Genomic DNA, 55233 nt, shown 5'->3' on the forward strand with positions numbered 1-55233 from the left:
CGGGGAGCGGTTCGTCTGGTGGCCGGGAGCCGGGAGCGCCGCCGGCCCGGGGCGCGGATCTGCTTTGTGCTTCTCTGCCGTTTCCGTGCGCTGGTGCTCCGCGCCCACGTCCCGCGCTTCAGCCTCGAGCTGCCGCTTGACGCCGAGTGAAGGTGCCATCGACTTCACAGGCACCCGCGCGTGTGCGTGCAGTCGAGTGATCCCGAGGAGTGATCCCGAGGGGTGACCCCCGCCCCGGAGCCAGTGAACTGTGTCCCCGCAGAACGGGTTTCTCAAACTCCTCCTTTGGGGCTAATGCTTTACCAAGGCGCCGATGTCTGTGTGCCCCTGCAAAGCTGACAGACGTTGCAGGGAGTGCTGTATCTCAGGTGCTTTGGAAAGGGGGCCTCCACTCTGCTTAGCAGGGAACTCAAGTGGCAGTGGTGACAGTCCTGGAGCAGCGTCGGTGTCCTTCATGGCTCTGCAGTTACCTGTGCCGGGGGTGCTGGGAACACTGTGTCGTTGGGTAGATCTTTCCCGTAAGGTCTTTTGCTAGCAAACCACCAGCCAGTTTCTTCCTCCCACCCCTTTGGCTTTATAGTACCTCACTGTCTAGTAATATGTAGTCTCTGCTGTAGTAGTAAAGGCAATGTGCAGGTTCCAAATAATTCAAAATAATAAATAGTAGCAAATGTGTTTGTTAGGTTCCAAACAGGCTTCCAAGGATACTTCAAAGATGTACCTAAATTTCAGAGAGTAGGTGCAAACTGACAGGACTGAGGTACCAGCGCTATATCTGGCAGCGCAGCATGCAGAACCAAGTGTCCTGCTCTTCTCGCATTTTAGCGAGACCTTGCATTGATCTTTGCAGGAGAAGTTGTCTCTCTTGCATTTCCTACAAGATAATGGTGGGCTGTGTGCTTTAGAAGTTCTCATCAGATTTCTTTGCTACTCAGCTCTTTTGAATTATTGTCTTGTTTGTCATCATTCTTAAGTTCAAAAAAACCTGTTCCTTACAATTCTTCCCTTTAATTCCTCACCTTTCCTTGTACCTGTACGCTTGCTGTGTTTTACTGATTATACTCCTATTTTACATGTTGCCCCATTAAAGACTAAAGCTGAAGTTGCACAAAAATCCCCTATACTGCCTTGCAAGCCACAGATGTGTCCTCTCTAGGTATTCAGTCAGGATCTGCTAATGCCAAGACAGGTGTCTTCTGTCTTTATTGGTCTTGCTAGCCAGCTTTAAAAACAGTTTAAGGACTTTTTATCAGGTAAAATGAGATATAATAGGACTCCTTATGGGAATTTTATTGTGGTTGCCATTTGGCCATTCTGTGTTTGGATGCAAGTTCTGCTTTCAGCCTGACACTTGCCAACATTTGAGGCTGATAATGTTTTTCTGTTTCTCTCTGAAGGTTTTACGGTTTAAATAAAACTATTTCAGCTTGGCACATAGTAGACTAAAATAGGAAAATCTTTATCCAGTAAGGGGTAAAGAAGTAGTTGCATGGAAATTGAAAGACTGAATTTGATCCTTGGGGATGATCATTTCTGTCTTCTCAAGGTTGCTGAATTTTCTGCCGTGGGGGGGGTACAAAGCACTCAAGCTGCTGAAGTAATTTTCATAGTAGTACCTAAACAAAAACATGTCAAACTTACTGTTCACAAAATGTGGACACAGCAGGGGGTAGCAAGAGTTGAATCAGCTAACAATAACTTTCTTCCTTTCTAAAACAGTGGACAGACTTAACTTATGTTCGTGCTTTCAGGATGATTATGTTGCATTGAATCTTAATGGCCATAAGGTTTTCAGTAAAGGAGGTAACATCACTTAAAACCTATAGGAACAATGTAGTTGTTCTATGATGTTGCTTTGCAACAACAATGATTTGTATCATCTTTGTCCATTTTATTATGTAAGGTGAAACTGAAAAATACTGTCTGTGCAGTGTACTGTTGCTGTGAAAAATCAACTTCTGCATCCCCTGACGTTGCTGTTAACTGTACAGTGTATTGTATTAGAACTAAACTGTTTGCATAAAATGCACTTGGTTCTGCCACTTAAATGGGATATGGGCTGTGGTTGCTTTTTTAAATCATTCATAACTGCTGTAATTGCCAAAATTCATTTGTAGGCTCTGAGAGCCTGTGCATTTGTCCTTTGAAGTTGTACAGACGGGACTGCTTACTGTGTAACGTGTGAAAAAAGCTCACACCTCAAAGCTTAAAGAAATTCAGCACAATACAAAGTTATGGCAGAGCTGGAAGTAGATCTTGGATTTCCTGGCTCTTCTCTGCAGCTTCTAACAGTCTTAACCCCTTTTTTTTTTTAAACTTTTGGAACGTATCCATTGTTGATTTTTACTTGAATTTCTTGCATTGCATCCATGCAACCTTACTGTTACAGAGCATTTCTAAAAAGAAAACTTGAATTAACCGTTTTAACACTTCCTTCTTGAATGTCTTTGTTACAGTTTATATCTGTTATCTGCAGATGAAGCCTAATTATTCATTTTGTTGAATTTGCTCTTTTCCTCTTTCAGCCGAGTGGTTTTACCTTGCTCAGTGCAAGAGGTATGTCCTCATCCAACCTGCTTTTGTTTTGGGGTGAAGGGTGGGAAGATGTGTCTTAATTTAAATCTGACTAGTCTGTATCCAAATGTGTCCTGTGCTGTGTGCCCAGCAGTCTGCCACAGGTAAGTTACTGCATGAGTAAGCCACCAGTTGAGCAGAGTTAACCTCTTGCAGATTAGTGGATTTCAAAGGAGGCAAATGCCTGTCAGGCAGAGAACCTTTAGTTGTTTCTGAGCCACTCCACAGCTTACAAGCAAGAAAAGAAAGTTGTGAAATTCTGCACTGCAGCAGAATTTTCCTGCTGATCAAGGCATTGAGTGACTCCAAGTCTTTTCCTAAAGGCAAAGGTAGGAATCATCTTCCAAGATCTGAAGCCAGCTATTTAAATGGTACTGAGATATATTTAAATGAAAGTCATGGTAGGATGTCTGAATGTACTTCTGAGGGAAAATGTTATGCTTGCTTTCTTCTGCAGTTTGCATTTTGAGTCCTGGGAGGGCAGTATCTAGTTGGTTAAAAGTATGAATTTGGGACGCTCATAGCTGGAAAGCAGTCACTTCAAAATCTGTAAACTAAAAATTATATTTCTTTTATACAATTAAGAACAACATATATACTTTGCTTTTAGGATGAGAAAAATGAAGAATAATGCATTTGGTATACTATACAAAAGTGTTGCATTAATATGAAACAAGCTGATTATAGACCTGGTGCTTGTGATCTACAGATAGATTTTGCCAGCAGATTGTCATACTTCACTAAATGTTTTTTATATGGTGTATTTTACTTCCCTGATAATCTTGCTTGTACTACCACATTTTCACTGGAAACAGCTAAATTTTTGTATGCATTAAAAGTTTTGGCTAACTTTAAAATTGAAATTTTACTTCTCTTAAATTTTCAGTATCAAGTTGGGCAACTTTATTCTGTGGCAGAAGCTAGCAAAAATGAAACAGGAGGCGGTGAAGGAATTCAAGTCTTAAAAAATGAGCCTTATGAAAAGGATGGCGAGAAGGGACAATATACTCACAAAATCTATCATTTAAAGAGGTGAGAAAAACATTGATACGTGTTATGGTCAGTTGATATTGAGTGAGAAATGTTTAAAAGTGAGGGCAGCCTTCCATTGCTTACTCTTCTGGGGTACTTACTTGCATTTTTCTGCCAGTCTGTAATTTGCTGAATTGTGCATGAATGCTCTGGTGAGTGAGAAAACATGTGAAATACAGTGGATTTTAAATATGTGGGACAGAGTAATGGAGAACTGTGCAGAATGTCCAATATGTGAATAGGCAAATGCATCTCTAAGTAAGAATAATTTGAATGCTTAGTAGATAGCTGAAATGATGGGTTGGTATCACAGATGCTTTGTAGGATAGCCCAAAAGACAGGAGTGTTGATATAGGAGGATAGAGAAAAGGAGAATGTTTATTGCATTATAAAGGAAGAATGTTTTCATATGCTTTGGTATTTAAGAAAGAGTTCTTATTGGCTGAATGCTCTTTAAAAACACTCTATAAGGCATCACACAAGTTCTTGTGGTGTGGTAGGGTAGTTTTTCTGAGAGAGAATGAGTAAGGTAAAGAATATTTTCAGAAGTTACATACATTTCACAGTGGGTAAAACCTGGCTTATTTGGAAAACTGACCCAAAAGGGGTCTGAACATTTAGAGATTAACAGTTGATGTTACTCTAGAGGGCTGCAGTACCATAAAGGCAGCCACATTGTTAGGATTTGTAATATGTTGTCAAGTTGTGAGGATTAGTATTCCAAATGTTTATAATTGGGGAAAAAAGGTCTAGAAAGTTGAAGAATTGAGTATGTTTACACTTGGCTACCTGTTGGAGAAGCACAAAGACAACATGGGAAATAAATGCTGTACAGCAGTACTGTTCAAAAGCATCTGAATGTTTAGTGTCTCAGCTATGCGAAAGTAAACATGAAGGCAAACTTTCTTCAGGGCTCTGTTATGCAGGATTGTTGCGTGCACAGTATGGATTGTAATTAATTTTAGTTGGCTTTGGGCATTGGACTTTCAGATGTGCACAAACTAGAGAGAGACTAGAGGGTAGAAAGTAAGCATGGGCAGCATGACTCGTATGGAAGAGCCGAAAGAATTGTGTTTGCTTGCTCTAGAAAAAGAGAAGTCCCAGATAAATGGGACATAAGGTTCCTGTGATGTAAAAAAGGAATCATCAGTTGTCTTTTTCCCTTGAATCTAAAAGAAAAAAGGACAGGAACTTATTCACCATCCTTGGAGAAAAATTGAGGATGGGACGCTTACATAGATTGAACTCTGTCTGTCCCTTATGCACATGTGTACACATAGTTTGTTCAAACTCACCTACTTAAGGGCACCAGCCTCAAGTATTCTCCTAGGTAATACCAAATTTCTCTTGTACCAGATTTTGTTACTTTTGTCCCAAGCATCCAATTTTTGGCAACCGTCATGGGCACTCTGTTGGACTAAAGAGGACAATTATTATCAGAGGTGGTAATTCTGCTTATGGTGAGCTGCATTTTTCCTCTTCAAGCGTGGTTGAAATAGCTGAAGGGCCTTCCATCTAGAATGCCGGCCAGCCAAGTTACAAGCTTGCTCACTGATGAACCCGCAGTTTTGCTAGAGAGTTTGGAGGTGGCATGTCTTGGGCAGCGCTCTCCCTCAACACTTGTCTTTGCTGTCCTTGAAAAGAAAGCACAGCTTTCATTGTGATCATAGTGCTTCCAAAATTATTTCTAGCTCACTCTCAATTATCTGATTATTACCTTCCCTGGTTTTTTTCTTCATTATGTTGTGATCAGTAAAATTGCTAGAGTTCCAACATATTTAACTGTGGGTAACTTGTGCATCATAACCTTTAAGGTGCTTAGGTAGAATGTGCCTTTCTTATTAGCGTGGAAGATATCAGTGAGGAATTTCAGCTGGCAGAAATTTAAAAAATATTGTCAATGTTTGTTTTTCACAGTAAAGTTCCTGGTTTTGTAAGGATGATTGCTCCAGAAGGCTCCCTGGTGTTCCATGAGAAGGCTTGGAATGCATATCCCTACTGTAGAACAAGTAGGTCTACTGTTGTGTGTTTTGCTGTCAGTGTTCAGTTGAGGGATAGTCTTAAACAGTTTAGGAGAAAAGCGGATGCCATCATGTGGAAAATATATTTCAAATTTTAATGTTGCGTTTGTGAGATCTCCTCTTCTGAAAATGAGAGGTGCTTCTGAAGAGCAACCTCGAGGGACTAGTTACTGGTTCCTCCAGAGTCTTAGTATCCAGTGTCCCTAGGGTAAGACTGAAGAGGTGATTCTCTTAAGGTCTAGAACAGAGAGTTTGAAAGGAATTTAATTCTTCATAGTCTGTTAGAATAAGGAGATTGCTTTATTTGAATACTTTTAATTGCGTAGGTTCTAAGAGTAGGCTCTATTTCTTTTGTGTTTCTGTTGAATACTTTGAAATATCTTATAACAAACTTCTAAGGTTAAGGCCAGCAAGTCAAAGTCTGCTGAACTCTGCTGACTTGATGCACACAAATGCTGTTAGACTAATTTTGAATGTTTCTTACGCTGTGAAGCAATCATTTTATGCAAGACTTTTCAGAAACAATTGTATCTAATAACACTTTGTGTTTCCTTTTCATTTTCATTGCATGTGTTTCCAATGACCAGTTGTGACAGTGAGTATTTGAATTACTATCAGTCCTGTGTTGGGTTTTTTTAAATATATTTTATCTGTTATTACTGCTAAAATTGACTGTGACTCTAGCAAGCTAGCTTCAACCTTTTATATATGCCTTGTGAGGGTTCCTGGCATAGAGCTCCTTGTTACTTTATTTTTCTGCACATGGCTATAATTAGAACTATTATTTGTCAGAGAAATGTTTTCATGTTTTGTATCTTCTTTTATGCCTTTACTTACCATTACAGCAGCATAATATCTGTCCTGGTAAGACATAAGGCTAAAAAAGGGGGAGGAAAAAAAAAAAAATCCAAATCCAGCGTTTCTACACTCTTGAATGCAGGAAGAGCAGTGAAATAAAATCAATCCCTAAATGTCCGAAATCCCATTTCTGTAAAGTGAAATCCTGCCTCAGTTAAAATGGGTTAACTGAGAAACTAAATGGATCATCATAGCTGGGCACTTGGGGTTTTCTGGTTTTTATTTAAGATGCGTGGGAAAGAGATCATTAAGACTTTATTTCCCTGTGTATATATTTTGGTGACCTGTTTAAGGAAGCTTAGAAGTTTAATGTTAAATTGCTTTATCTGCTCACTTGCAAACTTGATTTAGATTGTCACTAGGTGGATGCAACATAAGGAGTAACAAATCAGTTTGTGAATTGTTTAGCTTGACTCATCATGATACATGCGCACACTGGTATATGCTTTCTTCTGAAATTGGAAGCGTTCTGTGCTAGTCTTTAGACATACAGTTCAGTGGTAGCTGGACCTTTATTATCATAATTGTGCTATACAGTAACATCTAGTGTTTATTATCTATTACCCCTGCCTCAGAATAGTCTCACTTATTAAAAGTTTCAAGCAAATGTATTTTAGGGTTTTTTTGTCTTAACTGCAGTATTCATAATTTGAAAATTACTTGAACATGGAGGTAAAGAATTTCAGGGTTGAGGAAGGATGGTAAATGACAGTATTATTTCTATTTGTATGCAAGAGTTAGAGATGGATTTCTCAAACATAGCTGGTTTTAATTTACTACTTACTGCCGTAGCTGATACTTAAGATTTAGATACTAGTTATCTCATTGTACCTATTTCTGCATGTGGGTAAGGGAGCTGTTTCTTTTATATTTAATTTTATAATTTATAATTAATATAATTTTATAATTTGGAATATGTTGCTAGTCAAGGCTTTGTAGTGACTTATATGTAAATATCATTTATCTAAACTTTAAGCACAGAGGTGTATTCAGACTCATGCTTTTTGATTTAATTCTTACAGAATGAATATATGAAAGATGACTTCTTCATAAAAATTGAGACCTGGCATAAACCAGATTTGGGGACATCAGAGAACGTGAGTTGGGATTTGGATACCAAGTATTAGTAATATTTTCAACATATAGTCATCCAGATAAAGTATTCTATACTGCATAAAGTCAAAGCCCTACAAGTGATAATGTAAAACAAAGAAAGCATTATTCAAATCCTTCTAACGTGGTCAGCTGTCTCACCTAATGAGATGCAAGAAAAAGAAAAGGTTTTTATTTTTTGTGTTGAGGCCAATGCAGACGCTTGATTCTCACTCAAATATTTAAATAGATTTTCAGTAAGTTCTTTTTAATTTCATGTTTTTACCTTAGACATGCTTGTGCTACTTAGGCTGACAAGTTTGTTTGAAAACAGGTTTCACAAGGCTATTGGAGTTTATCTGCATACACTTCTGTAGAGTTATATATTGAAGCAGCTTCTGCAAATTTTCCAAGCTGGCAATACTCTTGTTTTCCTCTCTAAATAGTTGGTTTGGTTCACAGGTCTCTTCAGCTGTTTTTTTACTATAGTGACAAACTTATCCATAAACCATTCACAAAGGAATAGTTGTCAGTATATTTTCAGTGTTTGGATGAACTGTAGCAATGGATATGCTACAGAGAAGGAGAATATTTCTTGGACAGCTCTGCTTGCTGTAATTGTAAGTTTAGGTATGCCTGACAGACTACAGGTGTGAAGCTGATTACATCTTCAGACCTTCATATACCTTCATATGACACACACTTCATCTGGTCTGTATTAAAGGCAGCCCTATGATTTAGGGAACCTACTAGATTTAGTCAGGTTATTGAAACCTGCCATATTCGCACTTTAGAATTTGTGCAGCTCCTTTCTAGATCAAAAAGCTCATGCAGACTACCAAATGGGTAATGTTTCTAATTAGAGGTTGATTTCATTAGCACTAACAAATGTGACAGAAGAATACAGCTTAATCTTAAATCCAGGTTTCCTGAATGCACAAGAAGTGAAGGCTTTGTGCTGGTTTAAAATTGGTTAGTGAGTGAATTTGAACTGTAACTGTGGAGATTATTCCTTTTTAGAAAGGCAGAGGAAGAAAGGATAGGTTTTGAGAACACTGCCTTTATGAAGGCCAGAAAAAATCCATGGCACGCATACGTACTGCATAAGGTGCCTCGCTGTGTGAGGTGACAGCATGGAAATCATTCCTTTTCCTCTTTTTGCAGGTGCACAATTTAGATCCAAACACATGGAAGACTGTTGAAATTGTCCATATTGACATTGCAGATAGAACTCAAGTAGAACCAGGAGTAAGTAAATGCTCTGCTATTGGGATATGGATGTAACATGCAGCTAATTCTGTTGATGCTTTGTGTTGATTGTGAATAAACTAAAATGGTATGGAATTTACCCAACAGATAAATGAAAATTGTCTTGAATAGAATCATTCATTCCAAAGTTCCACACTTAGTAAATGCATTTACAACTTCTGTCTACTGAATTTGACTTCTAGTTGCACAACTAAGACATGAAGGGCAACAGGCTTTTGGCACAAGTGTAGTGTTTACTTTCAATTGTAGATAAAGTAATTGATTTGGTCAAGCAAGCATTTATGTTCTCACTGTGGTGCGTGAGACCAAGTGCAAGAATCTATCCCAGCTGTCCTGCATGACAGAGCACAGTGTCTCCACCAAGCTACTCCTGTGCTTCTGCTGCTACTTCTTGGTTACAAATTCTTTAAATTAAATTCTGTCCCTCCACACATCCTTCACTCTGGGGTTATGGCAGTCTCAAGAGGATCAATCAGGTTTTGCCATTGAAATCTAGACCTGTTTTTTTGTTTTTAAACTTTTTTCATCAGAGCATCTCAAGACATGAACTGCTCATCTCTTCCGAAAGCTGTGGGATTACTTTTTCAGTTTCATCTTTAGTGATTGTTTTGACAAACATAAGTGTCCTGGATATGCCCAGAAGTCTATGCATAGGAGTCTGTGGTTTTTTCCCTGAGAACTTTAAGCTTAGTATCTTGATATAAGAAGCAAAAATTTAGAAGGACAGATTTTATTAGTAAGACTGTGTGGTTACTCAGTGAATTTGTACACAGAGCATGGGTGTAAATTTGGAAGGAGTGTCTTCACCAGGATTGCGTGGAGTCTTACCTTGCTTACATGTGTGACGGAAGTAGGTGGCGAGATGAAGAAGTAAGTTTAGCAAAGTTTAGTGCTGGGCATGCACACTTTCAACTTGCCTTTTCAATAGGTCTTTGCACAGAAAAGACAGTACTACCCTGAATGTGATTGTATCAAATTCTACTGAAATAAATACGTGAAAGGATTTCTAGTTAAGCTTTATCTGCCATGTTGAGATTTTGCTGACAGTTGTAATAGTTCCCATTCTTGTCCCCTCTGTTGTCAGTTTTTTGTTAACCAGCTTGTAGTCATATGTTTGGGTTGGAAGGGACCTTCAGAGATCATCTAGTCCAATCCCTTTGCCATGGGTAGGGATATCTTTCACTACATGAGGTTGCTCAAAGCCCCATCCAACCTGGTCTTGAACACTTCCAGGGATAGGGCATCCACAACTCCTCTAGGCAACCTGTTCCTGTACCTCACTACCATCACCATAAAAAAAAAAAAATCTTGCTTATATACAATCTAAATCTACCCTCTCAGTTTAAAACTGTTGCCTCTTGTACTGTCACTACAGGCCTTGGTAAAGTCTTTCTCTATCTTTCTTATAAGCCCCCTTTATATATTGAAAGGCTGCAGTGAGATCTTCCTGGAACCTTCATGTCTCCAGGCTGAACAACCCCAACTCTCTCAGCCTTTCTGCACTGCAGTGGTGTTCCAGCCCTCAGATTTTCATGGCCCTCCTCTGGACCCACTCTAACAGGTCCGTCTGTGTCTGTCTTGTGCTGGGGACCCCAGAGCTGGATGCAGTACCACAGGTAGGGTCTCACCAGAGCGGAGCAGAGGGGCAGAATGCCCTCCCTCGACCTGCTGGCCACGCTGCTTTTGGTGCAGCCCAGGATATGGTTGGCTTTCTGGGCTGCAAAGCACACGTTGCCGGCTCATGTCCAATTTTTCATGGTGTGTATGATTAATCTGCGTAAGAAGGTAGGACATGTTGATTTTAGATGCTGCTTTATGCAACTTTAGAGGACAGCTTCACTGTACTTATTTATGTGCCTGCCTTACTTCCTTGTTTTTACTGCTGTTGCTTTCTACACATCTGGGCTTGTTGTCTGGTTTGTTTAATTCTAGCAGCTGGACTGTTCTATGTCTAAACATTAATTTTTGGTAGTAGGAAAATGGTATGCACTAATATTGACAGTAATTTGTGTTCACACAATAAATTTTATTCTCTCGATTTTGTGCAAGGAGACTTTCTTTATACTATTTAATTATTACTTTCTAAAAATAAATACTTGGATATCTGGCATTGTGGGGAGAGGATCCCTTTGCAGGAAAGTAGAGGAAGGAGGGGAAAGGCTGTGGTGTGTGAAGGGGGAAAGGTTTCTGCTTCATAAATTTCCATTTGCGTTACCAACATAGGTGTATAACCTGCACTGTTGCTTAACTAATGTTTAACGGATTATCTGTGGATTTACATGTGTGAAAATACATTGTTTGGAGAACCTCCCTGTAAACCAAATTAAATATGTCTTGCCTATTTTAATGCAGCGAGGAAGCGTTTTGCTGCCCCTTGTTCTTTCAGACATTCCATATGACCTTAGAGCTGACCTGGCAGGTAAATGTATGTTGTGCATTCCCTATTCCATGCCTGGAATTGTGGCAGACAACTACAATGCTGTCATCTGTCAGAGTGCTTGCTTGACCACAGTATGTGTAAACAAAGAGTTGTGCTTATTACTGTGTGTTGAACTTAAGTATTTATTCTGTTTGAAGTACTCTTAGTGAGCAGCACTGCTCATGCTGTATGCCCTCTTGCACTATTGGATTACATGGCCTGCCTTTGATATTGCCAGTTTCCTTTGTACTGAAGACTGACAGATGGTGGTATGCTAAAACAAGTTATATTTTTGGCTCGGGACAAAGATCCATCTAACCCAGTATCCTGTTAGTGGCCAGTAGCAGATACTTGTGGAAGGATAAGAAACTTGGGAAGTATATACTAGAAGCTGGGAGATGCATATCTCTGAAAGATCAGTCTATATTTAAAGGACTTCCAGAGCTACTGGTTGTATCTGGCCTGTTGTGTTTATTAGCCACTTATATGCCCATAAGTACATCTAATCCATTTTTTAACCCATTTATACTTTTGATCTTTATGACATCATAAATTCTGTAGAGTGCTAGATGGTATGGAGATATTTTCTTTTTGCCTGACTGATAATTTAATTAATTTGTTGGGGGTGGGGATGTTTCCTATTTATATTTTCTGCATAATTTATCTTACAGATTTTGATCATATTTTCTTTTTCTTCCCCTACCTCTTTTTTAGCATATCTTTCCAAGCTGAGGGTCCTTATCTTTAAGTCCATCTCCATGTAGAAGCCATTTCATGTGGGGAAGTTGTTGGAACTATTTTCAGTGCATTATCCTCTTTTTTCTTTTTTTTTTCCTTTTGTATATTTGACCTACAGAGTATCAAAACTATGAGTGCAGAGTGGTTTAATCCAGAGTCTTAAGTCTCTTCTGATGTTTCTACATTCTCTTTCTTTTTTGGTAACTTCTAACACCATTTGCGCTTTTAGCAAATATTTCAAGAAAATATTTTCAAATTCAAACTCACAGTGTAGCCCGTTGTTGTGTAGGAATACCTGGGACTAATTTTCACCATGTGATTCAAATTTTCATTTCCATTTCATCTCCCAGAAATTCAGTTTTGCAAAGTCCTGACTTCATTAAATAAAGGCTGACATTGTACTCAAACTCTTATGCAAACTTTGATAACTCTGGTTATCTGTAGGCTGACACCCTTTCCGCTCTACTTGTTTGCCCCCTTTCCTAGACAGTTAAGGATTAGTTAGCAGAAATTCTTTGGGACCCACACTTGTAGTCTCTTCTGTTATGAAAATTTGCAGTTTCTGGCCTTTGATTTCTCTCTCTTTACTGCTTATGACTCCATGAGAGAGACTTTCCATTTATGCTAATATGTTTATGAAGGTTAGGTAATGGAACTTGAGGAATTTTTTTTTGAAGTTTAGCTACATCGTAGTAACAAAATTGCCATGATCTACATGCTTACTTTATGCCTTTGGAGAAGGCTGCTGGTTTTGGAAAGTATATGTCCCCTATGAAAGCATTAGCTGTTCTCCATGTATTCTATTTGTCCAGAGGTTCTTTTCCTACAGTTTCTTTGTCTTTGTTCAGTGATATTAGAGCAGTCACTAGTTCACTCTGTTGGGTAGTTTCTGAAATCATGTGCATTGTATGGCTTCTTTTTTTGTTGTTATGATGCTTCTTTGGGAATTACATTTCTAGGTGGCTGGGTGGGTTTTTTTTTTGGTATGCTTTTTTTTTTTGGTATGCTTTTTTTTTTTGGTATGCTTTTTTTTTTTGGTATGCTTTTTTTTTTTGGTATGTTTTTTTTGGGGGGAAAAGGAATAGTCAGGTATTGCCAAAGGAAAGTTTTATTTGCACATTTATTTTCTCAGTCATAGTTTTGCCTGGAAAAGCAACTCAAATGTACTGTCTTGGATAACAGTATGACTGAAAGATGGAACTATGTTTATAAGATCCAGCTATTTTGATAAAAGTTTTCATATATTCAAGATTTATCCTTTTGTTCAGTGAATGAACCTTGTCTAACCCATTGTAGTGTAGCAGTTATTTTAGTTTCAGAGCTACAATCAGCATAAATATAAAAATAGTAAATGTCTTTTAAGATACTAATGGCATGCATATGCTAACTCATGCTTGTTTAAGTATGTATAGAAATAATTTGGCCGACATCTGTGGCTTGCTTTAGATATAAATTTAACCCTGCCCTCTCTTAATCATCTCCAGCATATAATCTGTGTAGCTTTACGTGATTTGTATATAAAAATCACTTCCCAGGAGAGTAAGACTTTTTGAAGAGTAAGCAGAAGTGAACACTCAATTAACATCAGAAGAGGCTACATTTTTTGAAACGATTTGTAAGAAAGTAGAGTGTAGTGAAAACAAAGAAATTGAAATCAGGTTTATAGCTATTTTTGTACAATGAAGAAATTAAATGTCTTGTTCTAGGTTGTAGTGGATCTTCATTATATTACTTGAAACAAAGTTCTAAAAATACAATTTTATACAAATCAGTCAAATTACTGTGTGCCTTGAGATATCCCTTGTTCTGCAGTTTGAAGAAATATAATGGAATGTAGGAAATGCTCTTCTTTTGTAGTCTGTAAAAGAGTGTTAAAATATTCTTGAGTGCAAGAGCTGTTTTTCTGATAGATGGATCTCTCCCATTTCGGACTTAAAGTCCATATTATTAGCCCAGAAGCTTAGTATCGTCATGCGTTTCATTGGTAACAGTCTTGGAACATCTTATCTAAGTCATAAAGTTCACTCCGTGTATTAGCGAAAGGATCAGAACATACCTCTTAGTTTCTTTTAAAAAATCAAGAACATTTATTTTTGAAGAAGCATGGGAAAGCCCTATCAACTTAAATGGGATTTTGTTGGACTTCAGTTCTGCGGGGCTGTTTCATTTTGGTGTCCAGCTGAGGCAAGTATGTGAATATGGACTGCTACTGGTGCTCAGCTGGTGGATGATAACTAGATGACTTTGGATCATGCGGTCATGTCTTTATTCAGCAGTTGTTTCTCAAGTCTTGTGAAGCTCCACTTTCCAAGTGCCTTAGGTGTTTACAGTCGAGCCTACAAAATTACTGTGTTTTGAAGAATGCTGCAATGGCTATGGGAATGGAGTGGTCAGTCTTTTTGTTTAGCTGCTGCTAAAGAAAGCCCAGTGACTTGCAATACTTGGGATTGTGGATCCTGTAATGTCCTTGACTTGTTTAAAAATATGTTAGTGATCAGGATTCAAGCATCAAAAATGACAGTCTGGTGCTAGGTGCACTCCCTGAAAGTGACCCTATAGATGTGTCCCTGGTCACTTGGGCTCTTTGAGGTGCCAGTATCCAGAGATATATGGAAAACAGACTGACTGCTACAGACCTGACTTTTCACCCCGAAGTGTGTTTTCCTTGGGCATTTGTATTTTCAAAAAAAGCTTGTCTGAATTACTGAGTTTGAATAGATGAACTGTTCAACCTCCATCAGTACTTCTTTAGAATAAAGATGCAAATGATTAAGTGTTTGCCCAGGGGATTGTTAGATGGCCCTGTTACTTTCTCCCAATCTTCAGCCTGCTTACAGAAACAGCCTTTCTTCATATTGTGATGTTATTTACCGGTTTAGAAAATAGAATAATTTGTACACGCTTTGAATTTTGCTTAATTCCTTCAGTAGTGCCTGTGGCTTGCTCTTTTAAGTATGTATCTTAAACTGCGCATCCCATGGAACAACCTATGTATGTACAAATAGGACTTATTTCTAGCTTACTAGTGTTTTTTCTCCCCTCTTTCTCTTTTCTGTCCCCTCAGGCTTTTTTTCATACTGTCCTGGGTGCTTATAAATCTTTGTATCTTCCAGACTGTCTTACAAAACAGTCTCTTTCATGGAGACCTTTAACTTTTAGTACATAGGATGACACTGCAGTGTACGTCTGTGCTAATTTAACAAGGCTGATTTTATTTTTCATTTGAACCTTGGCATGCTTTCAAAGGTGATTTCAGGGAACTGTTCACATAGTAGCTGTCCTGTAGCTACAGGACTCTTCAGGAGATGGGAATGACTGTAAGACATTTGTTATTAAAAGCCATTTAGCTAAACCTACCCAAAATAGGTGAACACTTTTCTTGCATATCAGTTAAGTGTACAGTAGTGCTGGTCATTGTTTCAGTTATGAGACATGGAAATCATGCACTGAGTTGGGAATATGACATACTTTGATCAACCTGATTTTGATCTTTTATTTTGCTGTCAAAGAGTCTTCAGAGCTATGGATCATACTGGAGAAAAGAGCTAGTATGTGTTTCCTTCCACAGTCATCTTTATGTGCATTTTCTGCTAAATAACACTGATAGTATGTATGTTCTTCTGTTTAAAAAACTAATGCAATATGGAGTTGAAAAGCCAGAAATTGTGTCCACCTGCCTAGTTAGTCTTATGCCATTCGCTGTTCAGGAAGCTTTTTTCATGAATTTGTGCATAAGACATCAGACTTGTATCATTTTTATGTTAGGTTCTAAAAGTTTTCTTAAAATCATTCTGTCCTGTAGGTATGCTTCGAGTTTTATACTGCTTGATAGAGTGAACTACGAGCTATCACGAGTTCCATGACTGCTTCTAGCAGGTCTTATAAATGAGAATGAGAATTGTAAAGAAACACCCGTATTCTGAGTTTGTTGCAATTACTTTATTGTATGTGGTTCACAGTCTCTCGAAATAATTTGTAACAGTTTGTTGCATTCATGCATATTATATTGAGATTTTGAGCAGAAACTGCCTATGAAACGATATTTGTGTATTTCTTTGAAATGGTTTTTAACTCCTTTATATTGTTATGCTGCTGCATAATGATGTTTTGTCTGTCTATCTTTCAAGAGGGCTTCAGGGTTTTTTAGCTGTAATACTTGTTCCAACAGCCACCTGTTTTTCTTCCTAAGAAGGACTTGTTGCTGTCAGGAGTTGAGCTGTTGCTGCACAGATATTTTCCTTAAATTCTGCAAAGAACTGTTGTTTATTTGTACTTTGGCTCTAGTCCAGTCTTCTTCCTTGCATGCTGGTAGGGTTTGTGTGTTGGGAAGAGTTCCTACAATGCTCTCTTGTCCATCTAGACTTCAACCTAGACAGGGGGGTTTTTCTGTCCTTAGCAGGATTTGGGTTAACTGAGTCCTGAAAGGTCCTGGTTCAAAGCTTCTGTATGTGGTCTCTGGCATAGAAAACTTTACCAGTCTTCGAAACTGATTTTGTCCTGGGTCTTACAAGCTAGTACAAAGGTACAGTCTAGTTACAAGTAATGTCACCTAGTCAAAATATGTGCACTTCATAATCTTACACAGAGTGATTCATCTAGTGTCCTGTGGATTTTTCTTTCTGGCATTGACATTTTCAGACTGGACCACAACAGTGTGCTTTTTCCAGTAGTGATCAGCACTGGATGTTAAGGAAGGTAAAAACCTCCACTCTGCTGCTTACTCCCCCTGCTTCACACATGGAACTGGTGTAGGAAGGGCTAGTTAGGTAGCAATTACATTCATTGCTGTCTAACTGGAACCAAAGGCAAATACTATAAACATAACAATTACCATATATAAATAATATTACTATAATATCATGTAAAATAATAAGTATATGACTAATAAAATGTAAATAATATAAACATAAATAATATTATAAACAAATTCACCATCCCTGCAATACTATATTATTATTACTATTATTATCTTTCCACTTAGGGAAAAGATGTTCTGCTTTCTACCTTTTTATGCATTTTGGTGCCTCCACATGTTAGTGCAGCCCAGATTGTTTCATGGGTCAGAAAATTGTTCAAAATAGTCTAATTCCCTGTACTGCCTTTCTTAAAAATATTACATTGACTAATAAATTGTGGTTTATTTTTCTGTTTTAATCATAAGGGTTGCACTTAATTTGAGATGGTTGTTGTTAAAATGAAGTGGTTTGCTACATTCTCTATATTGGCACTTTCCATGGTAAATCCAGTGCTGATGAGCTGTGTTGTCTGGTGTAACCTTTCTCTTTGACAGTTATGTAGAGAAATCTCTGCAGAGTGTGCCATTGTAAAGAAACAGTCCAAATTACTTCCTACTCTTCATGAGAATGCACTACTGTAGCTTTAGTAAGGAGGGAGAACTGCAGTTTATCTGTCCTTCTAGTGAACAGTTTGGAAAAAAAAGTTTTATGGCTTAGAAACATGTCACTGTTGCAGCACAAACACATGGGCTCAGCCAAGCACTGCCTGTCAGAAGGGAGTTCGTTTTCCTTCAGCAAAAAATTTTCAAAAAATCCCTCCCTTCTAAGAGATGCTTGTGCTTTCTTTCTTTCTTGGTCGTTATTGACCACTGATGGCAGTATTCTGCCTGTATTTGTGTTGAAAGTAGTTTAAAATTTTTGGTTTGGATTGCTGACAATTTTATATGGTTATGGTTTTCAGCTTCTCCTAGTTCCAGTCCCTACCTACATATATTCCCTTTCTGGTTTTACAGATTTCCATATTTTATCCCTCTCAGTCATGTCTTTTCCAGGCTGAAGATTCATGGTCTACTTTCTTTGTTATTTGAATGGAATTGGTTCCATAATTAATCATTCTTGCTGTCTTCTGTATCTCTTCCATTTCTAATGTATTCTTCTAGAGAAAAGGGTAGCAAAAATTAATGTAATATTCAAAATACAGATGTACCACAGAATTTTAGTGTCATAAGATATTTTGTGTTATGTTCTCTCCAGGTTTTCTAATATTCCTGTATATTACATACGTTGGGCTCATTTTGGTATTGTCCTTCTATTGCTTTTAAGTTTGGTCTGTTGTGCTCTGTAGTGATCCATGGAAGCATGACAGCAATCTCTTTATAATTATTGCACTTTCATCTTTTTTCCCTCTAAAGAAAGCACAGAGATACTCTTAACTATGAGAACATCCTAAATGTGATGTTGTCATACAATGCTGCGAGACTGTGCTTACAACTGGGACAGCAGGCCAGGCAGCTTCCTCTGGGTATTGCTAGTGCAAATGAAGTATATGGTATGGATATCCATATGCCCTACACCACTATGGTATGAGCTCTACCTTGGCAGGGTATTCAGACAATCAAACTAAGAAATTCAGGGTTATCTCAATGCAGTACCTGATTTTATTTACAAAACTGGCACTAAAATATGGAAACTCTTGTATTTTGTGGTTCTGTTTAGCACATCGCTACCCCAAAACAGTAGCAATACTCGTGCCAGGAATTAGTTATCTAGAACAAAATCTTTATTGGAAAATTGTTTATCCATTGCTATAGCTTTATCCTTTTCTCAGTGTCTTCCATCCAGTGTTTGAGTGAAATTGTTAAAAGGCAGTCATAATCAGTAATTTAAAACATAAATATATTTCTATGAAAATATTCTGCTGTAGTATTTACATATATTTCTTAAAGGTGATTTGGTTGTAAAGAAAATGTCTTCTTTTTTCCACCCAAGGATTGAAGGGGAAAAAAAAAAAGGCGTATCACATTCAGCCTCCAGAATATGCAGGACCTGAGGATTCGAGTAGGTTGCAGCTGTCTTCACCCACAGTAGTTGGAAATAAGTAATGAGATGAGAAGTCTACAGCTGGTGGCAAGCCCTGTAAATTGTGTGCCCTCTGCTTGCCTCCTCCATTGGTTTCCTGGAGGAGACAGACTGCGAGCAAAGCCAGCAGGCTCTCTTGCTCAGTGCTATTGCTCACATGCGGCAGTAATTGAGAATTAGGGCTGTATACTGCATGCTGAAGCTATCATACATGAAGGAATATGCTTGCTCTTTTTGATGTCTGTAAAAAGGACATGTGCTTTATTCCAGTAAAATCGTAAATAAGTGGGTTTTTACTAAAATTCAGATGACAAATATTGCTGTTAGTCTTTCTGCAATTATAATAACTTGAGTGGACTTACATTTAAGTGTTGTTGAATTTAAATGTTAATGTACAGTGCTTATGCTGATTCCTCAAATTGTCCCTGTGAGGTAAATAAAGTATTATCTTAGCACCTGTGGGAGCACCCTGCTAAAGTTGGCTGGCTATTATACGGGTTCTTTAAATAAACATATTGTTTCAGTTTAGCGGGAGGAATAGAGGAAAATACTATTTTGTGGAAGTTCATAAAACATACTGATTAGCAATATGATTGAATGTCTAGACTCGTTTAGATGTTTCTAGGAAATATTTGCTCAATTCTTAAAGTATATATTTGAATGCCTAATATGGAAGTTTATCTGAATACTAGTTAATGGTTTCTAGATATGTTAATTACAGAATGGCTGAAGGTTTCTTCAGCCTATTTTAATACATAGTGTAGGTAGGTACAATAAAAGAACTGGGAACAATGAGAAAAAATTGGGGAGAAGAAAGTATCAGAGAATAACAGCTGATTTTTCTGTAAGTGAAATCACATTCCTCTGAGAGGACCTCCTGGATTTTCCAGTTCCATCTAGCTTGCCAAAAGTGCATTGTAAATGTCAAAATGGTTATGAAAGCATTAATAACTAATTTGTGTAGCCTTGCCTGTGGATTTGGAATTTCAGTCTAGAAGTAGCCTTTGTTCCTCTGTGCCAATGGAATAATCTAGATTTGAAAACTGGCATGTTACATGTGATCTTCAATACTTCTGACAGCTGAAACAATTAATTCATGTAATAGTTCCTCCACTGTATACGTGGTAGGACCATCTGTTGAATTCAGGTTACATGAGTTAAACATGAAAAACAGAAATGGAGCTGTTTTGGGAGGGCTGAGGAAGGTTGGTTGGAATTCTTTTGTGTGGATTGTTTTTCCCAGGTTCATTTGGGATTTTCCTAGTGAATAAATATGGAGAATAAATATGAAATCCCTTCAGAAGAATGGGAGTGGGAAATACTTTTGCACAGTTCGTAATTCATTAGTCAGTAATTCACAGGGTGCATCTGAGGCCAAGAATAAAAGTGGAGAGGAATACCCAATTATATGATCCTCTATAAAGGAAGAGTTTATATCCTTTCCAGAAAAAAACCCCACAGAATAGGGAAGACCAAACTGCTCACTGCTTGGAGTGATAGCTCTGTCCTGGGTTATTTGCATCCTTCCATGAAGCGTCTGTTACTGGCCACTAAGACAGAATATTAGATTAGAGTGGTCTTCTGTATAACTCCATCTGACAATTCCTGCTCTATAATGTTACAGTGTTTGGGTTTATTTTACACATGCTTATGTTCATGCTTTTGTCTACAAGAACTTTGTAATTCTATTGTCTAGGGAAACCAGTTCTCCAAAATACACTACTTCTGCAGGAGAGATGTAATTAGGTGATTTAGTATGTCTCAGAAGAAACATTGATATTTCAGTTTTAATATTCAAAGAGCCATTTTTTAAATGTATGTCTATCTTGCTGCTGATAGTATTTAATTTTGAATGTAGGGGAATGCATTAGAAAGGTAAAGGTTTAGTTTTAATTCGCTTTAGAAGCAGTTTACAAATGTGATTCCTTGTGACGTCTCTCTGATGCAGGACTGGGAGGAAATGCCAGAAGCTACTTTTATGGTGGTATTTCTTTTACTCCATGTTCCGCAAATTTTGTCCTCATTGAAATCTGTTTTTAAAAGGAGACCTTAAACTCTGCTAAACTTTCTTTGGCTTTTCTGTAGCACCCACCAAGCATTTATTCTACTTTAAAGCAACTTAAACTTTTACAGTTCTCCTTGGTTGGTCGAGTGTAATGTTATTCTTAGGTTGATGTTTTTCATACATTGTTGAAGCCTTATGTGTTCTCAGTTACTGAGGTCAGTGTTTTTAATCCTTTCCTAATTTCCAAAGTAGCATCTTTATCAAATAATATTTTCATATCCCTCATCAGTAAAATTAAGTAAATCTGTATGTTGGAAGCATTTGTCATTTTCAACTCTATTATAGATACTAGCTTTTTTCCCCACTGTATATGACTTGGTAAGCAGTGATGTCCATTGTAAAGCAGTGCCACTCAGACTGCTGCCTTGTGCCCTCTCTGTACTTATCCTCGTGATATCTCACAGACTTGAGATTACGCAGTTTCTAATTTTGCAAGTTAGCTCACTTATGCCGCCTTCCCTTTTTGTTCTGTGTGGACATATGTTGCAGCTTGGAAAATGTTAGCACACTAGTTTCTGTGTTATTGCTTTCTCTTCCTCTCAAAAGTTTACAGAACAGGTAGGATAGTGTTTGTCACACAGTGCACAGCACAAGAAAATTCTGACCTAGAAGGCAGTCCTGGCATGCTGTTGTAGTATAAACATAATGAGCACCACTGGTGATACGCAGTGAATGAGCGGGTGTGATGGAGTATTCAATACAAACTTAAGTCAGCCTAACAAATGTGTTTCACCTGTCCTGCTCCAGACCACTCAGGAGAATCAATTTGGTAGTCTTGAACAGAAGCTTAATACAGTGGGATATTGAATCTGGTTTGGTTTTGGGTTTTTTTCTGACTCTCGGGGTTTTTTTTATATTATAGGACTACAAAGCTGATGAAGACCCTGCGTTATTCCAGTCAGTTAAGACGAAGAGAGGACCTTTGGGGCCAAATTGGAAGGTACTAAGAACTGATGTTACAACCTTATGAAGTCTTTATCGGCAGAAAAAAAAAGCAGCTCATTGTTCCTTAGAGACTAGCCCTAGCAATGTTAGTCTTAAAACGGAGGGCAGAAATTGAATACTTTTGTATTTGGTTTAAATTCCAGATGTGTTAGTAAGTAAAGGTACTGTCTGCTACTTTTTTAACATCACTAAAACCAAAGCTATGCAAATTAAATTGGATGAACTTTATCCTTACTCAGGATTGACATCTGAATATACACTATGATGAATTCCACGGAAGTCATCAGCCTGCTGTGGTAGCCACTGGAGGTGACTTAAAATGCAAAAAAATTAGTTGGAAACTTGCTTATATTTAAATGGTTTTAACTGTGTATTTCTTAGAGCAGGGTAAAAGATAGTACATGTGTATGTTTTATTTAGAATTACCATAAAACTAGCAGAAGATAGTGGCAACTAAATCTAAGCCTGTCTTCACCTTGCCATATTGAATATCTAGGTATTTTTCACTTGTATGGAGTGTATACAAAATACACGACAACCTGCAGTATTTCATCATAAATATTTTCTCTCAGTGAGATAACACACCCTGTTTGCATTTGTGCATGTGTGTGTGCATGCATGCACAGATGCATCTACCATGTTCTTCAAGTTTTCCATCTGGCGTATGTAATCTGAGTTGGTTTGGGAAATCAGTTTTCCACATTCTTTGGTCATTTACCAATTCTTATGTGGCTGTCAGTATGACTGCAGTGTGAAAGCTTAGCACTTAGTCCCATCCAGGATGAATTTGCTTTGCTTAGATACTCAACTACAGGAAAGTCGTGCGTGAGAACTGACTCCTTAGTAGGCAGCATGAGTACTGGTGCTGCAGTGTCAGAACACGTATATGTCACCCATATATACCTTTGCCTGTATACTTTTCTTTACAATTTAGCCTGAACAGTTGCTGTATACATAAAGATGGTCCTATCTTGAAATAACTTTTCTTAGAATCTGTTGCCTGAGGTCCTCTTCCATTTCCTTCAGAACCTTGCTTGATTCAAATTCAGAAACAAGTTTCATGTGGACCCACATGTACCACATGGAACCCAACAACACCTGAGCAGCAACGCAAAACTTGCCAGCACATCCCTGCCCCAGTCACAAAGCACATCCTTCCACAGACAGCCATCAAAATTCATGTATATATGCCCATCCCAGAAAGAAATACACTTTGTCTGCTATACCAGATATCCTCATAGAAACTAACTGCTGTATACCGGAATGAATATACAGTCAATCTGTCAGGAATAGGCCCCTAGTTACCAATTAATAGAGTTTTTCGCTTTTGTCATTACCATAAATTAAATGTTTCATTGACAGTAGTGTAATTTTACCTATTGTGTTTAGTGTGTACTGTGATGAATTACGCTTAAGTAAAATGCTGAGGGTTTTTTGAATGTATTGCAAATGGTGCCCCAGTTTCTTAAATTTTCTTGTGAAAGCATTCAGTCTTTCATTACCCAAAAAAGTTCTAAATACAGCATGAATGTTTCTGTCAAATACAGTGTGAAGAACTTCCTGTGAGAGGTGTGAATTTTCTTCTAGTTTGTTACTTTAGATGTCACCATTAGTTATTTTACCACTAGTTTTTGCAAAGCAGCAAGATAAGCATCAGATATTCAAGTAGGATGCATTGGACCAGCAAGCTCTCAGTCTCTAATTTCCTATAACTGACCACCATGTCTGACAGAGCAGAGTCCCCATTTCGCACTACGTAGTTACCACACTTGTTCTCAGCTGGCCTGAGACCATAAATCAAAGCAGCCTGAATTTGAGGACCTAAGGTGTCTCTTGTCCCGCTGTGGATTGAGCTGTAGTTCCAGGGGCACATTTGTGCAACACTGACCATTCACTCCTCTACTTTAGTACGTGCTGGTACAGTGGTTTTAAAGCTGCATGGCAATTAACCTAGGGAAAAAAATAAGGAACCAGGTTTTTGTGAGAGGACAGGCAACAATACAGCAACACAGGGAACCATAACAGGACCATTGAGAGTTTCAGCAGAGTGGAAAGGGTGTGTGCTACTGAAGCTGACACTTCACTGCCATTATGCTGCATTACCAGAAGAAAAGCTTGCAAAGCTACCTCGTGGGTGCTCCACATATTTCAGTTCATCTTAATGAGAGCCGAGGATGCAGTCGATGTATACCACTGACCTAAGTGGTGTTTTCAAAGCTGTTCCCGTCATCTTTTCAACATGATGAAAGTTCATCCTGTGACACTCCGATTGTACAGACACAAAAATAACGTGAAATTCCATCTGAATACCGGAAAACACTCTTTTGTAGTGAGGGTGGTCAAATACTTGAACAGGTTGCCCAGAGAGGTGGTGGAGTCTCCATGAAGATACTCAAAACCTGACTGGACACAGTCCTGGCAACCTGCTGTAGGTGACCCTTCCTGAGCAGGGCTCCTGCACTCAGTGATCAGAGAAGGTCCCCTCCAACCTCAGTGATGCCATGATTTTGCAATCTACATATATCTACACAGCCTTAATTCTTCCCTTTGTGTGTCCAAAGACTGAAGATAGTTCTGCTTCAGGAAGTTTCTGAGCTTCTAAGTAACTGGAGATTGGTAGAGTTTCTAAGTGAATTACCAATATTTTCTTCCTTGGATTTTATATATTTACGTAGATTTCTGCCTGAGCAGAAATACTGAGCCAGGTAGACCTTTGGTCTGACTTGTGGGTTTGTCCTGGGCCCGAGCATTAGCTGGAATCTCCTGGAAAAATGAACATATTGTGTGTTTCGAGGTGACGATGAGGGAATGCATGTATTCAAACTCCCATTATTGTAATACTCTTCCTATCTGGGCTAAGTACTCTTGCTAGCAGGGTAAAATTGTTGCAGGGATTATTTTTGTAAACTGTGCTGAAAACGTGCATCCTGCCTTAGGTGTTTGTTGTTCCTTCCTCATCAGGAAGGAAGCAGGAGGCTGATGCAGGAATGGCCTGTTTGGGCCTGTGTGACCCAAAGAAAGTGAGGAGTTGCTGGTTTGTTTTTTAAAAACGGCTGTAAAATGAGGAGGAGAACTTTGAATGCCTGGAACTGGTGGCACTGAGTTTGTATGTTCCATTTAGTTCTGTCCTTTTACTAATGCCTGGACATAGACTTGTGCTGTTGGGAACATCAAACAACAGCAGCACTTTGTTTTTTGCTTGTGAATAGAACATCAGTCTTCTGAGGATAGTTGGTGTTCACTTCAGTGCTCTCTGGTGATGAGTATTTGTGATAAAAATTCTTTGTTAAATAAATATGAATTATTCACCAAGATTTTTATATGTTAGATATATACTACAGTAAATATTTTTTACTGTGTGCATGACCAACAGGAGTTGTCCATTTCATGGTTAAAAGAAATCCAGCTTAAATATGCCATAAAGTATTTCTACTTAGAAGTTTGTTGCAGATATAAAGACTAAAAATCTGTGAACTTCTTACAGTAATTGCTTGTTGTTCAAGCCTAACACACAGGGGTTTGGATATTTTTTTTTAAGCTACTATCAGCTTCCTTTTGGGGGTTGGGGGTTTTTTTCCTTTCTTATTTTTCCTTCCTCTTTTACAAGGCTTAGAGTAACCTAACGTGCTTTGTTAAACTAAAAACATGATACAGTCTCTTAGATTACATAAATTTGACTGCATGAATTGTAGGAAAATCACTGTGTATGATGTTACAGGTACTTCAGAATTGTTTGGATGTAGGAACTATAACAGAAACAGAGGAATTGTAGGAAACAGTGGTGGGCGTCTCCTGAGTTTCCCTCAGTTCATTCTTCTGGGGATCCTTCTTTTGCACGAAGTCCTTGAGCTGGAGCTGCTTCCAGGCAGTCTTTGAAGTGGAGTTTTAGTTGGTCTTATGGCTGCCTGTTGCCATTGATGATAAAGGAGCTCTCTCCCTGTTTTTCTCATAGTAGCAGTCAGAAGGTCTGCAATTCATTATGCAAAAATGAATATGTAAGTTATGGCCCACAACTAGAAATTACCTCTACACCTGGGTAAAGACATACCCTCTGGCATTGTCTGCAGGAGAGGGATGTGAGGAAGAGGGGTGAGCATGCCAGTGTCTGTATGGGCAGAGCAGAACTGCAATAAGCTCAAATTTTATGCTTTTGTGAGAAGCAAACTTGAGGGGTGATTATGTGCTTTTTATTATCTGAATCTTTTCTAGCATGTGTTTTCCACCATTGTACTGAGCAACTTGGTACAACACAGATTATAATTGCCTTTGTGCAATAGACCAAAAAGTAAAAAATAATTTGGTGCTAGCTATTGTAATCAAGCTTCATTGTCCTTTCAGAATGTCAGAAAGTATATTACAGTGGAAATCATGAAAATGAAATCCATGTTAAGACTAAGATTTATAGTAGAAGTTTGCAACATGGATGGAATTGTCTTACAGATTTAACCTGATTGTTTGTTAATCCCTATTACCCCATGTTCATAGTACAGTGCTAAGTATTTACTAATACTTAGAATTTACTAATAATACTTAGACTTAGACAATAAAATAATAATACTAATACTTAGTATTTACTAATACTTAGAATTCTAATAATACTTAGAATTATAATTTATAAATATAATTTACTTAATTTACTATAAATTAACAATATAATTTCTAATTCTAATAGAATACTTAGAATTATAATTTCTAATAAATGTATTAAATTGACTGAAGTAAATTTTTAAAAAATTAAAAATTCCTTCCCATTATCCTTAAACAGAAAGAGCTAGCAACTGACGAAGAGTGTCCTAAAATGTGTGCTTACAAGTTGGTGACTATCAAATTTAAATGGTGGGGACTGCAGAACAAAGTTGAAAACTTTATACAAAAGGTAAGTGCTTCTCCCTTGCAGGGATGTTGCTGGGGAGGTGGGGTTGGAGGTGGGCAGGTAAGTAGGCAGGGTGGTTCTGTGTTGATGTGGGGGTTTTTGAGGAGAAACAGTGGTGAAGTTTCCTGTTGCTCACAGTCAAGCAATTTCTGTTCTTTTCTTCAGCAAGTACAACCATTCGTGTCTTGATCTACTAGCAATGGTGTTTCACTGGTGTTACTAGAATAACTTTCTAAGTTAAAAAAGCAAAGGTATAAGCAAAGAGTCTGTGGTCACATAGGTTTAACACTTGATTCTGTAACCAGCAACACTTGGCAGAAAGAGTTCTTTGATTCTTTTTTTTCCTCTTAAGTTGAAAGTTGCAAAAAATGTGTGCTAATGTTGCTCTAGTATTTTATGTTCTAGTTTTCTTGTGAAACTCTTCCTGTGTTTCTGCTAATTCTAAATATTTGATTTTTTTTTTAATTATTGCTTGCAAAACCAGGTGTGACGCAGGTAGAATCCAATGCACTAGGATTTAGTTGGCAATTGTGGTGTTTTGTCAGTTTGTGTTTGCGTTTTATTTTGTTACTGCTGTATTATCAGAATTTGAATTATAAAATATTTTTGAATGTATGACTAAACATTTAGAACATAAACTTAGTATAGGCAAAGTCTTTAATCTAGACCATCATGCCAGTTCCTTCCAATCCAGAGAAAATCTGCTGTAACAGTGAGTTAACCAAAACATGATATTTTATTACCAATTAGCCATGGTGTTTCCTCACAGACAACCAATGCCAGACCTTTTTCATTGTGGTAGCCAGGGCTCTTAGCTCTGAGTGGACCACACAGCTAACTGCATTAAATGCTTATGAATTTCAATAAATGTGACAGCAAAAGAGAAAAGCTTCAAACAATAGTAATTGAAAATGAGATGGAGACATAGTTTGTGATGGCCACAGTACAAAGTAAGGGTAAGGAGACATTGAACACTGTCTTTAGACTGGTGGTGGTTTTGGGAAGGAGTTGCCCATCACACATTTCAAACTGAACACTGTTAGGGAATAAGCTGAGCAGAAGAGTCAAGACATGATTCTGTGGTCTGATGAGGAGTATTTGAAGATAGGAAATTTTTTTTTAACCTTGGTTTACCTAAAGCTGATTCTTTAGAGGAAGTTACCTCTGCCTGCTAGTTGTCAAGAACCGTATGTTAGATTTGATCAGCATTGTTTCTGAGGCCGTTCGGCAGCTTGAGCAATGCAAAATCTGGGAGCAGATGAACAAGACGTGAACTTCAGGTGGCAGCTTGGGTAACTGAATACATTGAAAAGTCAGTTTTAGTAGTAAAATAGATTTTTGTATTGTATATACATGACTACTTTTATCAGAGCAGTCGGAAGCAATACTGGTAATTCTGCAAATTGAATGATTTATATGATGCATCTTTCATTCAAGTCCCCATTATAAAAGTTGGGATTGCAGGGCACTAGAGGTGGACTGAGCTGGCAAGTTGCAGTTCAACATAACACAGTGGGGTTTGGGGGATGGCAGGTGTTTTGAAATGTGAAACCTACCGATTTAAGTAGAAGAGGTACAGTGAAAATATTCTTACTGTGATTGATTATATGCGTACTTTAATGAAAGGGCTGTGGAATCCTTAGCTGGAATATTTATACTCTCAATGTTTTTGTACCTTTGAAATTGCATGTCAGATATTACTGGGATGCCAATTTGGTACAAATTGCAAGCATGCCATCTTTGGAGTCAGAAGTACTCCCTTTTTGCTGTATTCTGGCTTTAGGGATTGGCCGTTCTTGGTTTTTATTAACAGTAAGCACAGAACCTGCAGCAGTTCTGTCGCAGATTTGTGTACACTTCATGTTAAATGTTCTAGCTGTTGTGATGCTACATTTTTTCTGTCTAGTGCTATCTTGGAGCTAGAACAGATTTTAGAAAGATTCTTCAGCATTTTCAAGTAACATGAATTGCTGAACTTTCTGGAAACTTTTTTTTGATAGTGAAATTTGTTAATTTTTTTCCATGTTAAAGCATGTGAGAAATGAGATGGCTTTAAATTGGATTCAGGAACGTGAGGGGGCTGAACCTGTAGCAGTGTGAAACAGCATGCACCTAGAGATTATAACTTTTCAGATTGAACAACTGCAATCACTTCACCAGTCTTTGGCAATATGTAGGCTATTATCTGATTTTTCTTTATCTCCTTAAAGCAAGAAAAAAGGATATTTACCAACTTTCATCGCCAGCTGTTCTGTTGGATTGACAAGTGGATTGATCTGACTATGGAAGACATTAGGAGAATGGAGGATGAAACTCAAAAGGAGCTGGAAGCGGTGAGAACAGTTTTTTTAAGGTTGATGTTTGTGTGCTATCTACCTGTAGCTTTATCTATTTGGGAATCGATGCAAGTTATGTTGTGTCCATCCCCTTATGTGTGTTTGGGCAATTGCTGATGAACATTACAGCCCCTTTAGTGATTCTCCTGTGCAGACCCATGCACTTCAAGCTTCTGCATACTGTGTTGTGTCAAGCTGGAAGTGGCTGTAAGGTAAATATATCTGATGTCACTAAATCCAGAATGTCTGCCCTGACCACCTTTTTATTTATGGTAACATACCCATTGCACAAAGTCCCATTCAGTGCCTGTTTACCACTTGTCAGTTAGAATTCAGAGCCGTCATCTTGCTTTTCCATCGTGTGTCTTGCTTTTTTTTGTTTCTAATCATCATTAGCTCTGATTACTTTTTCTCTTCAAACATGTCTTCAGGCAAGTTTCTATAAATCACATGACAGCTGTTCAACTCATGCTGATCAGCACGCCAAAACTGAGAATTCTACTTGCAAAAAGGAAATAAGTAAAATTAACGGGCTTGAGATAGTTTCAATTTTTCATGCTTTAGTGGCTGCAAGGACCAAATACATATAGCCTGATCTGTCTTTGGACTGATGCCTAGAAGGAAACTCATCCATAGGGCACACTCTGTACTCTTTCCTTTGAGAGGTAGAGGAACAGCACAGGCTAGGCAGGAAGCCTTCTTCTGTAGTGTCTTTCCAGAGCATGACCTTTGGCATGAACCTTTCTCATTTTAAATCATGCTGGTTTTTTAAGTTCTTTGCAGTCTTTGGATTTGCAATTCTATCCCCTTCCTGTTTTGCTGGTTGCTTTATGCCCCAAACCCATTCAGCTTGTCACTTTCCTTCCATTGTCTTGGTTCTTTCAAGACACAATGTGTCTTCAGCTATAACTCACTTTTTTGCATGGTTTAACTCATTTCGGGTGCCAGACATATTTAAACAGATTGCCTTGTGCTTTAGACCTACTGTTGACAGTGGCTAGTGTTGTTTGTGGATAGCACATCTTTTCTTTTAGTATCAAAACTAGCTGTAGCTCCTCCATCCCCACTTGTTATGCTCTCCATGTTCGGACTTTATGAATGGTGTGGAACCATCGTGCATTGTGTAGAGATGTTTTCTGGATTTGGAATAAGTGTTTCTTCAGTGTTCTGTGTGTTAATAGGTAGATGTTCTGAGCTGGTAAAACCAAACTTTCTCTTCAAATAAGCCAAAGGGTTTGTCTGTTTTGGCAGTTCCCAGAATATGCTTTGGAAAAGAATGATGTTCACTCAGTCTTGCAAACATTGTGCGCTCTCATTGGCATTTGGATATTTTTGATTATGGCAGGTGTTCTCTCAAATCATGTGGATTTCTTCTTTAATTCTGTTTTATGCCAGAACCTATTCTTAGAGCCACCTATTCCTAGGTGTCTGTGAAGGAGGAAGAGTAACTACTTTCCTCTCTATAACTGATTTTTGTCAGAAGGGTTCTCTTTTGCACACCCATAGTTCTTTATTTGGAATGAAACGGACTTCATCCAATTTCTCTGAGAAGGGATAGTGACAGTGTGAGGAGTGCATACAAGGTATGTATTGGAGAGAGTAAGCAGCACTTGACACATCTGTGTGCATGAGAAAATTTCCCTTTTGTGTCACTGTGGATGTTTGTCTTCTTGTAGACAAAGTTCTGTTTCACATTTCTCGTTGGTAAGTAATTTATTTTAAATCTTTTTTGCAAAATATTTGCTGCTTTCTAGTTCTTACCTTAAGCAAAACCTGGATCATGTGTTTCTGGGTGTAACATTTACCCTCATTCTTAAATATAAAATGTATTTACTTAATATTTTCTTGTTTTGCAAAGCAATGCAAATAGTTTATTTCAAATAGCTTGTTGTGTAAGACATTAGCATCAGGAATTTAAGTGTATTGCTTGTTGAAAAAAGTCAGTTTTTCATGAGAGAAATGTCTTGATTAGTTACACTAACACAGCTTTTCTATGCATATTGTGAAATGTGAGAGGAGTGGGGACCTACTGTTAAAATATTTTGGTTTTTCTCAACTGTTATAATAGGGGTATCTACAAACACCTATAAATGATGCAATTTCAAGGTTTTTGTGGTGAAGTATATTATTGGAGAATAACTTAAAGGCAAAAATGTCACTGCCAAATAAAATATGAATGGTAATTTTACCCCAAATGATTTGGTTTTATGTTTCATATTCAACTATTTCATCCATTGTGCTAAATAGTAACTTTCATTAAATCCCAAGTATGCCACAAAACACTTGTTTTATGGCCAGGACCTCTGGGAAGCAAGCGCTTAGTGATAAGGTGCTTAATATGACAAGAATATCTCATGCTTCTGTCCCTGCAGAGTAGTCGTCAGCTTTTTTGACAGTGTTGCACTATGTAGTTCTTTGATGCTTAAAGAACTGCAGAAAGCAAGCGTAGTAATATTGGCAGCATTACATTTTCTTACATACATTGCTTTCTTTTGCTATTCCCTTTCTCATTAACACCCTTTCTTCTTCCTGGTGTGAGCTAATATTTCTCTTTGGATTCTGTGCACATTTCAGTTGTTTGGTTGGTCCTGTTCTTCATCGTAAGTTGATTTTTATAGTGGGGATCTCTGCTTTTGTTACTTTTTTGTTACTTTCTGAATCTTCATCAGTGTTCTTCCAGAGTTTCTCTATCCCAGCTCATCCTTTTTTCACTGTTTATCTTTCACTTAGTGGTTTATGTATCTGACTCCTGGAGATGAGGAGCACCTGTGCTTCGTTAAATACACATCAGCTAATCAGTGCATAGTAGAAAAGCATCCGACCCTGCCAAAGCACTGTGACCGACCTACCTCATGTCTTTGTGAGGGTAGAAATGCCACATCGGGTATTTTGAGCAGTGTTGCTCTGTGCTGAAGCATCATGGGCTGTTAAAATTTAAGAAGCATCATTTACAGCTGCTGTACAGTTCCCAGGCTTCCTCACCAAAAAGAAATACTGTACACCCCATCTCCAAAAACGCTCAGCTCTAGCTGAGGCTGGTTCTGCTCCGGGCAAGGGAAAAGCAGTCCTGGTCATGTAGGTTGTTACTTCTCTCTTACTAACCAACAGCGCAATAGGTTCTTTATGTGGTAGCTCACAGTTTTATTTTACGTTTAGATGCGTAAGAAGGGTTCCGTTCGAGGCACTTTGGCTGCTGACGTCTAGAGGAGTTCTCTGTAGGTTCTGAGGCAAATCAAGCTGTGTAAGTCAACTGCTGGAGGGAAAAGGAGAAAAGTGATTAATGTTCTGATGGATGGGAATTGCTGGCAGAAATCATCTAAATGGACATATATCCAGATAACACTTCTGGGCCTTGCCTCCCTCCTGTTTGACAGCCTTGTGGTGATCAGCATTTGGGAGATGACCCTTAGTGTCCAGGGTATATAAGAGACCTTCTCCACAGATGGGCACTGTCATAGGCTGGGCAGGTGCTCGGTCTGGTGGCAGAATGCCTGAGGTATTGGCCACGTAACCTGGTTCTTTGTGCTTATCTAGTACAGAAGCCCAAAGTGCGTGACCTGTTGTCATCACTGTGCTGGCACTGAGCTCCTAAGCCTGCAAGTAGTCTTTTTGGCACAAATCAGAAAAGTCGTTGAGCATCATTTTGCTACACACTTAGTCCACATAATTTAGGGAAACTGTGGACTGTCATCTTGAAAGCGTAAGTTCTTGAAATCCAGTTCCACACAGATTCTTATAAATACTAAATAGTGTTAAAACTGTTACTGCGGGAAACAGGTTGTCCAAGAGTTGCAAGCTTTTGAGTATTTGTGTCCAGTACTTTAATGTTGGTGTTTCCCCCGTGACTGTTTTAATACTGCAGATGGGATCCCCAGCCAAAGCAGTTTTAAAAGCCTTCTGATTAGTGTGAGGCTCCTCGGAGACCGGAGCTGCTGTCCACCGGTGAGGACAGCACCCAAATTAAGATTCCCTAACAAGTCTTGCATTGCTTTGGTATGATTTGCTCAGTCCTGGTGATGTTTTGACTGCCCTGCCCTATTTTTCTTAGAGATTAATAAAACTGCCTATTTGGAACTTACTGTTTAAGGAAACTGTTAATGCTTAATTGTGTATTTTCTTTCTCTGCAGTTACGTAATCAAGGCCAAGTCAGAGGAACAAGTGCTGCCAATGATGAATGATGATGGATTTAACCGTCACATGCAGTGTTGATATACAAATGTGTGTGTGGATGCATGATTATTTGTATATAATTATATATACGCACATGCATACTGAAGGGGGTTGTTACAGTGTCTCCAGGGTACTATACCTGTCCTCAGCAAAGATTCAAAGGAAACTGCTTTCATTATGTATACCTGAAGCAAATAAAAATCAACTGAGTAGTGTCATTTAAAGGATGAATTAACTGCAGAATTATGCTAACTGGTATGTTTCATGAATGTCAATACTGGACCAATTTATTCCCTACTTGTTTTTTTCCTGTCTTGAGTCGCTCTGCTATAACTTGCCCATATCTCATTGTAAAGAAAGACATTCAGATAAGTTCATTTCAGTTTTGTCTTCTCTATGTGATTATTTTTGGAATAGGAACAATGAATGTATTTATAGCTATTTATTTCTGGATTGTCATTATCCTATAGTCAAATCAAAAAAAAATTCTATTAGTAGAAATTGGAAGACTTTTACTGTTAAATAAGTTTAACCCAAACTTTACCCATTCACTGATTTAAAAGAAAAAAAAATCATGTTTTATTGGACTTTTGTACATTGAAATGCTAATGTTTTTTCTTCATTAAAATTGGCAAGATTAAGGAAAAATGGCTTGTGATTTATAAAATAATTGCAACTTGAAATTTTCCAGAAGCTGGCTTTTTAGACAAAGATACTGACAATACTTGTAGAATATTTCAAGTATATCTTAGGCCGTGCAGTGAAAGTGAAGGGGGATGGTAGCCCTTCCCTAAAGTAATACTTCTTGTTAATGAAATCGCTATTTTCCAGAGTTTCACTTTGGAAGCTATGCAAATGGTCTTGATTTCACACACATAACGCAATGGAATATAATTGTGACTTTAGCTCTTTTCATGTTGAAAATACACTTTAAAAGAGATGTATACTTTCAGATATGATGAAAGTTTAAATTGTAGCATCTGACGTATTTCTCTGATATTTGTTAGTAGACACGTAAAAGAAAAGATGGTATAATAAAGACCTTCTGTAGATAACTCTCAAATAGGGAAAATGTCTTCAGCATTTTTTTAAGGAAATATTCAGAGCATATCATAGATATATATTATCAAAATGCTTGCTAGATCAGAAACAAATTATTTTAAAAACAGAAGTTAGATAAAGTTTTATTAATGCCTGGTTTCCTCCCAGTATCCCCAGAAACCTCAGTGGGGCAAGCCTTGCTTAAGCTTCCATCTTTAGAATCTCACATACATCCAAGTAATTTGGAATCATTTTGGACCTACTTTGCTTACAAAAGGAGCAATCTGATTTCCATTCCAAGCAGTGGCAAAATTTTCCTAAGCTTCCAGGGTAGGCCAGCTCTGCCGTACAACTTGCCCTGCCGGTGCCAGGCACTGACGCGTCTGCCAGTGTGTGGGCGTTTGTACCTCTCTCCTGTGTAATTGCACCCTCCTACCCTCTGTGCTGCAAAATTCTTTTTTTTTTTTTTTTTTTCCTTCCTGGGTTAGCAGTTAAATGGTTATTTGTCCTCTGTACCATCAGGAGGTTGGTTTTGTAAATATGCAGAGACACATGCGCGCACATAGACACACGCATATGATTTTAGAAGTGTTTGCAGCCAGCAGTGCTGCTGTGCACCTGGGAACCCAAGGGCTCCGTTCTCTTCAGTGCTGGAATATGAGTCCTGCTGTCATTAATGTGAGTTGTAATGCAAACTGATGGAAAGGGACCCTACAACTTTCATGTTTTTGGACTAGTTGTGAAAATTTGAGAGAATCTTGTAGTGAATGTAAAATGTTTAGTTTACTTTGGCAGTCTCTGGTGTGACCTATGGTAAAACAGTCAATGAAATTTAATTAAATAAATTTGAACATAAAATGCTCTGTCTCTTGTCTTAGGTATTAGTATTTGTAGTTTGGTAATGAGCTGGCATTTAGTTTATTGAGCTGTACAAGAAGGTTGGAAGTCCTCTAAGGATGCGCTGCAGTGGTTATGAGCTCAAACCTATGTTTGAATTTTAGTAGCAATTGGGGAGGGAAGGGCTTGTTTGGATTTTTGTTTTCTTTTAGGATTTCAAGCCGAGCAATACATACTTAGCTGGAACCTTGCCACTCTCTAGAGTAGGAAGATGATGTTTTGCTTTTGTTGCGTATTATGACTGCCTACCTTGATGTGCCAGGCTGACCATTTTGCAGACACTTGCATTTGATGCTCTTGGTCTACAGTGGCTGTCTGGTGTGTGGCTGTCTTCGTGTGTCACAGCTGGTGCTGATTCTGCATCTTGCCTATGGAAGGAAGGGATCCACCCTACTGGTCAGAGAGGACGAGGTGGTGTAAGGAGGAGGCTGCAGCATTGTTGAGTTGTCATTAGGGAATGGAGGCATGGAGGTCGCCCTGCTTGGTGCAGAGGCTGACTTCCAAAAGCGTGGCTCCTTCAGACTGGAGTAGTGAACAACTGCTCTTGCAGAACACCTGAGGAAGCGGCATGTAAACTTGCGGGTCTCCTGGCAAGGATGTCTGAGAAACCTTTTAAGCTGGGGTGAGATGAGTATAGAATACGTATGGGATGTGGGGGAGCAGTTGGGCAATTTAGTCTGGTGTCAGTGATATGCACAGCTTCAGAACAGACTTCTGGAGAAATAATTAGAAATGGAGTAAGAAAGAAAATTAACAGATGCGGCTGCAAGTAGGTTGCACCAGATGATTGCATTACGTACCAGAGCAGTTGCGGTGCTCCTCAGAAGAATGAAGAGATGTGTTAGACTGGGAGAGGTGAAGCCGCTCAGAGCACCAGAGGTGAAGTCCAGACGGGAGAAGGGGGTTATGGGTGGGGGGTGCCCCCTGAGCAGTGCATGGTGCCGGGGGTGCTGATGAGGGCAGTAGTGTCCCTCCCCAGCTGGTCCCATTCTCTCTGTCCTCATTGCTCTCACCTGCGAAGGGGCTTCGCAGCTGCCTCTGCTTCCCAGACTGCTGGCTTCCAGGCCTGTGTGGGGAGAGCAGCAGAGGCAGCTGCCCAAGGCGAGAGGGGCTTGTGGAGGAGTTTGTGTTTCTGCCCGGCAGTGCTGGCCTTCCCTGGCTGCGTCACTGATTGGATGCGTCTCCTGGTAAGTTAGCTGGCCTCAAGATGAGGAGCAGAAGCTTGCTAACGCTGATTAAAACCATTGCCCCATGGGATGAGAAATCTAGAAATGGACCATGGGCTGCCAGTCTGCTGAAGCTGCTGGATTTCAGAAAGCATTTGTGATTTTGAATTATTTTTTTTTAAAAATGCATGGTCACTGTTAGGTAGCGTGGGGTCCTTTTGCTCCCTGATCAGGCCCCAGTAAGTGCTGCAAGAGCTGTGGAGTGGAAGAAGAGACTTTGTGCTCGGTACATACTGGACACAAGCTTGCCTCTCTGTGCCCTGTGGGAAGCTGGGTCTGGCCTCCCCTCCCTGGCTTCAGTTTTCTTCTCATGGAGCACCCTAGTAACGATCTGGTCTTTATTTCAAGAATTTAAAAATAACATAACTGCTGGAGTGAGGAAGAGGTGATCAGAACTGTGGCAGGAAAAATACTCTGTTCAGTCATACAACTGATAAATTACAGAAAGGCCCGAGAGTAAAGGCTGCTTATAGCAAGGCGTCTTTGCAGTTTCTACAACAATAGTGTAACTTTCCTCTTGGGTCCCAGTTTTCAGCATTTCCTGATGAAAGTTTGAGTTAAACTGGCATCTGTGTTGCTGCTTGGAATTGTCTGTAACGAGGCTTTACTCTTCTCAGTGCTTGTCACGAGTGAGCTATTGCTGACAAGGTAGCTGGTACTGGGTTTACTGCCTGTCCCTGCTGGCTGGGTACACTCAGGGTTCGCTCCTGACCGCAGAGCCTGCTGCATGCCTGGAGCGCAGCCGAGGGATGCGGAGCACAGTGGGGGCAGCTGGAGCAGGAGCTGCGGTCGCCCCTGAGCGCGGGGACTTACGGAGGATGTGTTATGGGATGCTGGAAGTGATTTCCAGCAATGCTTTAGTCTAGAGAGATACCGCAAAGATGCAGCATTTCTCTACAGCAGTGGGTGTGAGGGGCAGAGGGTCTTGCCCTAAGGCTGGGTCCATGCGGGAAGTGGGCTGGCACCTCAGTGGCCGGAGGCTGGCTCTGGGGAAGAGCAGCACCTGCAGCAAGAAAACAGTTTAGACTGGCGAGTTGGTTTTCTACTTCCAGCAGCGAGTGTGTCGGCAGGAAGGATGCTCGTTTTATCTGAACAAAAGTCAAAGGGCTGCATAGCAAATGGAAGGAAGACGCGTGCGCCTCCATCCCCCCTCTGGGGTTGGAAACTGCAGCCGGCACTAGCTAAAGCTCCCGGAGGCTGGCACGAAGGCAGGAGAGGGCGGGTGGAGAACCCCTCCATCGGGGCACCCGGGCAATTCGCAGCTGCCGCTCGGCATCTGGGGAGCAGGAATATGTGAGGGGGGTGTTGGTCCATGTCTCGGTGGTACCGAGGGCGGCGGGGGGAACGGGAGGGAGGCTTGGGCCGTGACCCCCGCCAGCAGCGGGGCTGCCTTCTGCTGAGGGGGCAGGAGGAGGGTGGCTGCATGCCAGGCTGCCCCGCTCAAGGAGAGTGGGTTTGAGGAGAGTCCCAGTCCCAGTCTGGCCTGGTCTGGGCTTGGTGACCCCACGACTGTTGCCTCCAGGGCGATTTTTGGGGGGGGCAGATGCGTGGAGATGGGCAGAATTGTTCGCGTGGGTTTTTTCTTGGCTCACAGCAAGGAAATGCCACTTTCTCGGGGTGTTTCTGAATATGCAATACAAAGCCTGACACACAACATAAACTGAGAAGTGCCACCCTGCTCTGTATTCGGCTCTGTGTGCAGTCCTCTCGGGGTATGTGGGAAGAGTTTCCCACCAGCGTGTTTTCAGACTGGTCTCTGGACTGATGCTACTGTGCGAGATCAGTTCTCTAAGGGGCTGTTCGGCACAGCTTGAACCCTCGTAGCTGCATTAACTGCCCTCCTGTGTGGGCACGGCTCTGACTCTCCATGGGCAGATTTCTGCCTGCTAAGGTTGTGTAATCGCCTGCTATAAATTGAAACTTGTATGGCTCCTTTTGGTAAATGCAAAATTGAATTCTTTTTTTACTATGCAGCTTGTTTAGCTTCCAGATGGCAAACCAACATGAAGTAATGGAAGTGCAACATAGTTTTGTTATAATGGATATGTAAACATGATATTTATTCACTGCAATAGACTGCTGTGAACCATATTCCAGCAGTAACCTTTTAAATCCATCACTTGGCTGCACATAAGTGTGGTCTAAAAGGGACTTGTGAAGAATATTTTTTTTTTCTGGAGGATTTTTTTAATCATTGAAAAGAAAGGGGAATGTTTTCCATCTTTTGCCTTCATGTGTGGACTGGGAAATGACAGAAAAAAATCTGCCGAGATCTGTGTTTTGGGATTTCAGGTGTTTTGGGTTTTTCTACCCTAACTCTTTTCTAAGTGCTCTCTGAGCAGTCTGAAAATGTCTCTGATAACGCAACTTACTATTAATTTCCTAAAACTCGGTTATTTAGCTGTATTTAGGAGCGACATTGTGTACTTGAAAGTGCTCTTGCTCCTCTGTGTCACACGCTGCTGGCAGGAGTGAGCATGGTCAGGTCCTCAGCCGTTCCCACCATTCTGGGACTCCTGACCTCAGCATCGCCCATTTCGTCATGTCTGTCACCGCCAAATCTGCGTTTCCAGAGGCGAGTGCTCATGTGTAATGCGTAGCTGTTCTTCTTCTTCACTCTGTGGAACAACTTTTGTACCGTTTCTGTGAATAAATGGGTCAGGCTTTGCAGCCTGCTTCTCTTTTCACATAGGTGCTGAGGGCACCGAGGTGATCTCCCTACACAACCCAAGTCTGCTCTGGTCTCTGTGAAGACCGGAGGGGCTTACTGCCAGGTTACTTGGGAGCCATGTCGTTTCTCCCTGGTTTTAGCATCTTTTTTTTAAAAAAAAAAAAAAAAAAAAAAAGCCAGGTGACACCCTTGTTCTTGTTGGCAGCTGCTGTGTCTCCTGCAGTGAAATGATGTGACACCATCTCTTCCTTTGGCCACTACATTTATTCGGTCCGATCCCAGGTCAGGCACAGTTTGCACAGAGGGAACCACTGGCATCCAGCTTTCATGCAGATGATGGTAGATGCTTTTGGTCTGATGCTGATGCTTCATGTCTGCAGTAATTACTAAAGCAACTGTAAAGCAACAGAACTGAGTTAATGTTCTCATCAAATTCTTAATCAAAGTGAACACTGAGCCCCTCTGAACATTACTTCAGCAAGGCCAGTCCTCAGTGTCAACAAGTGCTTTGGCAGAAACGGCTGACGTTATTTTTGACGTGCCCTTGCAAAACTGCTAGCTACACGCTATCTTTGCTTACAGCTCTGGGCCTTAACCCTGACCTGGCATGGCGGTGAAAAACAGACACAGGAGGGACAGGGGTGCAGGTATGAAACACTAAGCTGACAAATTCTAAGCAAGAAAGAGACCCCCCCAGCATTTAATTCAGCTTCAGGAGAAAACAGCTCCAAGTGAGCCACTGCCTTCTGGCTGCCCCTACCCAGACCTGGCTGCCCCCTCCCCGTGTCCCCATCTCGTGTGCAGTAGGTCTAACAGCACGTTGGCACTTCGTGCAGCCCCGCTTGTTCCCCACCCTCTCGGGGTCTGTCTGCGTGGGACAGCTCAGCCCACAGTCACAGGGCAACACAGGCGTTCGAGCTGAGCTGCCTGCCTTTGCCAGAGGAATCGAGGGATAGCGCAGAAAGCGTATTTACACAGAGTCCATGGCGAAGGAGGTTTCTGCTGTTTAGAGGCTCCAGAGAGGAGAGGGACTGTGAGCCCTCAGGAGGTGGGCCGGGAGCAGGGGACAACTGCTGGGCTGCTGTGTCAGCAAGTATTCCTTTAAAATTTATTTTATAAAGCTTTTTCCCAGGTACTGTGAATTTGTGTTTCAGAGGAAAACTCGATTTTCCTGTATGAGGTAAGGGTCCTGGCTGGTCACCTCTGGAAGATGCAGGAAAGCCCCTGAGAGGTGAGGGCAGGTATTAGAGCCCTTTTGTTTCTTTGTCTGTTCACCTGTTTGTGTTAGAGGACTTTTTCTCAGTCTCCTGAACCAGCAACAGAGTCTTTGAGCAACTGTAAATGCTTTTAAAACTGTCCCTTAACTTGGTGTTAATTTTGGCTACAAGGAAAAAACGGGAACATGCTAAAAGGACTAAATATAACTAAATGAGGTGTCTATTTATAGCAGTTCAACATGTTTGTTTCTCTTAGGATGCTAGACCACACAAAAGTGTACAAACAAACACATCTGAGAGATAACGCAATAGACAAGGCAGACCGGAGGAGATTTCTGCATGTGGACATGTGCCAGCATGGGAGCACGAGTGCAGGGAATGCTGGCATTGCAGAGGGACCTGGCCTGGCTGTTGCCCTTTCCTGCAATGGTAGAAATCTCTCCAATCATTTAATGAGGATTATTTAACCACCTGCTAAAATGCAGTCGTTCTGGCTGGACTCTCACAGGCCATGTGCAACGCTCAGTGTAAGGAGAAAAAAAAAGCTGTAAAGGATTTTGTGTTGCAAATAGCACTTCTAAAAACTGAAATGAATTCAGTTCCTGTTGTGCTTACACTACTGCTCCACAGGGCAAAATCCTGCTCCAGAACAGTTTTGCGGGACTGAAAGACCAAATCCTGCCCCTGTCCCTGCTAAATGGAACTGGAACAGCTTCTCCAGAGAGGTTTGTGTGGTTCCCTTAAATATTGGTGAACTGTGCTAAAACCATTTGTGCCCCATGTTGGCAGCTTCAGCAAACGAGCTTGCTGGCAGGAAATAACGAGCTGTTAGCTTTGATGCTGTGGCTGTGCGGGTCTGGATAGGGCAGGCTGCACCAGCCAAGTGGGCACTTGGTCCAGCCCGGCCAGCACTGCAGGGTCAGCACTTGCGATCAACGGCTTGGGATGGAGATATTTAAAAACTTGTCTGTATTCAGTGAACAGGGATGAACGTCAGAGAAGGTGACGGCCTGTTTGTAGGCAGAGGTGAAAGTTCCTGCCAGCAGCGTGGCCAGCCCTGGTCCTGACGCGGGGCTGCTCCTGCAGCTATGGATGATACTGGTCTAAAATGTTACCTTGCCACATGCAGCTTCTGTTTTCTATGTTGTTGGTGGATTTGTCGTTGCAACGCGTCAGCGCACTGCTATTATCTGCCAACATCCACCAGCAAAAGCGGAGTATTAATATTGCTCCTGTCACTCAAAACCTTCATGTTTGCAGCACCTGAACTTGTGACCGGCAGCAGGCTGGCACCGACACGCACCTCGGGATGGTCACAGTGTGTCCAACGGGCAGATAAACCTGTGTTGGGTCTGGTGGTGATGTACAAAAGCTTCCATATCTTTGCTTTGCATCCTTTGAACCCCAGAGCTGCTGAGCAGCATTGCCTTAAGGCTGTATTCCTACTTTGTTTTTAACTGTGCCTGACAGATGGATTTTAACATCGTGACCTCTCCTCAAAGAGCTGGACTAAGCAAGTGCTTCACTTTAAATATTGAAATAGTACGATTATGCTTGTCAGGAAGAATAAAATAGCTTTGTACCTTTGCAAGACACTTGCAAACTGTCTGCCACAGTGCTTGGCTCTGCAGACATTGGCTATGACACAGCACACCAGTTCCCCACGCTCTCCTGGGGCGAGAAGGCATTAAAGGAGGAGCGGGTTGTGCTGAGGATTAATCAAGGCAGTGATATGGGATGCTGACTAAAGCCTGAGGTCTGCAGGTGCACCCAGATGGGGAGCAGGCACACGGGGCTGAGCTGGCACTGCAGAGCAGAGCGGGGAGGTCCCGGGGGGTTTGTGCCCTTGGGGGGCTGCAGCCCCAGAGGCAGTGGGCTGTGCTGGCCCTGTTGGCAGGAGGATGGGTTTCTGCAGAACGAGCTGCTGCAGAGGATCCATGGGAATAAAGCCCTGTTTGTGTTGGGAAGCATACAGAGAGCTCTATCGCCTGCCACGTGAACCAGCATCGCAGGCTGAAGGCACACACGGGAGTGTTGCGGTCACCGGTGCCCAAAGGATGCAGGTGCAATCCAAACCAGTCTTAAGTGACACTGACCACCACGTGTTAAATTTTGGTGCTGTCATCCGCACTTGACAGTCGTGATTTTAGAAGATAGGCTGGTGTTCGCGTAGGTGTGCTTGGGGAAAGGTTTCAGCACCAGGTGGGTGTGTGATGCCAGTGGCTGCCAGCCAGACTCCGTCCCGCCATGAACAGCAGGAACAGCTTGTTAGCTGATGCCAGATTCCTCCGGTCTCAGCTCCTTTTGATTGCCATCACTGTTTAACATTAACTGATTTCAGCATCTTCCTTCTGTTCCAGCCCGCTGAACAAGTGAGTGCTGCTGAGACAGTGTGCGGCCCTTTCCCACTCCAGGGTCCCTTCTGCTGCACAGGGACTAGTATTTCTTAGACACCTCTGCCTCCCCGAGCCCTTGGTGCACTCTGGGGGTCTGTCTTCTCTTTTTGCTTCCCTTCTGACCAGACCCTAAAAATACCATTGCATGTCCTGGCCACTGCAGGCGCAGAGGGCTCTGCAGAGCCCCTGGGCTGCAGGGGAGGCTGGAGCAGGTGGGGGTGCACAGCACAGACCCCACAGGTTTGCAGCAAGTTAGAAAAACTGTACATGGCTGGAGCCCTTGGCCCCAGGGCCGTCCCGGGGGGTGGCTGCTGCGGCTCTGCCCTGCCTGGAGGCAGATGCAGGCATGCGTGGGTGCTGGTGCCTGCCCCGTGGGGCTTTCTCTCCTGCACCTCCTGCTCTCGGCTGCTCTCATCCTTTTTTTGGCTGAGGGGAAGAACTTGTGGTTGATTTGTGGTTAGAGCAGTTGACATTTCTATGTATCGCTAAATCATAATTACTTGGTTGGAAGTGATTGAACGTTAAGAATTAAATGCCCATGTCGGTTACACTGGTGAACAGCACCTTTCTGTGTGTGGCTGGTGTTCACCTCTGCAAAGGTGTGGGAGGGTTTGGACCCGGTTGATACGTGGAAAAGCCTGGTGATGTTACAACTGCATTTTGTTCAATTGCATATTGGTGGGGACAAGGTCCTAGTGGCTTTTATTTGCTCTTCCCTGTCAGATCTGTGGTGTATGAATGTTAATGCCTCTCACTGAAATACAGGGGCTTCAGCTGTTCTCTAGGTTACGTGGTGAGGAAGCGCATCCGTACCTGCACCGAGCAAAGGCTGGGCTGGGAGTTAGAAAACCGCAAGTGCCTCTTTCCTGCGGTGACTGGCTGGAGGAGAAAGGGCTTGGGCAGAGGCTGCCAAAAGCTCTCCGGGGCAGTTCTGCAGCAGCCACCGACTGCTCGTATCTCGCTGGGTTCAGGCGCAGCATTTGAGAGTGGAGCCTGTCACTTTCTGGGCTTGCTTCATCCTTCGCCGCTGTTAGGTGTCACTATCCGTCTGTATTTTTGTTAGGGCAAAGCTCCTTAAGAAAAAAGGCTATGAAGTACTGCATTTGATTAACTTAGTTTGCAACATTCATGCGATTTTGAAAGGTATTTCCTTTAAAAAAAAAGTTCTTACGTGTTCTCTGTTTTGCAGATGCAACCCCCACTTTCGTGGAGCAGAAGACCACCGAGGTCCACTCGCTTCTTGATTTTGTAAGCACACCACTAACGGCATTGCTACAGCTGCAGAGCCATGCCAGTTTGCCATTTCCTTTGCTATCTGGTAAAACTCGCTACAGTGAAAAAGAAATACCTCAGATGTTAGCGGTGACAGGGGTATTTTGTTCTCGCTATGTTTCCTGCCAGTGTCAGAATCTCTGCAATGTGAAATACTCTGTTGCAGCCAACATACTCTAAATCAAGCTTTAGTAGGGCAACATGTTAAAAGGAACAAAATTTTTATATCACTCATACGCACAATTTAAACCTCAATCTTGGTCCCATGGTTCCTGCAGTAAATACCTCCCTCCCTAGCCCCTACTATAAAGTACTAATGGGTTACAGCTGGAATAGGGGGTTAGAAGAAAATCAGAACACCGTCTCTGATCACCATAAACCCATCAGCAAAACCTTTTCTCTCACATGGCCGATAGTTTGCCAGCTTCCTTGAAAAGGATCTCTAGCCAACATTAATTAGGGTGGAACATTTGCTAATAGCTTGTGCTTTAAAATAAATACAGATATACCTGAGGAAGTAAAAGAAAAGACAGAGTCCCAGCTGAAGCACCTCGGGTACAGCGGCATGCAGCAGTGGATCGCTCCCGGGAGCTTTTCTAGCATGTATTTGTTTTGCCACTGCATTTCAATACATCCTTTCTTTTTTAAAATTTGATTCCTGAAACTTTATACCAGTAAGTAGTCTTTAATTTGAAGCTCTTAGTAGCAGAATCAATTTTTACAATATTTTTTGCAATTTATGCTATTGTGTTTATGTAAAAAATATTATTTCTGTTGCTCTATTTGAGGTAGGAACAAACATGATATATTCCGTGAGTTTCCAGCAACTGAAAGAAGTAAGATTTAAAGGCAAGCATTAGACAATTTCCTAATATGACTGCTGAAATGGTCATATATGACAGATACTTTTGAGTGTCTGAGAATCCGGTATGTTTCATACAAATAAACAAGCATTATCTATTTTTTCTGAATTTCCATTGGCATTAACGTTCTTTTCTGAGAATAAACTTCCTTTTTTTTTAAGGAACTGGTAAAATTGGGTGAAATGTATTCACTGATACAGAATTATGAAAATAAGGGGGGGCGTGTGTATATATATATATATACACACACCACTCAGCGAAGTTACTCGCCATTTTTCTGACTTGCCTTCACGTGTTTTTAGCAAAGTTACATTTATGAATACAGCATCTGTCATTAGTTTTTTGATGTAACTTCCCCTCTCTTTGTGTGTTTGTGTCAGAAGTCAGAGCATGCAGAAGTCAGGCTGTTCCAATTTTGAGATTGCATCATAAACTTTTAGCACAGTAGAAAGAAATATAAATAGTATTCAGTCAATTAGAGCATATTCTTATCTCAAAAGCATTTAAATTGTAACCAGGAAATACTAGCTCACTGCACATAGTACATTTCTAATTGCTAGAAAACATTTTAAAACCCTTTCAGATGTAGGTTTTAGGAACAAGTATCTCGTGGGGACAGATTCCAGCATTTCCAAGTAGTCAGGGCTGACAAAATGAAATACGGGCTGTAATTCTGCAACTTCTGCTAGGTGAGGAAAAATAACTGAGCGTTTGTTACGCAGTCTTCAAATTCAAATGAAGCCTTATCTATAGTGCCTTTTGCTCTATCATGCAGTATTTGTGTTGGGCAACTATCTAAAGCAGACGTTTATTTTCACTTTCCATTAATTTGTAGATAACGGTGTCTTCCAAAGTTAAGATTAGCTTTAGCAAATAATGATGCATTGGGAAAGTTCAAGCCATCCTATTCCTCTTTTACAGCATTCCAATGCCAGCCCTGACATCCTGGGGTCATCTTCGCTTGAAGAGAATCAAGCGAATAAAGGATCCTCCTGTTTTCAGCTGCGCAGCAGCGAACATCTATCAGACACATTTGGACATTTCAATGGTTTTGAAGTGCCGGCGGCCACACAGACAAACCACCCCCTCTCAACCAAGCCGTTATTTTCTCAGTTGAAAGAAGAGCCAATATTTTGGCAGCTTACGGAGCTTTTACGGACACACTAAATGCTTCAGGCAGCGGCCGAGGGCTGCAGCCCTGCTCGGCACAGGACCAGCTTTGAGGTGGGATCGGGGCATCCGGCGCCGCATCCTACCGTGGATAGAGGACGTCTCCCGGAGGCCGGGGATCCCGCGGCCCCGCCAGGCACCGACCCCCAGCTGACAGCCTTTCTGGTGAGGACTCTGCCCTTGTGCCTGTCGGCATCGCCCATGCCGCAGCCTGTGCCTGCCGGCACTGCTGGGAAGAGCCTCGCAGCCGCCCAGCAGGTACCGGGGTGTCTACCAAGATGCACCACTGAGTTATGGGGGGCTCACGTGGCAGGGGTGAGGGGTTAGAACCTGTTGATTTGGCAACTGGCATCAAACGATCTATGGAGAGGCTATGGATAATTTTATGGCGTATCTTTGTTTCTGCTGGTGTAGAAATCTGTCCTTTTCTATATGCTCATATTTTGTAGCAATAACATTTTTCCCAAGGGTCTTTTTCCTTAGGAACTATACTAGAACTACTTGAAAGTCTTTTTCCATTTTAACATTTTTATTTTAACAAAAATTTTCAATCAACAACAACAAATCATAGTGGTAATGATTGCTACCCTTTTGTTGACCACTGCAAAAATTTCAGTGGCTGCTATCAGTGTTTTTATATTAATCTGACAGAGAAATTTAACTTTTTTTTTTTTAAGATTCTTCAAAAATTAGGGTTTTTCTGAGATCCTGCACAAAGGACTGGGTCCCAACCAACATGGTGGCTGGAGAAAATGAATGGCTTTCTGCAAAGATAGCTCAGGTGTCGTGCTGCTGGGTGGGTGAAAGCTCTCGGAGATGCTCCCGTCTCCTCTGTCTTGCTCCCCATTTTCCATCCCCTGCCCCAGGAAGCCGCCTGCTGCTCTACTCCCTGGCCCCAGGCCGGGCTTACGGGTCGCTCCGTAAAACTGCGGGCACACAGATGCCATGCAAATTCACAATTTATGCCTCTGTCATTAACTAATCTTTCTATGCGTTTCCTTTTGGGAAAGCTATTTCTTACATGGGCCCTGGGGGAAGCAGGGGGAAGCACGAGTGCATGCGCTGGGGACGGTGCTGTGGGTTTATGGCAAAGTCTGAAACTTGGGGCTGTAACTGTGATTTTTTTATTCAGTGCATGCAATTCAGTAGAGTCTTCTTTATTGGCTTATGTCTCAATAGAGACATCAGAAAAATATTTTCTTTGTAGTTTTGTCACTCTTTTTATCAAAGACTTTCTACTTGCTTGAATTTATATGGAAAATGAATTTTAATCAACAGCAACTAATTGTTAAGACCATAGTGTTGCCCTGCAAGGTTTGCCTGAGCCTTATTCACACTTAGGCTGGAAATGACCAATTTTAAAGGAACTTGCCAGAGTAAGGAAAGCATCCCTTTACATGAGGAGAAGAGGGTGTCTGCAGGGAAACGAAAGGGAGATTATCCAGAGGACAACGACTGCCATGCCTGTTACCAGGGCATTTAGCCACTGAGGATATTTTATCCGCTGTTACTCTTGTTAGCCTCCTCTCCTTCTTGTTACCTGCTGCGGGCAGAATTCAATGTGCAAACCATACCAAGAACAAAGTTCTGGCACTTGCAATAATTTAAAAGAACAATATGTCAAAACCAGCTTTTGGGGGCATATTTTCAACGACTTCCACCTGAGGCATTGCCTGCATGAGGACAAGCTGGACCCTTAATTTGACTTGAGTGAAATTCTGATAGTTTAATTATACGCGTGCTCCTGTACCACTTATGCTGCCTCTGTTTGAATAGTGGGTTATGGTTCTGATGTTCCTCCCCTTTTCTCCATAGAGTTGCACCTGAAGTAGCTATTTTAATGCACACCCCCCCCCAGGCAGAAGAGATAAGAAGGCTTTGCTGGTGTAAAGGTACGTGTTTTACATTTTGCTTTGCAATGCACTCTGCTGACAGAATCTGGAAGTAGTTCTGCTCTTGCCCTTTGCCTTATTTTCTGGTACTTGTTCTACTTCTTTTGATACTTGCTTTTGTACTTTTTCTGCTTTGTTGCTCTTTCCCCCCATTTTTCCTAGATATGCTGTATTTTTTCAAAACACAAATCTCAGCATGCACCTGCACAGTCCCAGATGTACTAGTGTTACTCTTTAGGTCAGATATCTGCCTTCCATGCTTCAGAGCACCAGTGGATTTCTCATTGCTATAAGCACAGTAAGCTCAAATTTAGTTTTTAAAACTTTATTTCCTCAGCTTGGAGACATGTTTCTTTCTAGAACCCCACCTACCTTGTTTCTTTAATTTTTCTCTCTAAAATGGTATGGCTTTCTGTTTTAGAATTGCATATCCAAGACTTGAACAAGAAATTCAAGGTATTTGTTGAATTTGAACTTTGCAGTGCTTTTCCAATCCCAGTTAAAATCTTGATACACTAATTTAACAAATCTCCTAATTTTAAAAGCTTGTTTTTAGCACCCTCTAGAACAGTACCTAATGCTTTTGCTTCTTTTGCAACAGGCTGTCTCGTTTCTTACGGCCACGGAAATGCAGTCCAAGGTAAATTAAGGGAACGTGGTTATTAGGACTTCTGAAAGATCCAATAGTCACCAGCTAAACCATGTCATAAAAAGAACTGATCTACAACAAGTGAAGTCCCTGAAAAAGCCTGGAAGCAAAATGGCTATAATTAAAACCTGAAAGCAATGACTTCATAAAGAAGTAAACGAAGAGGCGGGCTCTTTGTAAATGATGATCTAAAAAAATGTTCTGGGTTGTGAGACCTCATTTCAAATGTATTCATTAAATAATATTTGAATCATTTAACAGTTTGAACTCTACTGCACTGCTAATATCTTCAGGGGATTTTTTTTTTTCCCCCAGCAACAAAGAAGTCTTTGTTCCATCTCTGTGCTTGGGCTGTGCCTTGGATATTAGTTGGAAACCTGATCGCCTGACATCGCTAGAAGTCTGCGCGTACAATGTGAGTCGTCTGCAGCCGGGATTAAATCAGGCCTTTTGTACGGAGATGCTGAGGGGCCATGTGATCTTGGAGAAGCGATGGTTATGGATGGCAGGAGATTTTTAACCCTTTGCGCCTGTGGCGGGGAGCCGAGGGGGTTTGCTGATGTGAGTGTTTGCAGGGGAGCGGGCTGCACAGGGGCAGCCAGGGCTGCTGTGTGTACCAATCATTAGTGAGCCTGAGTAATTCCTGTCCAAAAAGCAAATAATGCCTTACACGGAGTGGGTGCAATCCAGCCCCACGTGAAGGCCCAGGTGGAGATGGGATCCCTGGCAGGGGGGTGTACGGGCACCTCCCTGCGGCACTGGAGACCCTCTGCTCTGCTCCCGGCACTGCCCGGCCAGCTGGGGCTGGCTGCCGGGGCGGTCAGCGCTGCTGCTGTGCCGGACTGCCAGACCAAGCGCTCGCTGCCTTTGGGACAGCTTTTCACCACTTTCTGTGGGCAGAGGCACTTTTTCTTCAAACCGGACAAATCAGGACTATGAGACAAGGTTCAGCAATGGCTCAGAAACGTGAGTCGTTCCATAAAATCTTGTGAAGTAACGTGATAAATAATAAATACAAGAGTATCTTTATTTGCCTGCTGGCCTTGAGTTCTGGGCACCCCGTTCTCAAGCATTCCTCTTGCCCGCAGGACATGCAGCTTTCTCTTCAGCCGAGACCGGGAGGTTGGGACCCTTACGCAGGGAGCGCCAGGAACAAGAGCGTTACCAAAGACCCTGAGGGTTGGCGGTGGGAACGTACTGGCAGCATTCAGTGGGCATTAGACAACAGTGAAAAGTGGGGGACACTCAGATGCGTGGCCCCGTGGAGGTTTTCCAGGAGAGACCCATCTGGTCCACGCCAGGTGAGTTCCTCCGGAACAGTGACGTCTAAAACTGCATCCAACAGCCCCTGCTGCTCCCCCAGCACAGTCCCGCTCTGCCTGGACAGAAAGATGCTGTCCTGCAAGTGACAGAAGGGAAGGACTCGCAAACACAGCGTTTAAAATGTCACGGGATTTCAGGATGTAAAAAGGAAGCACTAAGGTGAACGCTCCCGAGAAGCTTACACTTAGGGAAAATTAAGTCATCAGGACTTTACAAAATAGCCTCTGGTTCTCTCCTTTCACAATAGTTCAATTTGTAAGATGATGAAAAATGAATTAACTTTAGTGGTTTGCTGGCATCACCCACAGTGAGCTAGACTATCCAGATGCTCAAAGATCATTCCTGCTCCACCAAGCTTACATAAATCCCACCTGGTTCAAGTTTAAGAAAACAACAGAACAAAGTCAATCATACAAACTCCATCATAAAATACCAAGGAGGGTTAAATACCAATTATCTGTACAGAGAGGTACTAATTTTTATTTATGTTTCACTGAGTTATTTTAGGAAATATAAAACTCTTAATGGTTCCTGCCACCAAACTAATTCTTTTGTGCTGTATATATGATCTAATTCCTTTTTTCTTTCCTGCCCCCCCCAATCAAATGTGTAACCCTATGGTGTGTGTTTTAAGGATGGGAATTTGAAGGGGAAAAAAAAGTCCAAGAGGTATACTGTAGTAGAATTATGATAGATGGGAAAATTTGCTTTAGCATTTCCTAGTGTTTTTACTAACCGTATAATCTCGATGTTGTATTATTCTAGTACTGTCCTGTTTTTTAGTGATCCAAATTAAAAAACTTAAATGTGTTCAACATGTACACCTAAGTGCACCATATGCTGTAAAGGTTTTCATCTAACTGACGTAAGTGGGACCCAATATACTTAATTGATGCAAAAAACCTGTTTGCAGCAATAGAAAAACATACCAATATTGTGAAAATATCATGATCCATACTGAGGTACCTGAAAAACCACAGGGGAAAAATATACAGCTTAAGGTTGCAGAGATGTAAAGAAACTAAACCAGCCAACCACCTTGCAGAGAAACAAACAGGAAAAGCCTTGTGAAGGGCTGAGTTCTGAAATCGCTGCCAATCTCTGCGGGAAACGACTGGAACGGTTTTTTAGTCCTTTAACTCTTATTATTCAGTTATGCAATTTTTAAAATGGGAAGCAGTCAAGTGTCTGAAGGAATTTGGTTCAAACTTTCCAGAAAACAACACTGTTGGCAAAACTAAACATGAAATATTTACATCAGTAAGGCGAACTTTTCAGAAACTGAATGCAAATCAGGTTTTACAGAGGAAATTGTCTTTAATCTCAATAACAAAACAGTCACCTCCAGACATTCAAGTAGGGAAGGACAAGAAGTGACAGAGGAGGTTGGATCCCTGTACATCTTTACACGCTGCCTCTCAGTGCGATTCCCAGTGCTGCCCGGCTCGGGAGGCCAGCGGTGTGATTGTTCCCACAGCAAACCCCCTGGGAGCCCGCTAGACCCCTGTGTGATGCAGCCCTTTGCCTGCAGCTGGTCTGGCAGCTGCCAGCAAAGCCCGTGCCACGCAGCACCCAGGGATCTGTGCCCCTGCTAGAAAAGAGCACTTCTGTACCCAAAACTCCTTACCGTTCTTGGGAACTAAAGCAGGTGCACACAAAATTCCATCATCTCCTCTGGAGGAATACCTTCCCTCACGATCCTGCTCCGCACTCGCTGCACTGTCAAGCTCATCTAATGATTTTAAATTTTCGCCTTCTGAGTCGGTCCAGTCACTGTGTTCACTATGATTTTGAGAGGGAGGAGGTGCAATAGTTTCCCTCACTGTTCCAGGCAGACACTCTGAAAACCTTCCTCATAATGTCAGCCACCAGACTTAGAGACCTGTCCTTCAAAACATTCAAATTCCTTTCATTGCATACCCCTGCTAGGAGCAGAAATCACTGCCAAGAAAAACCTATCAGCTTTTTTGCAAAGTAACCGTTGGGAGACCATGCTCTAAAGACAGGACTCATCGCTTTGGCTGGTACGCGACGTGCAGCGGCAACCAAATGGTTTTTTGTATTGTTCCAGATGGCTGCACTTCCAAACGCTGTAGAGGTTACTTAGTAGCTAAAATTTATATACCTGAAGCCTGACATATTAATGAAATGGCATCTTTATAGAGCTGGGGGTATAAACACCACAGAAAACTAAGATGTGGTTTTGCTCGATGGAAGGGTTTAAAAGGCTTCTTGCTAATGACTAGCTGGGCTAAAGTTTTTCTAGCATATGGGCTTGTTTTGTACAGTTTATGTGGTGGTTTCTTCGTTAGATTCTCAGTGGTAATGAGCCCACACAGTTGATTGCTGCAGGGAGAAAAAAATCATTCTGAATAGGTTTGCTGAATAATTATGAACTGAGCTGAACTCTTACATTTGCTTACTAATTGTATGGTTCATGATGTTTTATGTATGATGCATTCATTTTGTTAAAAAGGAATTATTTTTTTTTTTTTTGCTGAGCAGCAACTTTTCTCAGCTCAAGTTAAACTGGCACAGTGGAAAGAGCTGAATTCAAGTCTGATGAATTTATGTTGTTTGAATTTTTATTTTTTTTTAAATATCAGCCCCACCATTCGGTTTTCAGAGCTTGCAATATGAAACCCAAAATTGTGCTATTGTCTTGAGAGTTGAAATCAATGAATCCCCTCAACTTTGGATTTGGCAGGAGCAATTACTATTGTTAATTTAGAAAATAATCCCCTGCAGCTACAACTATTTAAATAATGCCTTTCCCTGCTTCCCCCAAGATGACCAAAACCCGAAGACTGAAAGTAAAAATATGTTTTGTGAAATATACTTTTCACTACTCGGTACAATTTGAGAGAGGCTTCCTTCTATTTGGCTGGGCGACTGTGACCCTTTGCCACCAAAGTGCTCCCAACAGCACTGGTCACAGTCCAGGAGCACCCTCCCGCTAGTGCTCCCCAGCACCGCACTGACAAGCCGGGAGGTGCGTGGCAGGTTGGCAGCCTCCGGGGCGTGTCTAATGGGAACATGTTCCAAGTTAGAAACCAGGGCTGAGCCGCTTTCCAACGTTTAACAAATAGCAAACATTTACACCATGAGCCTGTAGAACACTACAGCTAGTTATAGGACCCTACCATTCAATCAACTCACTGTTTTTACTGCCAAAATATTTAGGCTGATACTATTTCCATGTTTGCCATCGGCTACTTATATACTACTCCCAAGCTGCAGCCAGATCCAGGCAGCGCTGCCAGCGAGTTACCATGCTGAAACTTTCAGTCTTAAAATTCGCTCCTGGAAGATAGTGATGCCTAGGCCAGCGGTGGAGGAGCAGAAAAGCCTCCTAGTGAAGCAGTCCAGGGAAGGAGCGAGCAGCTAGCCGCTGCCTGCAGAATACAGCAGCAAGCCTTGCTGCTGGCCCTGGCAGGGACACCTGTGGCTCCCGCTGGTGAGCACAGACCAGAGAGGAGGAGAGAGGAGGATTAATGCTTGCCCAGAAGCATCGGAGACAGTCAGCCCATGGACCAAGGAAGTCTCCATCCCTCTAACTGTATTCTCCTTCACAACATCGCTCTGCTCTTCCAGAGAGACCGTGCTTGCTCTGCTGGAGGAAAAAAACGGATTCTGGATCTTCTAGGAAATGCAAGGTAAATCTTCTGAATTGGTAAAAATCTGTCTTTTCTGAAGCGTTTGGTCTCTTCTGTGGAAGCCAACGTTACAGGAGGTATCTATGAAGGCATGACTCCCTGCTTTAGAAAAGAGCTGCAATTTCAGAGAGGCCTGAGGTCCTTTTACATCAGCAAAAGTAATTCTTCACAGCAGAAATCTAGCTGCCTTGCAGGATCAACTTTCTTCCACACCGCTTGTGATACAACTTTCATCGTATCCATGGTGCAGAGGGAACAGACCGTTTCCCCAGAGAAATACCTGTATATAAACACAACAAAGAAGCTGTGATAAAAGAGGTCAACTACAAGTGAAACCCACCATGATTACAACAGTAAGTAATTACCTCCAATAATACTCTGGACAGATATATTTTCCAACTGGCACGTGGTATCTTACAGAGAAAGTATCCCTTTAGGCCACCCTAGAGTGGACACACCAACAAAAACTGGATTCTAGCTGGGATAAAAGCAGTGTTACTTCTCCAAGGTGGATGCTTCACTTGCTGATCTGTCCCAGCAAAGGGCTGATCACATTCCTTGCCCACATTAAAGACATACCAGCCAGAGAGCCTCAGCCCTTATTGTGCAATTCTGTACTGGCACGACAGGCATTAAAACGCCAATATTGTTTTGGTTTACAAATGCTCTTACTTGTTCTGTTGCTCTTACTGTTTTGATTGGCGCTCTTAAAATTAATCCAGCCTTTCTCCTTTTTTTTCAAATAATCCAGTTTTCAAATCGGATGCCGTTTTGGTCAGAAAAATACTAGATAACAAGTGAATGCTAGTTTACACAACGAGTTATTACCATTTCAAGGCAATAACCAGTTAAAATGAAGAGCTGAGTGCATGCCATGTCTGTACACAGAGGCGAGCTGGGGTCCCACTTCTCCGTGCCATTACCGTCATGCCCCTGCAGGTTTGCCCTTAGCAGCCACAACCCGGCACTCAGCAGACCTGCTGCTCCTACCGTTCGGGGAACATCTCCTTGGGAGCAAAAGCCAAAGCATGTTAACGCCACTCCTGTGAGGTACAAACTTCAAAAAGTTCCATGATGTGACGGAGAAGTTGCTCCCCCACTAATGCCAATGGGCAAGTCTCCTCAATGAAAGCATCCTCCTCTTCCCGCGTTCGGGAAACGGGTGTTACATCTACCGCGAGCTTTGTCTCCGGCGCGCACCTGCCTCGCTGCCCGCGGGGCCCGCATGCTGGCGCCAGCGCAGGGCGCAGATACGCCACGCTTTCTGCCTCGCCCAACGCCAGCTTGAGCGGAGGGCAGCACAAAGCACCCTGGGTACGTGCCGGCCGTGCTTCCCGGAGCGTCGTGCAGCAAGGGGGGTCATGTGCTTCAGGAACCGGTTTCTCTGCTGGGACACGCTCCAGCTCCCGTGCAAGTTAACAGAAGTTGTTTGAGAGTGGAAAGAGCTGGGACGGGCTGTGGGTGAGCCACCAGCATTTCCCCCTCCCGTGAGCCTGCAGCGCTCTGGCGTGAGCGGGGTCCCCTCGAGGACCAGCTGATGGTGCCCTCAGTCACATCAGTAGTCGCGAAGCCCCGAGGGAACGGCGCTCGCCCCCGGGCCCGGAGCCGTCCTGCGCCTGCATACGGCGCGGCAGGGGGGCCCCGAGGGGGCTGTCCCCAGGCCCGGTGGCGAGCGGCGGCGGTGTGGCAGGGCTGACTCGGCAGCCCGAGCTCCCCCAGAGCCGCCCCGGCGGAGAGCGGGTCGGGCGGTAG

General features: G+C 41.5%; 2 protein-coding genes across 2 annotated transcripts in view; both read left to right on the forward strand.

Annotated features, from left to right (window-relative positions):
* Positions 1–2496: 2496 nt before the first annotated feature.
* Positions 2497–33856, forward strand: PITPNB (phosphatidylinositol transfer protein, beta; the record flags this gene model as incomplete). The annotated part of the gene is made up of 10 exons (XM_010582257.1): positions 2497–2556; positions 3461–3606; positions 5524–5615; positions 6215–6222; positions 7508–7582; positions 8742–8825; positions 21746–21823; positions 26594–26704; positions 28912–29034; positions 33166–33856. Coding segments are annotated over 10 exons (828 nt in total), but the record flags the coding sequence as incomplete, so codon positions are not given.
* A 12306-nt stretch (positions 33857–46162) lies between these two features.
* Positions 46163–55233, forward strand: part of MN1 (meningioma (disrupted in balanced translocation) 1) — a 51691-nt gene continuing 42620 nt past the window's right edge. The window contains exons 1-3 of the mRNA XM_010582258.1: positions 46163–46219; positions 48455–48493; positions 49591–49803. Of these exons, the coding sequence (XP_010580560.1) occupies positions 46163–46219; positions 48455–48493; positions 49591–49803 (309 nt within the window). The remainder of the gene's footprint in view (positions 46220–48454; positions 48494–49590; positions 49804–55233) is intronic.

The sequence above is a fragment of the Haliaeetus leucocephalus genome, unplaced genomic scaffold (assembly GCF_000737465.1).
Source record: "Haliaeetus leucocephalus isolate CR32 unplaced genomic scaffold, Haliaeetus_leucocephalus-4.0 Scaffold840, whole genome shotgun sequence".
NCBI classification, from domain to species: Eukaryota; Metazoa; Chordata; class Aves; order Accipitriformes; family Accipitridae; genus Haliaeetus; species Haliaeetus leucocephalus.